This window comes from Melospiza melodia, chromosome 2 (assembly GCF_035770615.1).
Source record: "Melospiza melodia melodia isolate bMelMel2 chromosome 2, bMelMel2.pri, whole genome shotgun sequence".
Taxonomy (NCBI): Eukaryota; Metazoa; Chordata; class Aves; order Passeriformes; family Passerellidae; genus Melospiza; species Melospiza melodia.
In genome coordinates, this window is record NC_086195.1 from 49,614,578 (window position 1) to 49,686,289 (window position 71,712).

Here is a 71,712-nt window from a genome sequence, read left to right on the forward strand (position 1 = left end):
CTGCCTCACTTCTGGATGGCAGATTGCAGGAGCCACTTGGTGTAATCAAACCAGCCCAACTTGGCACTGGTGCCACCTTGGGTCTGGGAACCATCCTGCGTATCGTGGATTCTAAGGAGCCAGCCGGCCACTCCCAGCCACAGGCCCCCAAACACAAACAACGGCGCTGTTCCCTGGAAAACAAAACACGCCTGCCAACTTTTTGATGGAGTTTGCAGGAGCCACTTGGTACTATCAAACCAGCCCGACTTGGCACTGGTGCCACCTTGGGTCTGGGAAACATCCTGCGTATCGTGGATTCTTAGGAGCCAGCCGGCCACTCCTAGCCACAGGCCCCCAGACAAAAACCTAGGCCTATTTCTCTGGCAAACAAAAGTAAGCTGCCCCGCTTCTGGATGGCAGATTGCAGGAGACACTTGGTACTATCAAACCAGCCCAACTTGGCACTGGTGCCACCTTGGATCTGGGAACCATGCTGTGTATCGTGGATATTCAGGGGCCAGCCGGCCACTCTCAGCCATATGTCCCCAAACAGAAACCTCGGCCCGTTTCTCTGGCAAACAAAACTCAACTGCCCCTCTTCTGGATGGCAAATTGCAGGATGAACTTGATACTAAAACCGCAGGCCGACTTGGTAGTGGTGACACCTTGGACCTGGGAACCATCATGCGTATCGAGCATTTTAAGGAGCCAGCCGGCCACTCCCAGCAATATGCCCCCAAAAACAATCCACGGAATTTTTCTCTGGCAAACAAAAATCAGCTGCCCCGCTTCTGGATGGCAGATTGCAGGAGCCACTTTGCACCATCAAACCAGCCCGACTTGGCACTGGTGCCACCTTGCATCTGGGAACCATGCTGCCTAGCGTGGATTTTCAGGAGCCAGCCGGCCACTCTCAGCCATAGGCCCCCAAACAAAACCCACGGCCCGTTTCCCTGGCAAACAAAATTAAGCTGCCCCGCTTCTGGATGGCAGATTGCAGGACGCACTTGGTAGTATCAAACCAGCCCGACTTGGCACTGGTGCCACCTTGGGTCTGGGAACCATCCTGCGTATTGTGGGTTCAAAGGAGCCAGCCGGCCACTCCCAGCCACAGGCCCCCAAATACAAACAACGGCGCTTTTCCCTGGAAAACAAAACTCGCCTGACAACTTTTTGATGGCAGATTGCAGGAGCCACTTGGTACTATCAAACCAGCCCAACTTGGCACTGGTGCCACCATGGGTCTGGTCACCATCCTGCCTATCATAGCTTTTCAGGAGCCAGCCGGTCACTCCCAGCCATAGGTCCCCAGTCACAAACCTCGGCCCGTTTCCCTGGCAAACAAAAGTAAGCTGCCCCGCTTCTGGATGGCAGATTGCAGGAGCCACTTGGTACTATCAAACCAGCCCAACTTGGCACTGGTGCCACCTCTGGTCTGGGAACCATGCTGCGTAACACAGATTCTACGGCGCCAGTTGGCCACTCCCAGCCACAAGCTCCCAAACACAAACAACGGCGCTATTCTCTGGCAAACAAAACTCCACTGCCCCTCTTCTGGATGGCAAATTGCAGGACGCACTTGGTACTATAAAAACAGCCCGACTTGGCACTGGTGCCACCTTGGGTCTGGGAACCATCCTGCGTATCGATCTTTTTAATGAGACAGCCGGCCACTCCCAGCCATATGCCCCCAAACACAACCCACGGCCCTTTTCTCTGGCAAACAAAACTCAACTGCACCGCTTCTGGATGGCAGATTGCAGGAGCCACTTGGTACTATCAAACCAGCCCGACTTGGCACTGGTGCCACCTTGGGTCTGGGAACCATCCTGCGTATGGTGGATTCTAAGGAGCCAGCCGGCCACTCCCAGCCACAGGCCCCCAACAAAAACCACGGCCCTTTTTTCTGGCAAACAAAACTTAGCTGCCTCACTTCTGGATGGCAGATTGCAGGAGCCACTTGGTGTAATCAAACCAGCCCGACTTGGCACTGGTGCCACCTTGGGTCTGGGAACCATCCTGCGTATCGTGGATTCTAAGGAGCCAGCCGGCCACTCCCAGCCACAGGCCCCCAAACAAAATCAACGGCGTTGTTCCCTGGAAAACAAAACACGCCTGCCAACTTTTTGATGGAGTTTGCAGGAGCCACTTGGTACTATCAAACCAGCCCGACTTGGCACTGGTGCCACCTTGGGTCTGGGAAACATCCTGCGTATCGTGGATTCTTAGGAGCCAGCCGGCCACTCCTAGCCACAGGCCCCCAGACAAAAACCTAGGCCTATTTCTCTGGCAAACAAAAGTAAGCTGCCCCGCTTCTGGATGGCAGATTGCAGGAGACACTTGGTACTATCAAACCAGCCCAACTTGGCACTGGTGCCACCTTGGATCTGGGAACCATGCTGTGTATCGTGGATATTCAGGGGCCACCCGGCCACTCTCAGCCATATGTCCCCAAACAGAAACCTCGGCCCGTTTCTCTGGCAAACAAAACTCAACTGCCCCTCTTCTGGATGGCAAATTGCAGGATGAACTTGATACTAAAACCGCAGGCCGACTTGGTAGTGGTGACACCTTGGACCTGGGAACCATCATGCGTATCGAGCATTTTAAGGAGCCAGCCGGCCACTCCCAGCAATATGCCCCCAAAAACAATCCACGGAATTTTTCTCTGGCAAACAAAAATCAGCTGCCCCGCTTCTGGATGGCAGATTGCAGGAGCCACTTTGCACCATCAAACCAGCCCGACTTGGCACTGGTGCCACCTTGCATCTGGGAACCATGCTGCCTAGCGTGGATTTTCAGGAGCCAGCCGGCCACTCTCAGCCATAGGCCCCCAAACAAAACCCACGGCCCGTTTCCCTGGCAAACAAAATTAAGCTGCCCCGCTTCTGGATGGCAGATTGCAGGACGCACTTGGTAGTATCAAACCAGCCCGACTTGGCACTGGTGCCACCTTGGGTCTGGGAACCATCCTGCGTATTGTGGGTTCAAAGGAGCCAGCCGTCCACTGCCAGCCACAGGCCCCCAAATACAAACAACGGCGCTTTTCCCTGGAAAACAAAACTCGCCTGACAACTTTTTGATGGCAGATTGCAGGAGCCACTTGGTACTATCAAACCAGCCCAACTTGGCACTGGTGCCACCATGGGTCTGGTCACCATCCTGCCTATCGTAGCTTTTCAGGAGCCAGGCGGTCACTCCCAGCCATAGGCCCACAGAAAAAAACTTCGGTCCGTTTCCCTGGAAAACAAAAGTAACCTGCCCCGCTTCTGGATGCCAGATTGCAGGAGACACTTGGGACTATCAAACCAGCCCAACTTGGCACTGGTGCCACCTTGGATCTGGGAACCATGCTGTGTATCGTGGATATTCAGGGGCCACCCGGCCACTCTCAGCCATATGTCCCCAAACAGAAACCTCGGCCCGTTTCTCTGGCAAACAAAACTCAACTGCCCCTCTTCTGGATGGCAAATTGCAGGATGAACTTGATACTAAAACCGCAGGCCGACTTGGTAGTGGTGACACCTTGGGCCTGGGAACCATCATGCGTATCGAGCATTTTAAGGAGCCAGCCGGCCACTCCCAGCAATATGCCCCCAAAAACAATCCACGGAATTTTTCTCTGGCAAACAAAAATCAGCTGCCCCGCTTCTGGATGGCAGATTGCAGGAGCCACTTTGCACCATCAAACCAGCCCGACTTGGCACTGGTGCCACCTTGCATCTGGGAACCATGCTGCCTAGCGTGGATTTTCAGGAGCCAGCCGGCCACTCTCAGCCATAGGCCCCCATACAAAACCCACGGCCCGTTTCCCTGGCAAACAAAATTAAGCTGCCCCGCTTCTGGATGGCAGATTGCAGGACGCACTTGGTAGTATCAAACCAGCCCGACTTGGCACTGGTGCCACCTTGGGTCTGGGAACCATGCTGCGAATCATGGATTTTCAGGAGCCAGCCGTCCACTGCCAGCCACAGGCCCCGAAACACAAACAACAGCCTTTTTCTCTGGCAAACAAAATTCAGCTGCCCCGCTTCTGGATGGCAGATTGCAGGAACCACTTGGTACTAACAAACCAGCCCGACTTGGCACTGGTGCCACCTTGGGTCTGGGAACCATCCTGCGTATCGTGGATTCTAAGGAGCCAGCTGGCCACTCCCAGCCACAGGCCCCAAAACACACACAAAGGTGCTTTTCCCTGGAAAACAAGACTCGCCTGCCAAACATTTGATGGCAGATTGCAGGAGCCACTTGGTACTATCAAACCAGCCCAACTTGGCACTGGTGCCACCATGGGTCTGGTCACCATCCTGCCTATCGTAGCTTTTCAGGTGCCAGCCAGCCACCCCCAGCCAGAGGCCCCTAGACAAATATTTCGGCCCGTTTCCCTGGCAAACAAAAGTAAGCTACCCCGCTTCTGGATGGCAGATTGCAGGAGCCACTTTGCATCATCAAACCAGCCCAACTTGGCACTGCTGCCACCTCTGGTCTGGGAACCATCCTGCGTATCGTGGGTTCTAAGGAGCCAGCTGGCCACTCCCAGCCACAGGCCCCCAAACACAAACAACGGCGCTTTGCCCTGGAAAACAAAACTCGCCTGCCAACTTTTTGATGGCAGATTGCAGGAGCCACTTGGTACTATCAAACCAGCCCAACTTGGCACTGGTGCCACCATGGGTCTGGTCACCATCCTGCCTATCGTAGCTTTTCAGGAGCCAGCCGGTCACTCCCAGCCATAGGCCCCCAAACACAAACCTCGGCCCGTTTCCCTGGCAAACAAAAGTTAGCTGCCCCGCTTCTGCATGGCAGATTGCAGGAGCTATTTAGTACTATCAAACCAGCCCGACTTGGCAATGGTGACACCTCTGGTCTGGGAACCATCCTGCCTATCGTGGATTTTCAGGGGCCAGCCGGCCACTCTCAGCCATATGCCCCCAAAAACAAACCACGGCCCTTTTCTCTGGCAAACAAAACTCAACTGCCCCTCTTCTGGATGGCAAATTTTAGGACGCACTTTGTACTACGAAAACCGCCCGACGTGGCACTGGTGCCACCTTGTGTCAGGGAACCATCCTGCATATCGAGCTTTTTAAGGAGCCAGCCGGCCAGGCCCAGCCATATACCCCCAAAAACAAACCACGGACCATTTCTCATGGAAACAAAAATCCGCTGCCCCGCGTCTGGATGGCAGATTGCAGGAGCCACTTTGCACCATCAAACCAGCCCGACTTGGCACTGGTGCCACCTTGGGTCTGGGAACAATCCTGCATATCGTGGATTCTAAGGAGCCAGCCGGCCACTCCCAGCCACAGGCCCCCAGACACAAACAACGGCGCTTTTCCCTGGAAAACAAAACTCGCCTGCCAGCTTTTTGATGGCAGATTGCAGGAGCCACTTGGTACTATCAAACCATCCCAACTTGGCACTGGTGCCACTATGGGTCTGGGAACCATCCTGCCTATTGTAGCATTTCAGGAGCCAGCCGGTCACTCCCAGCCATAGTCCCCCAGACACAAACCTCGGCCCGTTTCCCTGGCAAACAAAATTAAGCTGCCCCGATTCTGGATGGCAGATTGCAGGAGCCACTTGGTAGTGTCAAACCAGCCCGACTTGGCACTGGTGCCACCTTGGGTCTGGGAACCATCCTGCGTATCGTGGATTCTAAGCAGCCACCCGGCCACTCTGAGCCACAGGCGCCCAAACACAAACAACGGCGCTTTTCCCTGGAAAACAAAACACGCCTGCCAACATTTTGATGGCAGATTGCAGGAGCCACTTGGTGCTATCAAACCAGCCCAACTTGGCACTGGTGCCACCATGGGTCTGGTCACCATCCTGCCTATCGTAGCTTTTCAGGAGCCAGCCGGTCACTCCCAGCCATAGGTCCCCAGTCACAAACCTCGGCCCGTTTCCCTGGCAAACAAAAGTAAGCTGCCCCGCTTCTGGATGGCAGATTGCAGGAGCTACTTAGTACTATCAAATCAGCCCGACTTGGCACAGGTGCCACCTTGGATCTGGGAACCATCCTGTGTATCGTGGATTTTCAGGGGCCAGCCAGCCACTCTCAGCCATATGCCCCCAAAAACAAACCACGGACCTTTTCTCTGGCAAACAAAACTCAACTGCCCCTCTTCTGGATGGCAAATTTTAGGACGCACTTTGTACTACGAAAACCGCCCGACGTGGCACTGGTGCCACCTTGTGTCAGGGAACCATCCTGCATATCGAGGTTTTTAAGGAGCCAGCCGGCCACGCCCAGCCATATACCCCCAAAAACAAACCACGGACCATTTCTCATGGAAACAAAAACCCGCTGCCCCGCGTCTGGATGGCAGATTGCAGGAGCCACTTTGCACCATCAAACCAGCCCGACTTGGCACTGGTGCCACCTTGGGTCTCGGAACAATCCTGCGTATCGTACATATTCAGGAACCAGCCGAACACTCCCAGCCACAGGCCCCCAAACACAAACAACGGCCCATTTCCCTGGCAAACAAAACTCAGCTGCCCCGCTTCTGGATGGCAGTTTGCAGGAGCCACTTGGGACTATCAAACCAGCCCGACTTGGCACTGGTGCCACCTTGGGTCTGGGAACCATCCTGCGTATGGTGGATTCTAAGGAGCCAGCCGGCCACTCCCAGCCACAGGCCCCCAACAAAAACCACGGCCCTTTTTTCTGGCAAACAAAACTTAGCTGCCTCACTTCTGGATGGCAGATTGCAGGAGCCACTTGGTGTAATCAAACCAGCCCAACTTGGCACTGGTGCCACCTTGGGTCTGGGAACCATCCTGCGTATCGTGGATTCTAAGGAGCCAGCCGGCCACTCCCAGCCACAGGCCCCCAAACACAAACAACGGCGCTGTTCCCTGGAAAACAAAACACGCCTGCCAACTTTTTGATGGAGTTTGCAGGAGCCACTTGGTACTATCAAACCAGCCCGACTTGGCACTGGTGCCACCTTGGGTCTGGGAAACATCCTGCGTATCGTGGATTCTTAGGAGCCAGCCGGCCACTCCTAGCCACAGGCCCCCAGACAAAAACCTAGGCCTATTTCTCTGGCAAACAAAAGTAAGCTGCCCCGCTTCTGGATGGCAGATTGCAGGAGACACTTGGTACTATCAAACCAGCCCAACTTGGCACTGGTGCCACCTTGGATCTGGGAACCATGCTGTGTATCGTGGATATTCAGGGGCCAGCCGGCCACTCTCAGCCATATGTCCCCAAACAGAAACCTCGGCCCGTTTCTCTGGCAAACAAAACTCAACTGCCCCTCTTCTGGATGGCAAATTGCAGGATGAACTTGATACTAAAACCGCAGGCCGACTTGGTAGTGGTGACACCTTGGACCTGGGAACCATCATGCGTATCGAGCATTTTAAGGAGCCAGCCGGCCACTCCCAGCAATATGCCCCCAAAAACAATCCACGGAATTTTTCTCTGGCAAACAAAAATCAGCTGCCCCGCTTCTGGATGGCAGATTGCAGGAGCCACTTTGCACCATCAAACCAGCCCGACTTGGCACTGGTGCCAGCTTGCATCTGGGAACCATGCTGCCTAGCGTGGATTTTCAGGAGCCAGCCGGCCACTCTCAGCCATAGGCCCCCAAACAAAACCCACGGCCCGTTTCCCTGGCAAACAAAAGTAAGCTGCCCCGCTTCTTGATGGCAGATTGCAGGACGCACTTGGTAGTATCAAACCAGCCCGACTTGGCACTGGTGCCACCTTGGGTCTGGGAACCATCCTGCGTATTGTGGGTTCAAAGGAGCCAGCCGGCCACTCCCAGCCACAGGCCCCCAAATACAAACAACGGCGCTTTTCCCTGGAAAACAAAACTCGCCTGACAACTTTTTGATGGCAGATTGCAGGAGCCACTTGGTACTATCAAACCAGCCCAACTTGGCACTGGTGCCACCATGGGTCTGGTCACCATCCTGCCTATCATAGCTTTTCAGGAGCCAGCCGGTCACTCCCAGCCATAGGTCCCCAGTCACAAACCTCGGCCCGTTTCCCTGGCAAACAAAAGTAAGCTGCCCCGCTTCTGGATGGCAGATTGCAGGAGCCACTTGGTACTATCAAACCAGCAAGACTTGGCACTGGTGCCACCTCTGGTCTGGGAACCATGCTGCGTAACACAGATTCTAAGGCGCCAGTCGGCCACTCCCAGCCACAAGCTCCCAAACACAAACAACGGCGCTATTCTCTGGCAAACAAAACTCCACTGCCCCTCTTCTGGATGGCAAATTGCAGGACGCACTTGGTACTATAAAAACAGCCCGACTTGGCACTGGTGCCACCTTGGGTCTGGGAACCATCCTGCGTATCGATATTTTTAATGAGACAGCCGGCCACTCCCAGCCATATGCCCCCAAACACAACCCACGGCCCTTTTCTCTGGCAAACAAAACTCAACTGCACCGCTTCTGGATGGCAGATTGCAGGAGCCACTTGGTACTATCAAACCAGCCCGACTTGGCACTGGTGCCACCTTGGGTCTGGGAACCATCCTGCGTATGGTGGATTCTAAGGAGCCAGCCGGCCACTCCCAGCCACAGGCCCCCAACAAAAACCACGGCCCTTTTTTCTGGCAAACAAAACTTAGCTGCCTCACTTCTGGATGGCAGATTGCAGGAGCCACTTGGTGTAATCAAACCAGCCCGACTTGGCACTGGTGCCACCTTGGGTCTGGGAACCATCCTGCGTATCGTGGATTCTAAGGAGCCAGCCGGCCACTCCCAGCCACAGGCCCCCAAACAAAATCAACGGCGCTGTTCCCTGGAAAACAAAACACGCCTGCCAACTTTTTGATGGAGTTTGCAGGAGCCACTTGGTACTATCAAACCAGCCCGACTTGGCACTGGTGCCACCTTGGGTCTGGGAAACATCCTGCGTATCGTGGATTCTTAGGAGCCAGCCGGCCACTCCTAGCCACAGGCCCCCAGACAAAAACCTAGGCCTATTTCTCTGGCAAACAAAAGTAAGCTGCCCCGCTTCTGGATGGCAGATTGCAGGAGACACTTGGTACTATCAAACCAGCCCAACTTGGCACTGGTGCCACCTTGGATCTGGGAACCATGCTGTGTATCGTGGATATTCAGGGGCCAGCCGGCCACTCTCAGCCATATGTCCCCAAACAGAAACCTCGGCCCGTTTCTCTGGCAAACAAAACTCAACTGCCCCTCTTCTGGATGGCAAATTGCAGGATGAACTTGATACTAAAACCGCAGGCCGACTTGGTAGTGGTGACACCTTGGACCTGGGAACCATCATGCGTATCGAGCATTTTAAGGAGCCAGCCGGCCACTCCCAGCAATATGCCCCCAAAAACAATCCACGGAATTTTTCTCTGGCAAACAAAAATCAGCTGCCCCGCTTCTGGATGGCAGATTGCAGGAGCCACTTTGCACCATCAAACCAGCCCGACTTGGCACTGGTGCCAGCTTGCATCTGGGAACCATGCTGCCTAGCGTGGATTTTCAGGAGCCAGCCGGCCACTCTCAGCCATAGGCCCCCAAACAAAACCCACGGCCCGTTTCCCTGGCAAACAAAATTAAGCTGCCCCGCTTCTGGATGGCAGATTGCAGGACGCACTTGGTAGTATCAAACCAGCCCGACTTGGCACTGGTGCCACCTTGGGTCTGGGAACCATCCTGCGTATTGTGGGTTCAAAGGAGCCAGCCGTCCACTGCCAGCCACAGGCCCCCAAATACAAACAACGGCGCTTTTCCCTGGAAAACAAAACTCGCCTGACAACTTTTTGATGGCAGATTGCAGGAGCCACTTGGTACTATCAAACCAGCCCAACTTGGCACTGGTGCCACCATGGGTCTGGTCACCATCCTGCCTATCGTAGCTTTTCAGGAGCCAGCCGGTCACTCCCAGCCATAGGTCCCCAGTCACAAACCTCGGCCCGTTTCCCTGGCAAACAAAAGTAAGCTGCCCCACTTCTGGATGGCAGATTGCAGGAGCCACTTGGTACTATCAAACCAGCCCAACTTGGCACTGGTGCCACCTCTGGTCTGGGAACCATGCTGCGTAACACAGATTCTAAGGCGCCAGTCGGCCACTCCCAGCCACAAGCTCCCAAACACAAACAACGGCGCTATTCTCTGGCAAACAAAACTCCACTGCCCCTCTTCTGGATGGCAAATTGCAGGACGCACTTGGTACTATAAAAACAGCCCGACTTGGCACTGGTGCCACCTTGGGTCTGGGAACCATCCTGCGTATCGATCTTTTTAATGAGACAGCCGGCCACTCCCAGCCATATGCCCCCAAACACAACCCACGGCCCTTTTCTCTGGCAAACAAAACTCAACTGCACCGCTTCTGGATGGCAGATTGCAGGAGCCACTTGGTACTATCAAACCAGCCCGACTTGGCACTGGTGCCACCTTGGGTCTGGGAACCATCCAGCCTATCGTGGATTTTAAGGAGCCAGCCGGCTACTCCCAGCCACAGGCCCCCAACAAAAACCACGGCCCTTTTTTCTGGCAAACAAAACTTAGCTGCCTCACTTCTGGATGGCAGATTGCAGGAGCCACTTGGTGTAATCAAACCAGCCCGACTTGGCACTGGTGCCACCTTGGGTCTGGGAACCATCCTGCGTATCGTGGATTCTAAGGAGCCAGCCGGCCACTCCCAGCCACATGTCCCCAAACAAAATCAACGGCGCTGTTCCCTGGAAAACAAAACACGTCTGCCAACATTTTGATGGAGTTTGCAGGAGCCACTTGGTACTATCAAACCAGCCCGACTTGGCACTGGTGCCACCTTGGGTCTGGGAAACATCCTGCGTATCGTGGATTCTAAGGAGCCAGCCGGCCACTCCTAGCCACAGGCCCCCAGACAAAAACCTAGGCCTATTTCTCTGGCAAACAAAAGTAAGCTGCCCCGCTTCTGGATGGCAGATTGCAGGAGACACTTGGGACTATCAAACCAGCCCAACTTGGCACTGGTGCCACCTTGGATCTGGGAACCATGCTGTGTATCGTGGATATTCAGGGGCCAGCCGGCCACTCTCAGCCATATGTCCCCAAACAGAAACCTCGGCCCGTTTCTCTGGCAAACAAAACTCAACTGCCCCTCTTCTGGATGGCAAATTGCAGGATGAACTTGATACTAAAACCGCAGGCCGACTTGGTAGTGGTGACACCTTGGGCCTGGGAACCATCATGCGTATCGAGCATTTTAAGGAGCCAGCCGGCCACTCCCAGCAATATGCCCCCAAAAACAATCCACGGAATTTTTCTCTGGCAAACAAAAATCAGCTGGCCCGCTTCTGGATGGCAGATTGCAGGAGCCACTTTGCAGCATCAAACCAGCCCGACTTGGCACTGGTGCCACCTTGCATCTGGGAACCATGCTGCCTAGCGTGGATTTTCAGGCGCCAGCCGGCCACTCTCAGCCCTATGTCCCCAAACACAAACCACGGCCCTTTTCTCTGGTAAACAAAACTCAACTGCCCCTCTTCTGGATGGCAAATTGCAGGACGCACTTGGTACTACGAAAACAGCCCGACTTGGCACTGGTGCCACCATGAGTCTGGTAACCATCCTGCCTATCGTAGCTTTTCAGTAGCCAGCCGGTCACTCCCAGCCATAGGCCCCCAGACACAAACCTCGGCCCGTTTCCCTGGGAAACAAAAGTAAGCTGACCCGCTTCTGGATGGCAGATTGCAGGAGCCACTTGGTACTATCAAACCAGCCCAACTTGGCACTGGTGCCACCTTGGCTCTGGGAACCATCCTGCGTATCCTGGGTTCAAAGGAGGCAGCCGGCCACTCCCAGCCACAGGCCTCTAAACAAGAACAACGGCGCTTTTCCCTGGAAAACAAAAGTCGCCTGACAACTTTTTGATGGCAGATTGCAGGAGCCACTTGGTACTATCAAACCAGCCCAACTTGGCACTGGTGCCACCATGGGTCTGGTCACCATCCTGCCTATCGTAGCCTTTCAGGTGCCAGCCAGCCACCCCCAGCCAGAGGCCCCTAGACAAATATTTCGGCCCGTTTCCCTGGCAAACAAAAGTAAGCTACCCCGCTTCTGGATGGCAGATTGCAGGAGCCAGTTGGTACCATCAAACCAGCCCAACTTGGCACTGGTGCCACCTCTGGTCTGGGAACCATCCTGCGTATCGTGGATTCTAAGGAGCCAGCTGGCCAATCCCAGCCACAGGCCCCCAAACACAAACAACGGTGCTTTTTTCTGGCAAACAAAACTTAGCTGCCTCACTTCTGGATGGCAGATTGCAGGAGCCACTTGGTGTAATCAAACCAGCCCGACTTGGCACTGGTGCCACCTTGGGTCTGGGAACCATCCTGCGTATCGTGGATTCTAAGGAGCCAGCCGGCCACTCCCAGCCACAGGTCCCCAAACAAAATCAACGGCGCTGTTCCCTGGAAAACAAAACACGTCTGCCAACATTTTGATGGAGTTTGCAGGAGCCACTTGGTACTATCAAACCAGCCCGACTTGGCACTGGTGCCACCTTGGGTCTGGGAAACATCCTGCGTATCGTGGATTCTAAGGAGCCAGCCGGCCACTCCTAGCCACAGGCCCCCAGACAAAAACCTAGGCCTATTTCTCTGGCAAACAAAAGTAAGCTGCCCCGCTTCTGGATGGCAGATTGCAGGAGACACTTGGGACTATCAAACCAGCCCAACTTGGCACTGGTGCCACCTTGGATCTGGGAACCATGCTGTGTATCGTGGATATTCAGGGGCCAGCCGGCCACTCTCAGCCATATGTCCCCAAACAGAAACCTCGGCCCGTTTCTCTGGCAAACAAAACTCAACTGCCCCTCTTCTGGATGGCAAATTGCAGGATGAACTTGATACTAAAACTGCAGGCCGACTTGGTAGTGGTGACACCTTGGGCCTGGGAACCATCATGCGTATCGAGCATTTTAAGGAGCCAGCCGGCCACTCCCAGCAATATGCCCCCAAAAACAATCCACGGAATTTTTCTCTGGCAAACAAAAATCAGCTGCCCCGCTTCTGGATGGCAGATTGCAGGAGCCACTTTGCACCATCAAACCAGCCCGACTTGGCACTGGTGCCACCTTGCATCTGGGAACCATGCTGCCTAGCGTGGATTTTCAGGAGCCAGCCGGCCACTCTCAGCCATAGGCCCCCATACAAAACCCACGGCCCGTTTCCCTGGCAAACAAAATTAAGCTGCCCCGCTTCTGGATGGCAGATTGCAGGACGCACTTGGTAGTATCAAACCAGCCCGACTTGGCACTGGTGCCACCTTGGGTCTGGGAACCATGCTGCGTATCATGGATTTTCAGGAGCCAGCCGTCCACTGCCAGCCACAGGCCCCGAAACACAAACAACAGCCTTTTTCTCTGGCAAACAAAATTCAGCTGCCCCGCTTCTGGATGGCAGATTGCAGGAACCACTTGGTACTAACAAACCAGCCCGACTTGGCACTGGTGCCACCTTGGGTCTGGGAACCATCCTGCGTATCGTGGATTCTAAGGAGCCAGCTGGCCACTCCCAGCCACAGGCCCCAAAACACACACAACGGTGCTTTTCCCTGGAAAACAAAACTCGCCTGCCAAACATTTGATGGCAGATTGCAGGAGCCACTTGGTACTATCAAACCAGCCCAACTTGGCACTGGTGCCACCATGGGTCTGGTCACCATCCTGCCTATCGTAGCCTTTCAGGTGCCAGCCAGCCACCCCCAGCCAGAGGCCCCTAGACAAATATTTCGGCCCGTTTCCCTGGCAAACAAAAGTAAGCTACCCCGCTTCTGGATGGCAGATTGCAGGAGCCACTTTGCACCATCAAACCAGCCCAACTTGGCACTGGTGCCACCTCTGGTCTGGGAACCATCCTGCGTATCGTGGGTTCTAAGGAGCCAGCTGGCCACTCCCAGCCACAGGCCCCCAAACACAAACAACGGCGCTTTTCCCTGGAAAACAAAACTCGCCTGCCAACTTTTTGATGGCAGATTGCCGGAGCCACTTGGTACTATCAAACCAGCCCAACTTGGCACTGGTGCCACCATGGGTCTGGTCACTATCCTGCCTATCGTAGCTTTTCAGGAGCCAGCCGGTCACTCCCAGCCATAGGCCCCCAAACACAAACCTCGGCCCGTTTCCCTGGCAAACAAAAGTAAGCTGCCCCGCTTCTGCATGGCAGATTGCAGGAGCTATTTAGTACTATCAAACCAGCCCGACTTGGCACTGGTGACACCTCTGGTCTGGGAACCATCCTGCCTATCGTGGATTTTCAGGGGCCAGCCGGCCACTCTCAGCCATATGCCCCCAAAAACAAACCACGGCCCTTTTCTCTGGCAAACAAAACTCAACTGCCCCTCTTCTGGATGGCAAATTTTAGGACGCACTTTGTACTACGAAAACCGCCCGACGTGGCACTGGTGCCACCTTGTGTCAGGGAACCATCCTGCATATTGAGCTTTTTAAGGAGCCAGCCGGCCACGCCCAGCCACATACCCCCAAAAACAAACCACGGACCATTTCTCATGGAAACAAAAATCCGCTGCCCCGCGTCTGGATGGCAGATTGCAGGAGCCACTTTGCACCATCAAACCAGCCCGACTTGGCACTGGTGCCACCTTGGGTCTGGGAACAATCCTGCATATCGTGGATTCTAAGGAGCCAGCCGGCCACTCCCAGCCACAGGCCCCCAAACACAAACAACGGCGCTTTTCCCTGGAAAACAAAACTCGCCTGCCAGCTTTTTGATGGCAGATTGCAGGAGCCACTTGATACTATCAAATCATCCCAACTTGGCACTGGTGCCACTATGGGTCTGGGAACCATCCTGCCTATTGTAGCATTTCAGGAGCCAGCCGGTCACTCCCAGCCATAGTCCCCCAGACACAAACCTCGGACCGTTTCCCTGGCAAACAAAATTAAGCTGCCCCGATTCTGGATGGCAGATTGCAGGAGCCACTTGGTAGTGTCAAACCAGCCCGACTTGGCACTGGTGCCACCTTGGGTCTGGGAACCATCCTGCGTATCGTGGATTCTAAGCAGCCACCCGGCCACTCTGAGCCACAGGCGCCCAAACACAAACAACGGCGCTTTTCCCTGGAAAACAAAACTCGCCTGCCAACATTTTGATGGCAGATTGCAGGAGCCACTTGGTGCTATCAAACCAGCCCAACTTGGCACTGGTGCCACCATGGGTCTGGTCACCATCCTGCCTATCGTAGCTTTTCAGGAGCCAGCCGGTCACTCCCAGCCATAGACCCCCAGACACAAACCTCGGCCCGTTTCCCTGGAAAACAAAAGTAAGCACCCCCGATTCTGGATGGCAGATTGCAGGAGCCACTTGGTACTATGAAATCAGCCCAACTTGGCACTGGTGCCACCATGGGTGTGGTAAACATCCTGCCTATCGTAGCTTTTCAGGAGCCAGACGGTCACTCCCTGCCATAGGCCCCCAGACACAAACCTCGGCCCGTTTCCCTGGCAAACAAAAGTAAACTGCCCCGCTTTTGGATGGCAGATTGCAGGATGCATTTGGTACTATCAAACCTGCCCGACTTGGCCCTCGTGCCATCTTGGCTCTGGGAACCATGCTGCGTAACGTAGATTCTACGAGGACAGGCGGCCACTCCCAGCCACAGGCCTCTAAACAAAAACAACGGCGCTTTTCCCTGGAAAACAAAACTCGCCTGCCAAATTTTTGATGGCAGATTGCAGGAGCCACTTGGTACTATCAAACCAGCCCAACTTGGTACTGGTGCCACCATGGGTCTGGTCACCATCCTGCCTATCGTAGCTTTTCAGGAGCCAGCCGGTCACTCCCAGCCATAGGCCCCCAGACAAATATCTCGGCCCGTTTCCCTGGCAAACAAAAGTAAGCTGCCCCGCTTCTGGATGGCAGATTACAGCAGCCACATGGTACTATCACACCAGGCCAACATGGCACTGGTGCCACCTTGGCTCTGGGAACCATCCTGCCTATCGTGGATTTTCAGGCGCCAGCCGGCCACTCTCAGCCATATGTCCCCAAACACAAACCACGGCCCTTTTCTCTGGTAAACAAAACTCAACTGCCCCTCTTCTGGATGGCAAATTGCAGGACGCACTTGGTACTACGAAAACAGCCCGACTTGGCAGTGATGCCACCTTGGGTCAGGGAACAATCCTGCGTATCGATCTTTTTAAGGAGCCAGCCGGCCACGTCCAGCCATATACCCCCCAAAAAAAACCACGGAACTTTTCTCCAGCAAACAAAAATCCGCTGGCCCGCGTCTGAATGGCAGATTTCAGGAGCTATTTAGTATTATCAAACCAGCCCGACTTGGCACTGGTGCCACCATGAGTCTGGTAACCATCCTGCCTATCGTAGCTTTTCAGTAGCCAGCCGGTCACTCCCAGCCATAGGCCCCCAGACACAAACCTCGGCCCGTTTCCCTGGGAAACAAAAGTAAGCTGACCCGCTTCTGGATGGCAGATTGCAGGAGCCACTTGGTACTATCAAACCAGCCCAACTTGGCACTGGTGCCACCTTGGCTCTGGGAACCATCCTGCGTATCCTGGGTTCAAAGGAGGCAGCTGGCCACTCCCAGCCACAGGCCTCTAAACAAGAACAACGGCGCTTTTCCCTGGAAAACAAAAGTCGCCTGACAACTTTTTGATGGCAGATTGCAGGAGCCACTTGGTACTATCAAACCAGCCCAACTTGGCACTGGTGCCACCATGGGTCTGGTCACCATCCTGCCTATCGTAGCCTTTCAGGTGCCAGCCAGCCACGCCCAGCCAGAGGCCCCTAGACAAATATTTCGGCCCGTTTCCCTGGCAAACAAAAGTAAGCTACCCCGCTTCTGGATGGCAGATTGCAGGAGCCAGTTGGTACCATCAAACCAGCCCAACTTGGCACTGGTGCCACCTCTGGTCTGGGAACCATCCTGCGTATCGTGGATTCTAAGGAGCCAGCTGGCCAATCCCAGCCACAGGCCCCCAAACACAAACAACGGTGCTTTTCCCTGGAAAACAAAACTCACCTGCCAACTTTTTGATGGCAGATTGCAGGAGCCACGTGGTACTATCAAACCAGCCCAACTTGGCACTGGTGCCACCATGGGTCTGGTCACCATCCTGCCTATCGTAGCTTTTCAGGAGCCAGCCGGTCACTCCCAGCCATAGGCCCCCAGACACAAAGCTCTACCCGTTTCCCTGGCAAACAAAAGTAAGCTACCCCGCTTCTGGATGGCAGATTGCAGGAGTCACTTTGCACCATCAAACCAGCCCGACTTGGCACTGGTGCCACCTCTGGTCTGGGACCCATCCTGCGTATCGTGGATTCTAAGGAGACAGCTGGCCACTCCCAGCCACAGGCCCCCAAACACAAACAACGGCGCTTTTCCCTGGAAAACAAAACTCGCTTGCCAACTTTTTGATGGCAGATTGCAGGAGCCACTTGGTACTATCAAACCACCCCAACTTGGCAACAAGTGGTTCCTGCAATCTGACATCCAGAAGCGGGGCAGCTTACTTTTGTTTGCCAGGGAAATGGACCGTTGTTTGTGTTTGGAGGCGTATGGCTGGGAGTGGCCGACTGGCTCCTTAAAATCCACGATAGGCAGGATGGTTCCCAGACCCAAGGTGGCACCAGTGCCAAGTCGGGCTGGTTTGATAGTACAAAGTGGCTCCTGCAATCTGCCATCCAGAAGCGGGGCAGCTTACTTTTGTTTGCCAGGGAAACGGGCCGGGCTTTCTGTCTCGGGGCCTATTGCAGGGAGTGACCGCCTGGCTCCTGAAAAGCTACGATAGGCAGGATGGTGACCAGACCCATGGTGGCACCAGTGCCAAGTTGGGCTGGTTTGATAGTACCAAGTGGCTCCTGCAATCTGCCATCAAAAAGTTGGCAGGCGAGTTTTGTTTTCCAGGGAAAAGCGTCATTGTGTGTGTTTGGGGACCTGTGGTTGGGAGTGCCCGGCTGGCTCCTTAGAAACCACGATACGCAGCATGGTTACCAGACAAGAGGTGCCACCAGTGCCAAGTTGTGCTGGTTTGATACTACCAAGTGGTTCCTGCAATCTGCCATCCAGAAGCGGGGCAGCTTACTTTTGTTTGCCACGGAAACGGGCCGTTGTTTGTGTTTGGGGGCCTGTGGCTGGGAGTGGCCGACTGGCTCCTTAGAATCCACGATACGCAGGATGGGTCCCAGACCAGAGGTGGCACCAGTGCCAAGTCGGGCTGGTTTGATAGTACCAAGTGGCTCCTGCAATCTGCCATCCAGAATCGGGGGTGCTTACTTTTGTTTGCCAGGGAAACGGGCCGAGGTTTGTGACTGGGGACCTATGGCTGGGAGTGACCGGCTGGCTCCTGAAAAGTTACGATAGGCAGGATTGTGACCAGACCCATGGTGGCACCAGTGCCAAGTTGGGCTGGTTTGATAGTACCAAGTGGCTCCTGTAATCTGCCATCAAATAGTTGGTAGGCGAGTTTTGTTTTCCAGGGAAAAGCGCAGATGTTTGTGTTTGGGGGCCTGTGGTAGGGAGTGGCCGGCTGGCTAATTAGAATCCACGATACGCAGGATGGTTCCCAGACCAGAGGTGGCACCAGTGCCAAGACGGGCTAGTTTGATGGTGCAAAGTGGCTCCTGCAATCTGCCATCCAGAAGCGGGGTAGCTTACTTTTGTTTGCCAGGGAAATGGGCCGAGCTTTTTGTCTGGGGGCCTATGGCGGGGAATGACCGGCTTGCTCCTGAAAAGATAAGATAGGCAGGATGGTGACCAGACCCATGGTGGCACCAGTGCCAAGTTGGGCTGATTTGATAAAACCAAGTGGCTCCTGCAATCTGCCATCAAAAAGTTGGCAGGAGAGTTTTGTTTTCCAGGGAAAAGCGCCGTTGTTTGTGTTTGGGGGCCTGTGGCTGGGAGTGGCCGGCTGGCTCCTTAGAATCCACGATACGCAGCATGGTATCCAGACCCAAGGTGGCACCAGTGCCAAGTTTTGCTGGTTTGATAGTACCAAGTGGTTCCTGCAATCTGCCATCCAGAAGCAGGGCAGCTTACTTTTGTTTGCCAGGGAAACGGGCCGAGGTTTTTGTCTGGGGGCCTATGGCTGGGAGTGACCGGCTGGCTCCTGAAAAGCTACGATAGGCAGGATGGTGGCCAGACCCATGGTGGCACCAGTCCCAAGTTGGGCTGATTTGATAGTACCAAGTGGCTCCTGCAATCTGCCGTCAAAATTTGGCAGGCGAGTTTTTATTTTCCAGGGAAAAGCGCCGTTGTTTGTGTTTGGGGGCCTGTGGCTGGGAGTGGCCGCCTGGCTGCTTAGAATCCACGATACGCAGGATGGTTCCCAGACCCAAGGTGGCACCAGTGCCAAGTTTTGCTGGTTTGATAGTACCAAGTGGTTCCTGCAATCTGCCATCCAGAAGCAGGGCAGCTTACTTTTGTTTGCCAGGGAAACGGGCCGAGGTTTTTGTCTGGGGGCCTATGGCTGGGAGTGACCGGCTGGCTCCTGAAAAGCTACGATAGGCAGGATGGTGACCAGACCAATGGTGGCACCAGTGCCAAGTCGGGCTGGTTTGATAATACTAAATAGCTCCTGCAATCTGCCATCCAGACGCGGGGCAGCGGATTTTTGCTTGCTGGAGAAAAGTTCCGTGGGTTTTTTTTGGGGGTATATGGCTGGACGTTGCCGGCTGACTCCTAAAAAACATCGATACGCAGGATGGTTCCCTGACCCAAGGTGGCATCACTGCCAAGTCGGGCTGTTTTCGTAGTACCAAGTGGCTCCTGCAATTTGCCATCCAGAAGAGGGGCAGTTGAGTTTTGTTTACCAGAGAAAAGGGCCGTGGTTTGTGTTTTGGGGCATATGGCTGAGAGTGGCCGGCTGGCGCCTGAAAATCCACGATAGGCAGGATGGTTCCCAGAGCCAAGGTGGCACCAGTGCCATGTTGGCCTGGTTTGATAGTACCATGTGGCTCCTGCAATCTGCCATCCAGAAGCGGGGCAGCTTACTTTTGTTTGCCAGGGAAACGGGCCGAGGTATTTGTCTGGGGGCCTATGGCTGGGAGTGACCGGCTGGCTCCTGAAAAGCTACGATAGGCAGGATGGTGACCAGACCCATGGTGGCACCAGTGCCAAGTTGGGCTGGTTTGATAGTACCAAGTGGCTCCTGCAATCTGCCATCAAAAAGTTGGCAGGCGAGTTTTGTTTTCCAGGGTAACGCGCCGTTGTTTTTGTTTAGAGGCCTGTGGCTGGGAGTGTCCGCCTGTCCTCTTAGAATCTACGTTACGCAGCATGGTTCCCAGAGCCAAGGTGGCACCAGTGCCAAGTTGGGCTGGTTTGATAGTAGCAAGTGGTTCCTGCAATCTGCCATCCAGAAGAGGGGCAGCTTACTTTTGTTTGCCAGGGAAACGGGCCGAGGTATTTCTCTGGGGGCCTATGGCAGGGAGTGACCGGCCGGCTCCTGAAAAGCTAAGATAGGCAGGATGTTTACCAGACCCATGATGGCACCAGTGCCAAGTTGGGCTAATTTGATACTACCAAGTGGCTCCTGCAATCTGCCATCCAGAATCGGGGGTGCTTACATTTGTTTTCCAGGGAAACGGGCCGACGTTTGTGTCTGGGGGTTTATGGCTGGGAGTGACCGGCTGGCTCCTGAAAAGCTACGATAGGCAGGATGGTGACCAGACCCATGGTGGCACCAGTGCCAAGTTGGGCTGGTTTGATAGTACCAAGTGGCTCCTGCAATCTGCCATCAAAATGTTGGCAGGCGAGTTTTGTTTTCCAGGGAAAAGCGCCGTTGTTTGTGTTTGGGCGCCTGTGGCACGGAGTGGCCGGGTGGCTGCTTAGAATCCACGATACGCAGGATGGTTCCCAGACCCAAGGTGGCACCAGTGCCAAGTCGGGCTGTTTTGACACTACCAAGTGGCTCCTGCAATCTGCCATCCAGAATCGGGGCAGCTTAATTTTGTTTGCCAGGGAAACGGTCCGAGGTTTGTGATGGGGGCCTATGGCTGGGAGTGACCGGCTGGCTCCTGAAATGGTACAATTGGCAGGATGGTTCCCAGACCCATAGTGGCACCAGTGCCAAGTTGGGATGATTTGATTGTACCAAGTGGCTCCTGCAATCTGCCATCAAAAAGCTGGCAGGCGAGTTTTGTTTTCCAGGGAAAAGCGCCGTTGTTTGTATTTGGGGCCCTGTGGCTGGGAGTGGCCGCCTGGCGCCTTAGAATCTACGTTACGCAGCATGGTTCCCAGACCCAAAGTGGCACCAGTGTCAAGTTGGGCTGGTTTGATAGTACCAAGTGGCTCCTGCAATCTGCCATCCAGAAGCGGGGTAGCTTACTTTTGTTTGCCAGGGAAACGGGCAGAGCTTTCTGTCTGGGGGCCTATGGTTGGGAGTAACCGGCTGGCTCCTGAAAAGCTACGATAGGCAGGATGGTTCCCAGATCCAAGATGGCACCAGTGCCAAGTCGGGGTGGTTTGATGGTGCAACGTGGCTCCTGCAATCTGCCATCCTGACGCGGGGCAGCGGATTTTTGTTTCCAAGAGAAATGGTCCGTGGTTTGTTTTTGGGGCTATATGGCTGGGCGTGGCCTGCTGGCTCCCTAAAAACTACGATAGGCAGGATGGTTCCCTGACACAAGGTGGCACCAGTGCCAAGTCGGGCGGTTTTCGTAGTACAAAGTGCGTCCTAAAATTTGCCATCCAGAAGAGGGGCAGTTGAGTTTTGTTTACCAGAGAAAAGGGCCGTGGTTTGTTTTTGGGGGCATATGGCTGATAGTGGCCGTCTGGCGCCTGAAAATCCACGATAGGCAGGATGGTTCCCAGACCAGAGGTGGCACCAGTGCCAAGTCGGGCTGGTTTGATAGTACTAAATAGCACCTGCAATCTGCCATGCAGAAGCGGGGCAGCTTACTTTTGTTTCCCAGGGAAACGGGCCGAGGTTTGTGTCTGGGGGCCTATGGCTGAGAGTGACCGCCTGGCTCCTGAAAAGCTACGATAGGCAGGATGGTTACCAGACCCATGGTGGCACCAGTGCCAAGTTGGGCTGGTTTGATAGTACCAAGTGGCTCCTGCAATCTGCCATCAAAAAGTTGTCAGGCGAGTTTTGTTTTCCAGGGAAAAGCGCCGTTGTTTGTGTTTGGGGGACTGTTGGTGGGAGTGGCCGGCTGGCTCCTTAGAACACACGATACGCAGGATGGTTCCCAGACCCAAGGTGGCACCAGTGCCACGTCGGGCTGGTTTGATGGTGAAAAGTGGCTCCTGCAATCTGCCATCCTGAAGCGGGGTAGCTTACTTTTGTGTGCCAGGGAAACGGGCCGAGGTTTATGACTGGGGGCCTAGGGCTAGGAGTGACCGGCTGGCTCCTGAAAAGCAACAATAGGCAGGATGATTCCCAGACCCAAGGTGGCACCAGTGCCAAGTTGGGCTGGTTTGATGGTACCAACTGGCTCCTGCAATCTGCCATCTAAATGTTGTCAGGCGAGTTTTGTTTTCCAGGGAAAAGCGCCGTTGATTTTGTTTGGAGGCCTGTGGCTGGCAGTGGCTGCCTGTCGTCTTAGAATCCGGGTTACGCAGCATGGTTCCCAGAGCCAAGGTGGCACCAGTGCCAAGTTGGGCTGGTTTGATGGTGCAAAGTGGCTCCTGCAATCTGCCATCCAGAAGTGCGGTAGCTTACTTTTGTGTGCCAGGGAAACAGGCCGAGCTTTGTGTCTGGGGGCCTATGGCTGGGAGTGACCGGCTGGCTCCTGAAAAGCTACGATAGGCAGGATGGTGACCAGACCCATGGTGGCACCAGTGCCAAGTTGGGCTGGTTTGATAGTACCAAGTGGCTCCTGCAATCTGCCATCAAAAAGTTGGCAGACGAGTTTTGTTTTCCAGGGAAAAGCGCCGTTGTGTGTGTTTTGGGGCCTGTGGCTGGGAGTGGCCAGCTGGCTCCTTAGAATCCACGATACGCAGGATGGTTCCCAGACCCAAGGTGGCACCAGTGCCAAGTCGGGCTGGTTTGTTAGTACCAAGTGGTTCCTGCAATCTGCCATCCAGAAGCGGGGCAGCTGAATTTTGTTTGCCAGAGAAAAAGGCTGTTGTTTGTGTTTCGGGGCCTGTGGCTGGCAGTGGACGGCTGGCTCCTGAAAATCCATGATACGCAGCATGGTTCCCAGACCCAAGGTGGCACCAGTGCCAAGTTGGGCTGGTTTCATAGTACCCAGTGGCTCCTGCAATCTGCCATCCAGAAGAGGGGCAGTTGAGTTTTGTTTTCCAGAGAAAAGGGCCGTGGTTTGTGTTTGGGGCCTATGGCTGAGAGTGACCGGCTGGCTCCTGAAAAGCTACGATAGGCAGGATGGTGACCAGACCCATGGTGGCACCAGTGCCAAGTCGGGCTGGTTTGATAATACTAAATAGCTCCTGCAATCTGCCATCCAGACGCGGGGCAGCGGATTTTTGCTTGCTGGAGAAAAGTTCCGTGGGTTTTTTTTGGGGGTATATGGCTGGACGTTGCCGGCTGACTCCTTAAAAACATCGATACGCAGGATGGTTCCCTGACCCAAGGTGGCATCACTGCCAAGTCGGGCTGTTTTCGTAGTACCAAGTGCGTCCTGCAATTTGCCATCCAGAAGAGGGGCAGTTGAGTTTTGTTTACCAGAGAAAAGGGCCGTGGTTTGTGTTTGGGGGCATATGGCTGAGAGTGGCCGGCTGGCGCCTGAAAATCCACGAAAGGCAGGATGGTTCCCAGAGCCAAGGTGGCACCAGTGCCATGTTGGCCTGGTTTGATAGCACCATGTGGCCCCTGCAATCTGCCATCCAGAAGCGGGGCAGCTTACATTTGTTTGCCAGGGAAACGGGCCGAGGTATTTGTCTGGGGGCCTATGGCTGGGAGTGACCGGCTGGCTCCTGAAAAGCTACGATAGGCAGGATGGTGACCAGACCCATGGTGGCACCAGTGCCAAGTTGGGCTGGTTTGATAGTACCAAGTGGCTCCTGCAATCTGCCATCAAAAAGTTGGCAGGCGAGTTTTGTTTTCCAGGGTAACGCGCCGTTGTTTTTGTTTAGAGGCCTGTGGCTGGGAGTGTCCGCCTGTCCTCTTAGAATCTACGTTACGCAGCATGGTTCCCAGAGCCAAGGTGGCACCAGTGCCAAGTTGGGCTGGTTTGATAGTAGCAAGTGGTTCCTGCAATCTGCCATCCAGAAGAGGGGCAGCTTACTTTTGTTTGCCAGGGAAACGGGCCGAGGTATTTCTCTGGGGGCCTATGGCAGGGAGTGACCGGCCGGCTCCTGAAAAGCTAAGATAGGCAGGATGTTTACCAGACCCATGATGGCACCAGTGCCAAGTTGGGCTAATTTGATACTACCAAGTGGCTCCTGCAATCTGCCATCCAGAATCGGGGGTGCTTACATTTGTTTTCCAGGGAAACGGGCCGACGTTTGTGTCTGGGGGTTTATGGCTGGGAGTGACCGGCTGGCTCCTGAAAAGCTACGATAGGCAGGATGGTGACCAGACCCATGGTGGCACCAGTGCCAAGTTGGGCTGGTTTGATAGTACCAAGTGGCTCCTGCAATCTGCCATCAAAATGTTGGCAGGCGAGTTTTGTTTTCCAGGGAAAAGCGCCGTTGTTTGTGTTTGGGCGCCTGTGGCACGGAGTGGCCGGGTGGCTGCTTAGAATCCACGATACGCAGGATGGTTCCCAGACCCAAGGTGGCACCAGTGCCAAGTCGGGCTGTTTTGACACTACCAAGTGGCTCCTGCAATCTGCCATCCAGAATCGGGGCAGCTTAATTTTGTTTGCCAGGGAAACGGTCCGAGGTTTGTGATGGGGGCCTATGGCTGGGAGTGACCGGCTGGCTCCTGAAATGGTACAATTGGCAGGATGGTTCCCAGACCCATAGTGGCACCAGTGCCAAGTTGGGATGATTTGATTGTACCAAGTGGCTCCTGCAATCTGCCATCAAAAAGCTGGCAGGCGAGTTTTGTTTTCCAGGGAAAAGCGCCGTTGTTTGTATTTGGGGCCCTGTGGCTGGGAGTGGCCGCCTGGCGCCTTAGAATCTACGTTACGCAGCATGGTTCCCAGACCCAAAGTGGCACCAGTGTCAAGTTGGGCTGGTTTGATAGTACCAAGTGGCTCCTGCAATCTGCCATCCAGAAGCGGGGTAGCTTACTTTTGTTTGCCAGGGAAACGGGCAGAGCTTTCTGTCTGGGGGCCTATGGTTGGGAGTAACCGGCTGGCTCCTGAAAAGCTACGATAGGCAGGATGGTTCCCAGATCCAAGATGGCACCAGTGCCAAGTCGGGGTGGTTTGATGGTGCAACGTGGCTCCTGCAATCTGCCATCCTGACGCGGGGCAGCGGATTTTTGTTTCCAAGAGAAATGGTCCGTGGTTTGTTTTTGGGGCTATATGGCTGGGCGTGGCCTGCTGGCTCCCTAAAAACTACGATAGGCAGGATGGTTCCCTGACACAAGGTGGCACCAGTGCCAAGTCGGGCGGTTTTCGTAGTACAAAGTGCGTCCTAAAATTTGCCATCCAGAAGAGGGGCAGTTGAGTTTTGTTTACCAGAGAAAAGGGCCGTGGTTTGTTTTTGGGGGCATATGGCTGATAGTGGCCGTCTGGCGCCTGAAAATCCACGATAGGCAGGATGGTTCCCAGACCAGAGGTGGCACCAGTGCCAAGTCGGGCTGGTTTGATAGTACTAAATAGCACCTGCAATCTGCCATGCAGAAGCGGGGCAGCTTACTTTTGTTTCCCAGGGAAACGGGCCGAGGTTTGTGTCTGGGGGCCTATGGCTGAGAGTGACCGCCTGGCTCCTGAAAAGCTACGATAGGCAGGATGGTTACCAGACCCATGGTGGCACCAGTGCCAAGTTGGGCTGGTTTGATAGTACCAAGTGGCTCCTGCAATCTGCCATCAAAAAGTTGTCAGGCGAGTTTTGTTTTCCAGGGAAAAGCGCCGTTGTTTGTGTTTGGGGGACTGTTGGTGGGAGTGGCCGGCTGGCTCCTTAGAACACACGATACGCAGGATGGTTCCCAGACCCAAGGTGGCACCAGTGCCACGTCGGGCTGGTTTGATGGTGAAAAGTGGCTCCTGCAATCTGCCATCCTGAAGCGGGGTAGCTTACTTTTGTGTGCCAGGGAAACGGGCCGAGGTTTATGACTGGGGGCCTAGGGCTAGGAGTGACCGGCTGGCTCCTGAAAAGCAACAATAGGCAGGATGGTTCCCAGACCCAAGGTGGCACCAGTGCCAAGTTGGGCTGGTTTGATGGTACCAACTGGCTCCTGCAATCTGCCATCTAGATGTTGTCAGGCGAGTTTTGTTTTCCAGGGAAAAGCGCCGTTGATTTTGTTTGGAGGCCTGTGGCTGGCAGTGGCTGCCTGTCGTCTTAGAATCCGGGTTACGCAGCATGGTTCCCAGAGCCAAGGTGGCACCAGTGCCAAGTTGGGCTGGTTTGATGGTGCAAAGTGGCTCCTGCAATCTGCCATCCAGAAGTGCGGTAGCTTACTTTTGTGTGCCAGGGAAACAGGCCGAGCTTTGTGTCTGGGGGCCTATGGCTGGGAGTGACCGGCTGGCTCCTGAAAAGCTACGATAGGCAGGATGGTGACCAGACCCATGGTGGCACCAGTGCCAAGTTGGGCTGGTTTGATAGTACCAAGTGGCTCCTGCAATCTGCCATCAAAAAGTTGGCAGACGAGTTTTGTTTTCCAGGGAAAAGCGCCGTTGTGTGTGTTTTGGGGCCTGTGGCTGGGAGTGGCCAGCTGGCTCCTTAGAATCCACGATACGCAGGATGGTTCCCAGACCCAAGGTGGCACCAGTGCCAAGTCGGGCTGGTTTGTTAGTACCAAGTGGTTCCTGCAATCTGCCATCCAGAAGCGGGGCAGCTGAATTTTGTTTGCCAGAGAAAAAGGCTGTTGTTTGTGTTTCGGGGCCTGTGGCTGGCAGTGGACGGCTGGCTCCTGAAAATCCATGATACGCAGCATGGTTCCCAGACCCAAGGTGGCACCAGTGCCAAGTTGGGCTGGTTTCATAGTACCCAGTGGCTCCTGCAATCTGCCATCCAGAAGAGGGGCAGTTGAGTTTTGTTTTCCAGAGAAAAGGGCCGTGGTTTGTGTTTGGGGCCTATGGCTGAGAGTGACCGGCTGGCTCCTGAAAAGCTACGATAGGCAGGATGGTGACCAGACCCATGGTGGCACCAGTGCCAAGTCGGGCTGGTTTGATAATACTAAATAGCTCCTGCAATCTGCCATCCAGACGCGGGGCAGCGGATTTTTGCTTGCTGGAGAAAAGTTCCGTGGGTTTTTTTTGGGGGTATATGGCTGGACGTTGCCGGCTGACTCCTTAAAAACATCGATACGCAGGATGGTTCCCTGACCCAAGGTGGCATCACTGCCAAGTCGGGCTGTTTTCGTAGTACCAAGTGCGTCCTGCAATTTGCCATCCAGAAGAGGGGCAGTTGAGTTTTGTTTACCAGAGAAAAGGGCCGTGGTTTGTGTTTGGGGGCATATGGCTGAGAGTGGCCGGCTGGCGCCTGAAAATCCACGAAAGGCAGGATGGTTCCCAGAGCCAAGGTGGCACCAGTGCCATGTTGGCCTGGTTTGATAGCACCATGTGGCCCCTGCAATCTGCCATCCAGAAGCGGGGCAGCTTACATTTGTTTGCCAGGGAAACGGGCCGAGGTATTTGTCTGGGGGCCTATGGCTGGGAGTGACCGCCTGGCTCCTGAAAAGCTACGATAGGCAGGATGGTGACCAGACCCATGGTGGCACCAGTGCCAAGTTGGGCTGGTTTGATAGTACCAAGTGGCTCCTGCAATCTGCCATCCAGAAGCGGGGTAGCTTACTTTTGTTTGCCAGGGAAACGGGCAGAGCTTTCTGTCTGGGGGCCTATGGTTGGGAGTAACCGGCTGGCTCCTGAAAAGCTACGATAGGCAGGATGGTTCCCAGATCCAAGATGGCACCAGTGCCAAGTAGGGGTGGTTTGATGGTGCAAAGTGGCTCCTGCAATCTGCCATCCTGACGCGGGGCAGCGGATTTTTGTTTCCAAGAGAAATGGTCCGTGGTTTTTTTTTGGGGCTATATGGCTGGGCGTGGCCTGCTGGCTCCTTAAAAAGCTACGATAGGCAGGATGGTTCCCTGACCCAAGGTGGCACCAGTGCCAAGTTGGGCTGGTTTGATAGTACCAAGTGGCTCCTGCAATCTGCCATCCTGAAGCGGGGTAGCTTACATTTGTGTGCCAGGGAAACGGGCCGAGGTTTATGACTGGGGGCCTAGGGCTAGAAGTGACCGGCTGGCTCCTGAAAAGCAACAATAGGCAGGATGGTTCCCAGACCCAAGGTGGCACCAGTGCCAAGTTGGGCTGGTTTGATGGTACCAACTGGCTCCTGCAATCTGCCATCTAAAAGTTGTCAGGCGAGTTTTGTTTTCCAGGGAAAAGCGCCGTTGATTTTGTTTGGAGGCCTGTGGCTGGCAGTGGCTGCCTGTCGTCTTAGAATCCGGGTTACGCAGCATGGTTCCCAGAGCCAAGGTGGCACCAGTGTCAAGTTGGGCTGGTTTGATAGTACCAAGTGGCTCCTGCAATCTGCCATCCAGAAGCGGGGCAGCTTACTTTTGTTTGCCAGGGAAACGGGCCGAGGTATTTGTCTGGGGACCTATGGCTGGGAGTGACCGGCTGGCTCCTGAAAAGCTACGATAGGCAGGATGGTTCCCTGACCCAAGGTGGCACCAGTGCCAAGTCGGGCGGTTTTCGTAGTACAAAGTGCGTCCTAAAATTTGCCATCCAGAAGAGGGGCAGTTGAGTTTTGTTTACCAGAGAAAAGGGCCGTGGTTTGTTTTTGGGGGCATATGGCTGATAGTGGCCGTCTGGCCCCTGAAAATCCACGATAGGCAGGATGGTTCCCAGACCAGAGGTGGCACCAGTGCCAAGTCGGGCTGGTTTGATAGTACTAAATAGCACCTGCAATCTGCCATGCAGAAGCGGGGCAGCTTACTTTTGTTTGCCAGGGAAACGGGCCGAGATTTGTGTCTGGGGGCCTATGGCTGGGAGTGACCGCCTGGCTCCTGAAAAACTACGATAGGCAGGATGGTGACCAGACCCATGGTGGCACCAGTGCCAAGTTGGGCTGGTTTGATAGTACCAAGTGGCTCCTGCAATCTGCCATCAAAAAGTTGGCAGGCGAGTTTTGTTTTCCAGGGAAAAGCGCCGTTGTTTGTGTTTGGGGGACTGTGGCTGGGAGTGGCCGGCTGGCTCCTTAGAACACACGATACGCAGGATGGTTCCCAGACCCAAGGTGGCACCAGTGCCACGTCGGGCTGGTTTGATAGCACCAAGTGGCTCCTGCAATCTGCCATCCAGAAGCGGGGCAGGTTACTTTTGTTTTCCAGGGAAACGGACCGAAGTTTTTTTCTGTGGGCCTATGGCTGTGAGTGACCGCCTGGCTCCTGAAAAGCTACGATAGGCTGGATGGTGACCAGACCCATGGTGGCACCAGTGCCAAGTCGGGCTGGTTTGATAGTACCAAGTGGCTCCTGCAATCTGCCATCAAAATGTTGGCAGGCGAGTTTTGTTTTCCAGGGAAAAGCGCCGTTGTGTGTATTTTGGGGCCTGTGGCTGGGAGTGGCCAGCTGGCTCCTTAGAATCCACGATACGCAGGATGGTTCCCAGACCCAAGGTGGCACCAGTGCCAAGTCGGGCTGGTTTGTTAGTACCAAGTGGTTCCTGCAATCTGCCATCCAGAAGCGGGGCAGCTGAATTTTGTTTGCCAGAGAAAAAGGCTGTTGTTTGTGTTTCGGGGCCTGTGGCTGGCAGTGGACGGCTGGCTCCTGAAAATCCATGATACGCAGCATGGTTCCCAGACCCAAGGTGGCACCAGTGCCAAGTAGGGCTAGTTTCATAGTACCCAGTGGCTCCTGCAATCTGCCATCCAGAAGAGGGGCAGTTGAGTTTTGTTTTCCAGAGAAAAGGGCCGTGGTTTGTGTTTGGGGCCTATGGCTGAGAGTGACCGGCTGGCCCCTGAAAATCCACGATAGGAAGGATGGTTCCCAGATCCAAGGTGGCAGCAGTGCCATGTTGTGCTGGTGTGATAGTCCCAAGTGGCTCCTGCAATCTGCCATCCAGAAGTAGGGCAGCTGAATTTTGTTTGCCAGAGAAAAAGGCTGTGGTTTTTGTTTGGGGGCCTATGGCTGGGAGTGGCCGGCTGGCTCCTGAAAATCCATGATACGCAGCATGGTTCCCAGACCCAAGGTGGCACCAGTGCCAAGTGGGGCTGGTTTCACAGTGTCAAGTGCCTCCTGCAATCTCCCATCCAGAAGCGGGGCAGCTGAGTTTTGTTTGCCTGTGAAACGGGCCGTTGTTTTTGATTGGGATCTGTGGCCGAGAATGTTCAGCTGGCTCCTGACAATCCACAATACGCAGGATGGTTCCCAGACCCAAGGCGGCACCAGTTCCAAGTTGGGCTGGTTTGATAGTACCAAGTGGCTCCTGCAATCTGCCATCCAGAAGCGGTGCAGCTGAGTTTTGTTTGCCAGAGGAAAGGGAACGTGGGTTGTGTTTGGGGGCATATGGCTGGGAGTGGCCGGCTGTCTCATTAAAAAGATCGATACGCAGGATGGTTCCCAGACCCAAGGTGGCACCAGTGCCAAGTCGGGCTGTTTATATACTACCAAGTGCGTCCTGAAATTTGCCATCCAGAAGAGGGGCAGTGGAGTTTTGTTTGCCAGAGAATAGCGCCGTTGTTTGTGTTTGGGGGCTTGTGGCTGGGAGTGGCCGACTGGCGCCTTAGAATCTGTGTTACGCAGCATGGTTCCCAGACCAGAGGTGGCACCAGTGCCAAGTTGGGCTGGTTTGATAGTACCAAGTGGCTCCTGCAATCTGCCATCCAGAAGCGGGGCAGCTTACTTTTGTTTGCGAGGGAAACGGGCCGAGGTTTGTGTCTGGGGGCCTATGGCTGGGAGTGACCGCCTGGCTCCTGAAAAGCTACGATAGGCAGGATGGTGACCAGACCCATGGTGGCACCAGTGCCAAGTTGGGCTGATTTGATAGTACCAAGTGGCTCCTGCAATCTGCCATGAAAAAGTTGGCAGGCGAGTTTTGTTTTCCAGGGAAAAGCGCCGTTGTTTCTGTTTGGGGGCCTGTGGCTGGGAGTGGCCGGCTGGCTCCTTAGAATCCACGATACGCGGCATGGTTCCCAGACCAGAGGTGGCACCAGTGCCAAGTTGGGCTGGTTTGATAGTACCAAGTGCGTCCTGCAATCTGCCATCCAGAAGCGGGGCAGCTTACTTTTGTTTGCCAGGGAAACGGGCCGAGGTTTGTGTCTCAGGGCCTACGGCTGGGAGTGACCGCCTGGCTCCTGAAAAGCTACGATAGGCAGGATGGTGACCAGACCCATGGTGGCACCAGTGCCAAGTTGGGCTGATTTGATAGTAGCAAGTGGCTCCTGCAATCTGCCATCAAAATGTTGGCAGGCGAGTTTTGTTTTCCAGGGAAAAGCGCCGTTGTTTGTGTTTGGTGGCCTGTGGCTGGGAGTGACCGGCTGGCTCCTTAGAATCCACGATACGCAGGATGGTTCCCAGACCCAAGGTGGCACCAGTGCCAAGTTGGGCTGGTTTGATAGTACCAAGTGGCTCCTGCAATCTGCCATCCAGAAGCGGGGCAGCTTACTTTTGTTTGCCAGGGAAACGGGCCGAGGTTTTTCTCTGGGGGCCTATGGCTTGGAGTGACCGGCTAGGTCCTGAAAAGCTACGATAGGCAGGATGGTGACCAGATCCATGGTGGCACCAGTGCCAAGTTGGGCTGGTTTGATAGTACCAAGTGGCTCCTGCAATCTGCCATCAAAAAGTTGGCAGGCGAGTTTTGTTTTCCAGGGAAAAGCGCTGTGGTTTGTGTTTGGGGGCCTGTGGCTGGGAGTGGCCGGCTGGCTCCTTAGAATCCACGATACGCAGGATGGTTCCCAGACCAGAGGTGGCACCAGTGCCAAGTCGGGCTGGTTTGATGGTGAAAAGTGGTTCCTGCAATCTGCCATCCAGAAGCGGGATAACTTACTTTTTTTTGCCAGGGAAACGGGCCAAGGTTTTTGTCTGGGGGCCTATGGCTGGGAGTGACCGGCTGGCTCCTGAAAAGCTACGATAGGCAGGATGGTGACCAGACCCATGGTGGCACCAGTGTCAAGTTGGGCTGGTTTGATAGTACCAAGTGGCTCCTGCAATCTGCCATCAAAAAGTTGGCAGGCGAGGTTTGTTTTCCAGGGAAAAGCGCCGTTGTTTTTGTTTGGGGGCCTGTGGGTGGGAGTGGCCAGATGGCTAATTAGAATCCACGATACGCAGCATGGTTCCCAGACCTGAGGTGGCACCAGTGCCAAGTCGGGCTGGTTTGATACTATCAAGTGCGTCCTGCAATCTGCCATCCAGAAGCGGGGTAGCTTACTTTTGTTTGCCAGGGAAACGGGCCGAGGTTTGTGTCTGGGGGCCTATGGCTGCGAGTGACCGGCTGGCTCCTGAAAAGCTACGATAGGCAGGATGGTGACCAGACCCATGGTGGCACCAGTGCCAAGTTGGGCTGGTTTGATAGTACCAAGTGGCTCCTGCAATCTGCCATCATAAAATTGGCAGGCGAGTTTTGTTTTCCAGGGAAAAGCGCCGTTGTTTTTGTTTGGAGGCCTGTGGGTGGGAGTGGCCGGCTGGCTCCTTAGAATCCACGATACGCAGGATGGTTCCCAGACCAGAGGTGGCACCAGTGCCAAGTCGGGCTAGTTTGATGGTGCAAAGTGGCTCCTGCAATCTGCCATCCAGAAGCGGGGCAGCTTACTTTTGTTTGCCAGGGAAACGGGCCGAGTATTGTTTCTCTGGGGGCCTATGGCTGGGAGTGACCGGCTGGCTCCTGAAAAGCTACGATAGGCAGGATGGTGACCAGACCCATGGTGGCACCAGTGCCAAGTTGGGCTGATTTGATAGTACCAAGTGGCTCCTGCAATCTGCCATCAAAAAGTTGGCAGGCGAGTTTTGTTTTCCAGGGAAAAGCGCCGTTGTTTGTGTTTGGGGGCCTGTGGCTGGGAGTGGACGGATGGCTCCTTAGAACCACGATACGCAGGATGGTTCCCAGACCAGAGGTGGCACCAGTGCCAAGTCGGGCTGGTTTGATAGTACAAGGTGGTTCCTGCAATCTGCCATCCAGAAGCGGGGCAGCTTACTTTTGTATGCCAGGGAAACGGGCCGAGGTTTTTGTCTGGGGGCCTATAGCTGGGAGTGACCGTCTGGCTCCTGAAAAGCTACGATAGGCAGGATGGTGACCAAACGCATGGTGGCACCAGTGCCAAGTTGGGCTGATTTGATAGTACCAAGTGGCTCCTGCAATCTGCCATCAAAATGTTGGCAGGCGAGTGTTGTTTTCCAGGGAAAAGCGCCGTTGTTTGTGTTTGGGGGCCTGTGGCTGGGAGTGGCCGGCTGGCTGCTTAGAATCCACGATACGCAGGATGGTTCCCAGACCAGAGGTGGCACCAGTGCCACGTCGGGCTGGTTTGATACTACCAAGTGCGTCCTGCAATCTGCCATCCAGAAGCGGGGCAGCTTACTTTTGTTTGCCAGGGAAACGGGCCGAGGTTTGTGTCTGGGGGCCTATGGCTGGGAGTGACCGGCTGGCTCCTGAAAAGCTACGATAGGCAGGATGGTGACCAGACCCATGGTGGCACCAGTGCCAAGTTGGGCTGGTTTGATAGTACCAAGTGGCTCCTGCAATCAGCCATCAAAAAGTTGGCAGGCGAGTTTTGTTATCCAGGGAAAAGCGCCGTTGTTTGTGTTTGGGGGCCTGTGGCTGGGAGTGGACGGATGGCTCCTTAGAATCCACGATACACAGCATGGTTCCCAGACCAGAGGTGGCACCAGTGCCAAGTTGGGCTAGTTTGATGGTGCAAAGTGGCTCCTGCAATCTGCCATCCAGAAGCGGGGCAGCTTACTTTTGTTTGCCAGGGAAACGGGCCGAGGTTTGTGTCTGGGGGCCTATGGCTGGGAGTGACCGCCTGGCTCCTGAAAAGCTACGATAGGCAGGATGGTGACCAGACCCATGGTGGCACCAGTGCCAAGTTGGGCTGATTTGATAGTACCAAGTGGCTCCTGCAATCTGCCATGAAAAAGTTGGCAGGCGAGTTTTGTTTTCCAGGGAAAAGCGCCGTTGTTTCTGTTTGGGGGCCTGTGGCTGGGAGTGGCCGGCTGGCTCCTTAGAATCCACGATACGCGGCATGGTTCCCAGACCAGAGGTGGCACCAGTGCCAAGTTGGGCTGGTTTGATAGTACCAAGTGCGTCCTGCAATCTGCCATCCAGAAGCGGGGCAGCTTACTTTTGTTTGCCAGGGAAACGGGCCGAGGTTTGTGTCTCAGGGCCTACGGCTGGGAGTGACCGCCTGGCTCCTGAAAAGCTACGATAGGCAGGATGGTGACCAGACCCATGGTGGCACCAGTGCCAAGTTGGGCTGATTTGATAGTAGCAAGTGGCTCCTGCAATCTGCCATCAAAATGTTGGCAGGCGAGTTTTGTTTTCCAGGGAAAAGCGCCGTTGTTTGTGTTTGGTGGCCTGTGGCTGGGAGTGACCGGCTGGCTCCTTAGAATCCACGATACGCAGGATGGTTCCCAGACCCAAGGTGGCACCAGTGCCAAGTTGGGCTGGTTTGATAGTACCAAGTGGCTCCTGCAATCTGCCATCCAGAAGCGGGGCAGCTTACTTTTGTTTGCCAGGGAAACGGGCCGAGGTTTTTCTCTGGGGGCCTATGGCTTGGAGTGACCGCCTAGGTCCTGAAAAGCTACGATAGGCAGGATGGTGACCAGATCCATGGTGGCACCAGTGCCAAGTTGGGCTGGTTTGATAGTACCAAGTGGCTCCTGCAATCTGCCATCAAAAAGTTGGCAGGCGAGTTTTGTTTTCCAGGGAAAAGCGCTGTGGTTTGTGTTTGGGGGCCTGTGGCTGGGAGTGGCCGGCTGGCTCCTTAGAATCCACGATACGCAGGATGGTTCCCAGACCAGAGGTGGCACCAGTGCCAAGTCGGGCGGGTTTGATGGTGAAAAGTGGTTCCTGCAATCTGCCATCCAGAAGCGGGATAACTTACTTTTTTTTGCCAGGGAAACGGGCCAAGGTTTTTGTCTGGGGGCCTATGGCTGGGAGTGACCGGCTGGCTCCTGAAAAGCTACGATAGGCAGGATGGTGACCAGACCCATGGTGGCACCAGTGTCAAGTTGGGCTGGTTTGATAGTACCAAGTGGCTCCTGCAATCTGCCATCAAAAAGTTGGCAGGCGAGGTTTGTTTTCCAGGGAAAAGCGCCGTTGTTTTTGTTTGGGGGCCTGTGGGTGGGAGTGGCCAGATGGCTAATTAGAATCCACGATACGCAGCATGGTTCCCAGACCTGAGGTGGCACCAGTGCCAAGTCGGGCTGGTTTGATACTATCAAGTGCGTCCTGCAATCTGCCATCCAGAAGCGGGGTAGCTTACTTTTGTTTGCCAGGGAAACGGGCCGAGGTTTGTGTCTGGGGGCCTATGGCTGCGAGTGACCGGCTGGCTCCTGAAAAGCTACGATAGGCAGGATGGTGACCAGACCCATGGTGGCACCAGTGCCAAGTTGGGCTGGTTTGATAGTACCAAGTGGCTCCTGCAATCTGCCATCATAAAATTGGCAGGCGAGTTTTGTTTTCCAGGGAAAAGCGCCGTTGTTTTTGTTTGGAGGCCTGTGGGTGGGAGTGGCCAGCTGGCTCCTTAGAATCCACGATACGCAGGATGGTTCCCAGACCAGAGGTGGCACCAGTGCCAAGTCGGGCTAGTTTGATGGTGCAAAGTGGCTCCTGCAATCTGCCATCCAGAAGCGGGGCAGCTTACTTTTGTTTGCCAGGGAAACGGGCCGAGTATTGTTTCTCTGGGGGCCTATGGCTGGGAGTGACCGGCTGGCTCCTGAAAAGCTACGATAGGCAGGATGGTGACCAGACCCATGGTGGCACCAGTGCCAAGTTGGGCTGATTTGATAGTACCAAGTGGCTCCTGCAATCTGCCATCAAAAAGTTGGCAGGCGAGTTTTGTTTTCCAGGGAAAAGCGCCGTTGTTTGTGTTTGGGGGCCTGTGGCTGGGAGTGGACGGATGGCTCCTTAGAACCACGATACGCAGGATGGTTCCCAGACCAGAGGTGGCACCAGTGCCAAGTCGGGCTGGTTTGATAGTACAAGGTGGTTCCTGCAATCTGCCATCCAGAAGCGGGGCAGCTTACTTTTGTATGCCAGGGAAACGGGCCGAGGTTTTTGTCTGGGGGCCTATAGCTGGGAGTGACCGTCTGGCTCCTGAAAAGCTACGATAGGCAGGATGGTGACCAAACGCATGGTGGCACCAGTGCCAAGTTGGGCTGATTTGATAGTACCAAGTGGCTCCTGCAATCTGCCATCAAAATGTTGGCAGGCGAGTGTTGTTTTCCAGGGAAAAGCGCCGTTGTTTGTGTTTGGGGGCCTGTGGCTGGGAGTGGCCGGCTGGCTGCTTAGAATCCACGATACGCAGGATGGTTCCCAGACCAGAGGTGGCACCAGTGCCACGTCGGGCTGGTTTGATACTACCAAGTGCGTCCTGCAATCTGCCATCCAGAAGCGGGGCAGCTTACTTTTGTTTGCCAGGGAAACGGGCCGAGGTTTGTGTCTGGGGGCCTATGGCTGGGAGTGACCGGCTGGCTCCTGAAAAGCTACGATAGGCAGGATGGTGACCAGACCCATGGTGGCACCAGTGCCAAGTTGGGCTGGTTTGATAGTACCAAGTGGCTCCTGCAATCAGCCATCAAAAAGTTGGCAGGCGAGTTTTGTTATCCAGGGAAAAGCGCCGTTGTTTGTGTTTGGGGGCCTGTGGCTGGGAGTGGACGGATGGCTCCTTAGAATCCACGATACACAGCATGGATCCCAGACCAGAGGTGGCACCAGTGCCAAGTTGGGCTAGTTTGATGGTGCAAAGTGGTTCCTGCAATCTGCCATCCAGAAGCGGGGCAGCTTACTTTTGTTTGCCAGGGAAACGGGCCGAGGTTTGTGTCTGGGGGCCTATGGCTGGGAGTGACCGGCTGGCTCCTGAAAAGCTACGATAGGCAGGATGGTGACCAGACCCATGGTGGCACCAGTGCCAAGTTGGGCTGATTTGATAGTACCAAGTGGCTCCTGCAATCTGCCATCAAAATGTTGGCAGGCGAGTTTTGTTTTCCAGGGAAAAGCGCCGTTGTTTGTGTTTGGGGGCCTGTGGCTGGGAGTGGCCGGCTGGCTCCTTAGAATCCACGATACGCAGGATGGTTCCCAGACCAGAGGTGGCACCAGTGCCAAGTTGGGCTGGTTTGATAGTACCAAGTGCGTCCTGCAATCTACCATCCAGAAGCGGGGCAGCTTACTTTTGTTTGCCAGGGAAACGGGCCGAGGTTTGTGTCTCAGGGCCTATGGCTGGGAGTGACCGGCTGGCTCCTGAAAAGCTACGATAGGCAGGATGGTGACCAGACCCATGGTGGCACCAGTGCCAAGTTGGGCTGGTTTGATAGTACCAAGTGGCTCCTGCAATCTGCCATCAAAAAGTTGGCAGGCGAGTTTGTTATCCAGGGAAAAGCGCCGTTGTTTGTGTTTGGGGGTCTCTGGCTGGGAGTGGCCGGCTGGCTCCTTAGAATCCATGATACGCAGGATGGTTCCCAGACCAGAGGTGGCACCAGTGCCAAGTAGGGCTGGTTTGATGGTGAAAAGTGGCTCCTGCAATCTGCCATCCAGAAGCGGGATGACTTACTTTTGTTTGCCAGGGAAACGGGCCGAGGTTTTTGTCTGGGGGCCTATGGCTGGGAGTGACCGGATGGCTCCTGAAAAGCTACGATAGGCAGGATGGTGAGCAGACCCATGGTGGCACCAGTGCCAAGTTGGGCTGGTTTGATAGTACCAAGTGGCTCCTGCAATCTGCCATCAAAATGTTGGCAGGCGAGTTTTGTTTTCCAGGGAAAAGTGCCGTTGTTTTTGTTTGGGGGCCTGTGGGTGGGAGTGACCGGCTGGCTCCTTAGAATCCACGATACGCAGGATGGTTCCCAGACCAGAGGTGGCACCAGTGCCAAGTCGGGCTAGTTTGATGGTGCAAAGTGGCTCCTGCAATCTGCCATCCAGAAGCGGGGTAGCTTACTTTTGTTTGCCAGGGAAACGGGCCGAGTTTTGTGTCTGGGGGCCTATGGCTGCGAGTGACCGGCTGGCTCCTGAAAAGCTACGATAGGCAGGATGGTGACCAGACCCATGGTGGCACCAGTGCCAAGTTGGGCTGATTTGATAGTAGCAAGTGGCTCCTGCAATCTGCCATCAAAAAGTTGGCAGGCGAGTTTTGTTTTCCAGGGAAAAGCGCCGTTGTTTGTGTCTGGGGGCCTGTGGCTGGAGTGGCCGGCTGGCTCCTTACACTGAACGATACGCAGGATGGTTCCCAGAGCTGAGGTGGCACCAGTGCCAAGTTGGGCTAGTTTGATGGTGCAAAGTGGCTCCTGCAATCTGCCATCCAGAAGCGGGGTAGCTTACTTTTGTTTGCCAGGGAAACGGGCCGAAATATTTGTCTAGGGGCCTCTGGCTGTGGGTGGCTGGCTGGCTCCTGAAAAGCTATGATAGGCAGGATGGTGACCAGACCCATGGTGGCACCAGTGCCAAGTTGGGCTGGTTTGATAGTACCAAGTTGCTCCTGCAATCTGCCATCAAAACGTTGTCAGGCGAGTTTTGTTTTCCAGGGAAAAGCGCCATTGTTTGTATTTGGGGGCCTGTGGCTGGGAGTGGCCGGCTGGCTCCTTTGAACCCACAACACGCAGGATGGTTCCCAGACCCAAGGTGGCACCAGTGCCAAGTCGGGCTGGTTTGATACTACCAAGTGCGTCCTGCAATCTGCCATCCAGAAGCGGGGCAGCTTAATTTTGTTTGCCAGGGAAACGGGCCGTGGGTTTTGTTTGGGGGCCTATGGCTGAGAGTGGCCGGCTGGCTCCTGAAAATCCACGCTAGGCATCATGGTTCCCAGATGCAAGGTGGCACCAGTGCCAAGTCGGGCTGGTTTGATGGTGCAAAGTGGCTCCTGCAATCTGCCATCCAGAAGCGGGGCAGCTGATTTTTGTTTGCCAGAGAAAAATTCCGTGGATTGTTTTTGGGGGCATATTGCTGGGAGTGGCCGGCTGGCTCCTTAAAATGCTCGATACGCATGATGGTTCCCAGGTCCAAGGTGTCACCACTACCAAGTCGGCCTGCGGTTTTAGTATCAAGTTCATCCTGCAATTTGCCATCCAGAAGAGGGGCAGTTGAGTTTTGTTTGCCAGAGAAACGGGCCGAGGTTTCTGTTTGGGGACATATGGCTGAGAGTGGCCGGCTGGCCCCTGAATATCCACGATACACAGCATGGTTCCCAGATCCAAGGTGGCACCAGTGCCAAGTTGGGCTGGTTTGATAGTACCAAGTGTCTCCTGCAATCTGCCATCCAGAAGCGGGGCAGCTTACTTTTGTTTGCCAGAGAAATAGGCCTAGGTTTTTGTCTGGGGGCCTGTGGCTAGGAGTGGCCGGCTGGCTCCTAAGAATCCACGATACGCAGGATGTTTCCCAGACCCAAGGTGGCACCAGTGCCAAGTCGGGCTGGTTTGATAGTACCAAGTGGCTCCTGCAAACTCCAGCAAAAAGTTGGCAGGCGTGTTTTGTTTTCCAGGGAACAGCGCCGTTGATTTTGTTTGGGGGCCTGTGGCTGGGAGTGGCCGGCTGGCTCCTTAGAATCCACGATACGCAGGATGTTTCCCAGACCCAAGGTGGCACCAGTGCCAAGTTGGGCTGGTTTGATTACACCAAGTGGCTCCTGCAATCTGCCATCCAGAAGTGAGGCAGCTAAGTTTTGTTTGCCAGAAAAAAGGGCCGTGGTTTTTGTTGGGGGCCTGTGGCTGGGAGTGGCCGGCTGGCTCCTTAGAATCCACCATACGCAGGATGGTTCCCAGACCCAAGGTGGCACCAGTGCCAAGTCGGGCTGGTTTGATAGTCCCAAGTGGCTCCTGCAAACTGCCATCCAGAAGCGGGGTAGCTGAGTTTTGTTTGCCAGGGAAATGGGCCGTTGTTTGTGTTTGGGGGCCTGTGGCTGGGAGTGTTCGGCTGGTTCCTGAATATGTACCATACGCAGGATTGTTCCCAGACCCAAGGTGGCACCAGTGCCAAGTCGGGCTGGTTTGATGGTGCAAAGTGGCTCCTGCAATCTGCCATCCAGACGCGGGGCAGCGGATTTTTGTTTCCATGAGAAATGGTCCGTGGTTTGTTTTTGGGGGTATATGGCTGGGCCTGGCCGGCTGGCTCCTTAAAAAGCTCGATATGCAGGATGGTTCCCTGACACAAGGTGGCACCAGTGCCACGTCGGGCGGTTTTCGTACTACAAAGTGCGTCCTAAAATTTGCCATCCAGAAGAGGGGCAGTTGAGTTTTGTTTGCCAGAGAAAAGGTCCGTGGTTTGCTTTTGGGGGCATATGGCTGAGAGTGGCTGGCTGGCCCCTGAAAATCCACGATACACAGGATGGTTCCCAGATCCAAGGTGGCACCTGTGCCAAGTCGGGCTGATTTGATAGTACTAAGTAGCTCCTGCAATCTGCCATCCAGAAGCGGGACAGCTTACTTTTGTTTGCCAGGGAAACGGGCCGAGGTTTGTGTTTGGGGGCCTATGGCTGAGAGTGACCGGCTGGCTCCTGAAAAGCTACAATAGGCAGGATGGTGACCAGACCCATGGTGGCACCAGTGCCAAGTTGGGCTGGTTTGATAGTACCAAGTGGTTCCTGCAATCTGCCATCCAGAAGCAGGGCAGCTGAGTTTTGTTTGCCAGAGAAAAGGGCCTTGGTTTGTGTTTGGGGGCATATGGCTGGGTGTGGCCAGCTGGCTCCTTAAAATGCACGATATGCAACATGGCTCCCAGACCCAAGGTGGCACCAGTGCCAAGTTGGGCTGGTTTGATAGTACCAAGTGGCTCCTGCAATCTTCCATGATCACGTGGAGAAATACTTTCTGGTTTCAGCCTCATGCTCTTTCTTCTCTCCCTCAACTTCTCTATCACCTCTCATCTGGTTCACATGCGCTGTCTTCAAGGTCCACAGGCTACTTTTCACAGAATCTTCTGGCCTGATGAAGTAAGAATGATGAATAGAACAGAGCTGGGATCTATTTTCCAGTTTGGATAAAATGCATTCTGCACACAAATCCAAGGAGAACGTGCTGCCCCAATGCCCAGAAAATCTTTCACTCCTGCTAGTGTTCTACGTCAACCGCAACTTAGTCTGAAAGAAAAGCTTTTTCTCTGAGAGCATCTGAGAGGTTTGCATGAAGCACTGATATCTGACATATGCAATTTTGAATAGGAGAGGAAAAAGAAAATGGCAAGGAGTTTTTAATTTTAGTGGTTTCAATTTTAATTTCCGTGCACTTTTTCAAAACTTGTCAGCTCAAATGCCCATCAACATCTTTTAGTCATCTGTAAGTCAGTATTCATATAAAATGTGCTTCAAATCCAAAGAATTTCAAATTTGCACTCCAAGCTTCTATGCCTAGATTTATGATTTCCTACACATATTAGATGAAAGGAAGGCCTTTTTTACTGTGGGAGTGCTGGAACACTGGAACAGGTTGCCCAGAGAAGTTGTGGGTGTCCCATCCCTGAAAGTATTCAAGGTCACCTTGGACGGGGCTTGGAGCAGCAACAAAGGAGAAGCTTGATGGTAGAGAAACAAAGTCGGACTATAGAAGAAACTCGGATTGAAGTATAGGATCAAGTTTTCTCTCAGCTCTTGGGGTAAATTCAAAGTTGTACAAAATGACATTTATCTGTGCTATTCACTACTGTAACAGAAAGTTTCATGAAAACTGTACAGAAGATAGTAAATTTTAAAAGAGATAAGAATTACAGCATAAAATCCATGGGATAGGTTACAACATGAGACACTCTCTAAGAGAAAATCTCTTTGTTTCAGCACTTCATCGGGGTAAGATTTCATGAAGTGCCAAAGAAGGCGGCAAAATATCATTCGGGACATTATTTACTGGAATTCAGCCTGGCCATTAGTAGGAACTGCCTTTGAACATATCATGTAGATATACCACACACGCTTTCCCTTCACTGAAAAATTACTGTTTACAACAAATAAGCAATTGACGATCAAAATTGATTGAAAGCATCTTAAACATGTCAAGTATTTCATTGTAGATGATCTGTGATCCAAATGCTTCTTCCACCTTCGAGAGGGACAGAAGAATTCTTCCATATCATGATGGTTTAAAATTGTATCAACCAATGTTTTCTGCTGAAAAGATATCATCTATTTTTTTCTATTTTTGGAAGAAAATATTCCTAGACATACAACAGGTGAGAACTAAGTAATTTTAAAGAAACAAATGAAATGAAAATATTCTGTAAATAGAATGAAATGAAAAGCTGTGTTTTAAATAGGAGCTAAATATTAAACAGAATTTTTGTACCAGGCATTTGAATTACTGCACCAGCTCTTTTGCCCATCAAGAGAGGCATTTAGCATTTCAGTCTTTTCCAAGGTGTTCATGATCTGCTATGCTGATCTCTGTGTGTGCCTAGGTGTGTGTGGAGGGGGGGGCATATGAAGGGGAGTGTGTATGTTTGCTTTACAATTGTAGTGGCAGATTCATGCCTCAGCTCCACATTTTGTTTTAAAAAGGTCACACCGAGTGGATATGAAGTTTACTATCAACAAGAGATCGATTCCCAAATCATCCATTTGACTCTCCCTTATAAATCATGTGCTTTGTTGCATATTTTATCAAATATACTTTCAAGCCAGATGGAGGAAGGAGGATGTGGGAATCCCTCCACCATCTTGCAACTTTTATGTAAGTAGGTTTTCAAGAAAATCATCATTTCTCTTTTAAATATGTCTGGAACAGGCATGATGGTAGTGTCAACCTGTTGGAGTTTTTGTTGCTGGAAGAAGTTGTACAAAAGGATTGGTTTTTACATTGACCAGTTACTGAATCAAGCGCAGGAATACATTGGAAATTTAGCTGGGGGTTCCTTTTCCCAGCAGACTACTTCTAGAACGAGCTTGTACACTGAAGCTGACTCTTTTGCTCTCTTTTTGTTTCTTTCCTATTTTCTTGGCTTCTTTGCCACTATCTAGACAATTTTGGAACTTTGTTCCCAACTAAAATGGTTTCAATAGTCTGATTGTGATCATACATTTTTACAAGGAATTTTTAAAATCTTTCCTCGAGTCCAGAAAGTCAAGGACTTAGATCTTTTTCTTCCCTTATCAATATTGCCATGAAATTGATAAATAAAGACCAACTCTTTATTTTTGTTTTTAACCCACGTAGATAATTCCCATCCATTAATCCATTTTGTGGACCAATAGCTGCCATTCTGATGGAAGCTGTCACTTCTTAACAATAGGCATTCTGTGACTATGTTGACTGCACTTTGGGTGAAGATCCTAACTGGTCTTAGATATACATAGGGAGAAATTTGCTCAGCCAGTGTCAGTCTTAAGCATGCGTATCAGAAGATCTTTCTAGAGCTGGGAATTTTCCCATGAAAGGGATTCAGTTAGGGAAGAGACACTTGTGCCAGAGTTTTACATTCTTCTTGAACACTGCTTAAGGAACTTAGATGCCATGTCCATTTGGATCTCTGTCTGCACAGAACTTTGTCATGCCAGCGCTTTGAAATGCATCTTGAAGAGAATTCACTAGCACAGAATGAAAGAGAGTGGAAGGGGTTGGTGGGGCTAACCAGGCCCAACCCCCCTGCCTAAACCAGGATACCTAGAGCCTCTTGCCCAGGATTCTATCTGGGTGTACTTTTAATGTCTTCAAAGATCCAGGCTCCACAATCTTTCTGGGCAGTCTGTGCCGTGGTTCAGTCACCCTGACAGTAAAGAAACATTTACTGATGTTCAAAGGCAATCTCCTGTATTTCAGTGTGTGCCCACTGCCTCTTGTCTTTTCCCTCAGCATCACTGAAAAGACACTGATTCCCTCCCCTTTGCACTATTGCTTCCATATGTATGTGTGATGCCATGTAGAGGTATGTCAAAAACCTCCCTGAAGCCCAGGCAGATAATATTCCCTTCATCTACCAGTCAAGTTGATTCATCAGAGGAGTTTAAAGTGATGTTCAGCATGAAATTCCCCTGAAAAATCATGCTAACTACATTATTTGGTCATCTGTCATGTGCCTGGCAAGGATTTCCAGGAAGAGCTGCTTCATCAACTTCCTGGGGATAAAAAAGAGGCTGGCTGGTTTGTACTATGGCGAGTCCTCTTAATTGCCTTTTTTGAAGATGGGTGTCATTTGCTAACATCCACTCTTTAGCTCCTCTTCTCATCTACACCTCGGCAAAAAGCTTTTCCACTATGTCTGGCTAGGAAAAACTGTGCCAGCACAGAAAACATCTCCCATCGTGTTCTAGAAGTTGCACGGATGTCTGCCAAGTGTTTGGCAGGAAGAAAAGAAAAGTTGTCCAAAACAGCTTCCAATCGAATGTTCCTGTGATTGGAAAAGTCAGGAGAGTGCAAAGGTACTGTTTTCTATCAGTTGGCAAGGTGCGCACACAATCCCAGTGTTGTACAGCTTGCTTCTTCACCTTCCCGAAGCTGCCGCTCTCGCCGGCTGCCGGAGCCCAAGAAGCGGCTTCGCGCAAAGACGATTGTGCCGCTCACAGTGCTCTCCTTAGCGCGGCTTCTGCCGAAAGACGCCCGGCAGCGGCTCTTACCTCCGGAGAGCATCCTACCTTCGTCTTTAGCTCCTCTTCTCATCTACACCTCGGCAAAACGCTTTTCCACTATGTCTGGCTAGGAAAAACTGTGCCAGCACAGAAAACATCTCCCATCGTGTTCTAGAAGTTGCACGGATGTCTGCCAAGTGTTTGGCAGGAAGAAAAGAAAAGTTGTCCAAAACAGCTTCCAATCGAATGTTCCTGTGATTGGAAAAGTCAGGAGAGTGCAAAGGTACTGTTTTCTATCAGTTGGCAAGGTGCGCACACAATCCCAGTGTTGTACAGCTTGCTTCTTCACCTTCCCGAAGCTGCCGCTCTCGCCGGCTGCCGGAGCCCAAGAAGCGGCTTCTTCGCGCAAAGACGATTGTGCCGCTCACAGTGCTCTCCTTAGCGCGGCTTCTGCCGAAAGACGCCCGGCAGCGGCTCTTACCTCCTGAGAGCATCCTACCTTCGTCTTTCGCGTCTTTTGTAGTCTACATCTTAGCAAAACGCTTTTCCACTATGTCTGGCTAGGAAAAACTGTGCCAGCACAGAAAACATCTCCCATCGTGTTCTAGAAGTTGCACGGATGTCTGCCAAGTGTTTGGCAGGAAGAAAAGAAAAGTTGTCCAAAACAGCTTCCAATCGAATGTTCCTGTGATTGGAAAAGTCAGGAGAGTGCAAAGGTACTGTTTTCTATCAGTTGGCAAGGTGCGCACACAATCCCAGTGTTGTACAGCTTGCTTCTTCACCTTCCCGAAGCTGCCGCTCTCGCCGGCTGCCGGAGCCCAAGAAGCGGCTTCTTCGCGCAAAGACGATTGTGCCGCTCACAGTGCTCTCCTTAGCGCGGCTTCTGCCGAAAGACGCCCGGCAGCGGCTCTTACCTCCGGAGAGCATCCTACCTTCGTCTTTCGCGTCTTTTGTAGTCTACATCTTAGCAAAACGCTTTTCCACTATGTCTGGCTAGGAAAAACTGTGCCAGCACAGAAAACATCTCCCATCGTGTTCTAGAAGTTGCACGGATGTCTGCCAAGTGTTTGGCAGGAAGAAAAGAAAAGTTGTCCAAAACAGCTTCCAATCGAATGTTCCTGTGATTGGAAAAGTCAGGAGAGTGCAAAGGTACTGTTTTCTATCAGTTGGCAAGGTGCGCACACAATCCCAGTGTTGTACAGCTTGCTTCTTCACCTTCCCGAAGCTGCCGCTCTCGCCGGCTGCCGGAGCCCAAGAAGCGGCTTCTTCGCGCAAAGACGATTGTGCCGCTCACAGTGCTCTCCTTAGCGCGGCTTCTGCCGAAAGACGCCCGGCAGCGGCTCTTACCTCCGGAGAGCATCCTACCTTCGTCTTTCGCGTCTTTTGTAGTCTACATCTTAGCAAAACGCTTTTCCACTATGTCTGGCTAGGAAAAACTGTGCCAGCACAGAAAACATCTCCCATCGTGTTCTAGAAGTTGCACGGATGTCTGCCAAGTGTTTGGCAGGAAGAAAAGAAAAGTTGTCCAAAACAGCTTCCAATCGAATGTTCCTGTGATTGGAAAAGTCAGGAGAGTGCAAAGGTACTGTTTTCTATCAGTTGGCAAGGTGCGCACACAATCCCAGTGTTGTACAGCTTGCTTCTTCACCTTCCCGAAGCTGCCGCTCTCGCCGGCTGCCGGAGCCCAAGAAGCGGCTTCTTCGCGCAAAGACGATTGTGCCGCTCACAGTGCTCTCCTTAGCGCGGCTTCTGCCGAAAGACGCCCGGCAGCGGCTCTTACCTCCGGAGAGCATCCTACCTTCGTCTTTCGCGTCTTTTGTAGTCTACATCTTAGCAAAACGCTTTTCCACTATGTCTGGCTAGGAAAAACTGTGCCAGCACAGAAAACATCTCCCATCGTGTTCTAGAAGTTGCACGGATGTCTGCCAAGTGTTTGGCAGGAAGAAAAGAAAAGTTGTCCAAAACAGCTTCCAATCGAATGTTCCTGTGATTGGAAAAGTCAGGAGAGTGCAAAGGTACTGTTTTCTATCAGTTGGCAAGGTGCGCACACAATCCCAGTGTTGTACAGCTTGCTTCTTCACCTTCCCGAAGCTGCCGCTCTCGCCGGCTGCCGGAGCCCAAGAAGCGGCTTCTTCGCGCAAAGACGATTGTGCCGCTCACAGGGCTCTCCTTAGCGCGGCTTCTGCCGAAAGACGCCCGGCAGCGGCTCTTAACTCCGGAGAGCATCCTACCTTCGTCTTTCGCGTCTTATGTAGTCTACATCTTAGCAAAACGCTTTTCCACTATGTCTGGCTAGGAAAAACCGTGCCAGCACAGAAAACATCTCCCATCGTTTTCTAGAAGTTGCAGATATGTCTGCCAAGTATTTGGGAGGAAGAAAAGAAAAGTTGTCCAAAACAGCTTCCAATCGAATGTTCCTGTGATTGGAAAAGTCAGGAGAGTGCAAAGGTACTGTTTTCTATCAGTTGGCAAGGTGCGCACACAATCCCAGTGTTGTACAGCTTGCTTCTTCACCTTCCAGAAGCTGCCACTCTCAGGAGGTAAGAGCCGCTGCCGGGCGTCTTTCGGCAGAAGCCGCGCTAAGGGGAGCACTGTGAGCGGCACAATCGTCTTTGCGCGAAGAAGCCGCTTCTTGGGCTCCGGCAGCCGGCGAGAGCGGCAGCTTCGGGAAGGTGAAGAAGCAAGCTGTACAACACTGGGATTGTGTGCGCACCTTGCCAACTGATAGAAAACAGTACCTTTGCACTCTCCTGACTTTTCCAATCACAGGAACATTCGATTGGAAGCTGTTTTGGACAACTTTTCTTTTCTTCCTGCCAAACACTTGGCAGACATCCGTGCAACTTCTAGAACACGATGGGAGATGTTTTCTGTGCTGGCACAGTTTTTCCTAGCCAGACATAGTGGAAAAGCGTTTTGCTAAGATGTAGACTACAAAAGACGCGAAAGACGAAGGTAGGATGCTCTCCGGAGGTAAGAGCCGCTGCCGGGCGTCTTTCGGCAGAAGCCGCGCTAAGGAGAGCACTGTGAGCGGCACAATCGTCTTTGCGCGAAGAAGCCGCTTCTTGGGCTCCGGCAGCCGGCGAGAGCGGCAGCTTCGGGAAGGTGAAGAAGCAAGCTGTACAACACTGGGATTGTGTGCGCACCTTGCCAACTGATAGAAAACAGTACCTTTGCACTCTCCTGACTTTTCCAATCACAGGAACATTCGATTGGAAGCTGTTTTGGACAACTTTTCTTTTCTTCCTGCCAAACACTTGGCAGACATCCGTGCAACTTCTAGAACACGATGGGAGATGTTTTCTGTGCTGGCACAGTTTTTCCTAGCCAGACATAGTGGAAAAGCGTTTTGCTAAGATGTAGACTACAAAAGACGCGAAAGACGAAGGTAGGATGCTCTCCGGAGGTAAGAGCCGCTGCCGGGCGTCTTTCGGCAGAAGCCGCGCTAAGGAGAGCACTGTGAGCGGCACAATCGTCTTTGCGCGAAGAAGCCGCTTCTTGGGCTCCGGCAGCCGGCGAGAGCGGCAGCTTCGGGAAGGTGAAGAAGCAAGCTGTACAACACTGGGATTGTGTGCGCACCTTGCCAACTGATAGAAAACAGTACCTTTGCACTCTCCTGACTTTTCCAATCACAGGAACATTCGATTGGAAGCTGTTTTGGACAACTTTTCTTTTCTTCCTGCCAAACACTTGGCAGACATCCGTGCAACTTCTAGAACACGATGGGAGATGTTTTCTGTGCTGGCACAGTTTTTCCTAGCCAGACATAGTGGAAAAGCGTTTTGCTAAGATGTAGACTACAAAAGACGCGAAAGACGAAGGTAGGATGCTCTCCGGAGGTAAGAGCCGCTGCCGGGCGTCTTTCGGCAGAAGCCGCGCTAAGGAGAGCACTGTGAGCGGCACAATCGTCTTTGCGCGAAGAAGCCGCTTCTTGGGCTCCGGCAGCCGGCGAGAGCGGCAGCTTCGGGAAGGTGAAGAAGCAAGCTGTACAACACTGGGATTGTGTGCGCACCTTGCCAACTGATAGAAAACAGTACCTTTGCACTCTCCTGACTTTTCCAATCACAGGAACATTCGATTGGAAGCTGTTTTGGACAACTTTTCTTTTCTTCCTGCCAAACACTTGGCAGACATCCGTGCAACTTCTAGAACACGATGGGAGATGTTTTCTGTGCTGGCACAGTTTTTCCTAGCCAGACATAGTGGAAAAGCTTTTTGCCGAGGTGTAGATGAGAAGAGGAGCTAAAGACGAAGGTAGGATGCTCTCCGGAGGTAAGAGCCGCTGCCGGGCGTCTTTCGGCAGAAGCCGCGCTAAGGAGAGCACTGTGAGCGGCACAATCGTCTTTGCGCGAAGAAGCCGCTTCTTGGGCTCCGGCAGCCGGCGAGAGCGGCAGCTTCGGGAAGGTGAAGAAGCAAGCTGTACAACACTGGGATTGTGTGCGCACCTTGCCAACTGATAGAAAACAGTACCTTTGCACTCTCCTGACTTTTCCAATCACAGGAACATTCGATTGGAAGCTGTTTTGGACAACTTTTCTTTTCTTCCTGCCAAACACTTGGCAGACATCCGTGCAACTTCTAGAACACGATGGGAGATGTTTTCTGTGCTGGCACAGTTTTTCCTAGCCAGACATAGTGGAAAAGCGTTTTGCTAAGATGTAGACGACAACAGAGGCTAAAGAGTGGATGTTAGCAAATGACACCCATCTTCAAAAAAGGCAATTAAGAGGACTCGCCATAGTACAAACCAGCCAGCCTCTTTTTTATCCCCAGGAAGTTGATGAAGCAGCTCTTCCTGGAAATCCTTGCCAGGCACATGACAGATGACCAAATAATGTAGTTAGCATGATTTTTCAGGGGAATTTCATGCTGAACATCACTTTAAACTCCTCTGATGAATCAACTTGACTGGTAGATGAAGGGAATATTATCTGCCTGGGCTTCAGGGAGGTTTTTGACATACCTCTACATGGCATCACACATACATATGGAAGCAATAGTGCAAAGGGGAGGGAATCAGTGTCTTTTCAGTGATGCTGAGGGAAAAGACAAGAGGCAGTGGGCACACACTGAAATACAGGAGATTGCCTTTGAACATCAGTAAATGTTTCTTTACTGTCAGGGTGACTGAACCACGGCACAGACTGCCCAGAAAGATTGTGGAGCCTGGATCTTTGAAGACATTAAAAGTACACCCAGATAGAATCCTGGGCAAGAGGCTCTAGGTATCCTGGTTTAGGCAGGGGGGTTGGGCCTGGTTAGCCCCACCAACCCCTTCCACTCTCTTTCATTCTGTGCTAGTGAATTCTCTTCAAGATGCATTTCAAAGCACTGGCATGACAAAGTTCTGTGCAGACAGAGATCCAAATGGACATGGCATCTAAGTTCCTTAAGCAGTGTTCAAGAAGAATGTAAAACTCTGGCACAAGTGTCTCTTCCCTAACTGAATCCCTTTCATGGGAAAATTCCCAGCTCTAGAAAGATCTTCTGATACGCATGCTTAAGACTGACACTGGCTGAGCAAATTTCTCCCTATGTATATCTAAGACCAGTTAGGATCTTCACCCAAAGTGCAGTCAACATAGTCACAGAATGCCTATTGTTAAGAAGTGACAGCTTCCATCAGAATGGCAGCTATTGGTCCACAAAATGGATTAATGGATGGGAATTATCTACGTGGGTTAAAAACAAAAATAAAGAGTTGGTCTTTATTTATCAATTTCATGGCAATATTGATAAGGGAAGAAAAAGATCTAAGTCCTTGACTTTCTGGACTCGAGGAAAGATTTTAAAAATTCCTTGTAAAAATGTATGATCACAATCAGACTATTGAAACCATTTTAGTTGGGAACAAAGTTCCAAAATTGTCTAGATAGTGGCAAAGAAGCCAAGAAAATAGGAAAGAAACAAAAAGAGAGCAAAAGAGTCAGCTTCAGTGTACAAGCTCGTTCTAGAAGTAGTCTGCTGGGAAAAGGAACCCCCAGCTAAATTTCCAATGTATTCCTGCGCTTGATTCAGTAACTGGTCAATGTAAAAACCAATCCTTTTGTACAACTTCTTCCAGCAACAAAAACTCCAACAGGTTGACACTACCATCATGCCTGTTCCAGACATATTTAAAAGAGAAATGATGATTTTCTTGAAAACCTACTTACATAAAAGTTGCAAGATGGTGGAGGGATTCCCACATCCTCCTTCCTCCATCTGGCTTGAAAGTATATTTGATAAAATATGCAACAAAGCACATGATTTATAAGGGAGAGTCAAATGGATGATTTGGGAATCGATCTCTTGTTGATAGTAAACTTCATATCCACTCGGTGTGACCTTTTTAAAACAAAATGTGGAGCTGAGGCATGAATCTGCCACTACAATTGTAAAGCAAACATACACACTCCCCTTCATATGCCCCCCCCTCCACACACACCTAGGCACACACAGAGATCAGCATAGCAGATCATGAACACCTTGGAAAAGACTGAAATGCTAAATGCCTCTCTTGATGGGCAAAAGAGCTGGTGCAGTAATTCAAATGCCTGGTACAAAAATTCTGTTTAATATTTAGCTCCTATTTAAAACACAGCTTTTCATTTCATTCTATTTACAGAATATTTTCATTTCATTTGTTTCTTTAAAATTACTTAGTTCTCACCTGTTGTATGTCTAGGAATATTTTCTTCCAAAAATAGAAAAAAATAGATGATATCTTTTCAGCAGAAAACATTGGTTGATACAATTTTAAACCATCATGATATGGAAGAATTCTTCTGTCCCTCTCGAAGGTGGAAGAAGCATTTGGATCACAGATCATCTACAATGAAATACTTGACATGTTTAAGATGCTTTCAATCAATTTTGATCGTCAATTGCTTATTTGTTGTAAACAGTAATTTTTCAGTGAAGGGAAAGCGTGTGTGGTATATCTACATGATATGTTCAAAGGCAGTTCCTACTAATGGCCAGGCTGAATTCCAGTAAATAATGTCCCGAATGATATTTTGCCGCCTTCTTTGGCACTTCATGAAATCTTACCCCGATGAAGTGCTGAAACAAAGAGATTTTCTCTTAGAGAGTGTCTCATGTTGTAACCTATCCCATGGATTTTATGCTGTAATTCTTATCTCTTTTAAAATTTACTATCTTCTGTACAGTTTTCATGAAACTTTCTGTTACAGTAGTGAATAGCACAGATAAATGTCATTTTGTACAACTTTGAATTTACCCCAAGAGCTGAGAGAAAACTTGATCCTATACTTCAATCCGAGTTTCTTCTATAGTCCGACTTTGTTTCTCTACCATCAAGCTTCTCCTTTGTTGCTGCTCCAAGCCCCGTCCAAGGTGACCTTGAATACTTTCAGGGATGGGACACCCACAACTTCTCTGGGCAACCTGTTCCAGTGTTCCAGCACTCCCACAGTAAAAAAGGCCTTCCTTTCATCTAATATGTGTAGGAAATCATAAATCTAGGCATAGAAGCTTGGAGTGCAAATTTGAAATTCTTTGGATTTGAAGCACATTTTATATGAATACTGACTTACAGATGACTAAAAGATGTTGATGGGCATTTGAGCTGACAAGTTTTGAAAAAGTGCACGGAAATTAAAATTGAAACCACTAAAATTAAAAACTCCTTGCCATTTTCTTTTTCCTCTCCTATTCAAAATTGCATATGTCAGATATCAGTGCTTCATGCAAACCTCTCAGATGCTCTCAGAGAAAAAGCTTTTCTTTCAGACTAAGTTGCGGTTGACGTAGAACACTAGCAGGAGTGAAAGATTTTCTGGGCATTGGGGCAGCACGTTCTCCTTGGATTTGTGTGCAGAATGCATTTTATCCAAACTGGAAAATAGATCCTAGCTCTGTTCTATTCATCATTCTTACTTCATCAGGCCAGAAGATTCTGTGAAAAGTAGCCTGTGGACCTTGAAGACAGCGCATGTGAACCAGATGAGAGGTGATAGAGAAGTTGAGGGAGAGAAGAAAGAGCATATGGCTGAAACCAGAAAGTATTTCTCCACGTGATCATGGAAGATTGCAGGAGCCACTTGGTACTATCAAACCAGCCCGACTTGGCACTGGTGCCACTATGGGTCTGGGAGCCATGTTGCATATCGTGCATTTTAAGGAGCCAGCTGGCCACACACAGCCATATGCCCCCAAACACAAACCAAGCCCTTTTCTCTGGCAAACAAAACTCAGCTGCCCTGCTTCTGGATGGCAGATTGCAGGAGCCACTTGGTACTATCAAACCAGCCCAACTTGGCACTGGTGCCACCTTGGCTCTGGGAACCATCCTGCCTATTGTAGCTTTTCAGGAGCCAGCCGGTCACTCCCAGCCATAGGCCCCCAAACAGAAACCTCGGCCCGTTTCCCTGGCAAACGAAAGTAAGCTGCCCCGCTTCTGGATGGCAGATTGCAGGAGCTACTTAGTACTATCAAATCAGCCCGACTTGGCACAGGTGCCACCTTGGATCTGGGAACCATCCTGTGTATCGTGGATTTTCAGGGGCCAGCCGGCCACTCTCAGCCATATGCCCCCAAACACAAACCACGGACCTTTTCTCTGGCAAACAAAAATCAGCTGCCCCACTTCTGGATGGCAGATTGCAGGAGCCACTTGGGACTATCACACCAGCACAACATGGCACTGCTGCCACCTTGGATCTGGGAACAATCCTGCGTATCGTACATATTCAGGAACCAGCCGAACACTCCCAGCCACAGGCCCCCAAACACAAACAACGGCCCATTTCCCTGGCAAACAAAACTCAGCTGCCCCGCTTCTGGTGTGGCAGTTTGCAGGAGCCACTTGGGACTATCAAAGCAGCCCGACTTGGTAATGGTACCATCTTGGATCTGGGAACCATCCGGCGTATCGTGGATTTTCAGGGGCCAGCCGGTCATTCCCAGCCATATGCTCCCAAACACAAACCTCGGCCCTTTTCTCTGGCAAACAAAACTCAACTGCCCCTCTTCTGGATGGCAAATTGCAGGACGCACTTGGTACTACAAAAAGAGCCCGACTTGGCAGTGGTGCCACCTTGGCTCTGGGAACCATCCTGCGTATCGAGCATTTTAAGGAGCCAGCCGGCAATTCCCAGCCGTATGCCCCAAAAAGAAACCACGGACCTTTTCTCTGGCAAAAAAAACTCAGCTGTCCCGCTTCTGGATGGCAGATTGCAGGAGTCACTTTGAACCATACAACCAGCCTTACTTGGCACTGGTGCCACCTTGGATCTGGGAACCATCCTGCCTATCGTTGATTTTCAGGGGCCAGCCTACCACTCTCGGCCATAGGCCCCCAAACACAAACCACAGCCCTTTTCTCTAGCAAACAAAATTTAGCTGCCCCGCTTCTGGATGGCAAATTGCAGGAGCCACTGGGTACTACAAAAACAGCCCGACTTGGCACTGGTGCCACCTTGCGTCTGGTTACCATGCGGCGTATCGTGCATTTTAAGGAGCCAGGTGGCCACTCCCAGCCATATGCCCCCAAACACAACCCACGGCCCTTTTCTCTGGCAAACAAAACTCAGCTGCCCCGCTTCTGGATGGCAGAGTGCAGGAGACACTTGGTACTATCAAACCAGCCCGACTTGGCACTGGTGCCACCTTTGGTCTGGGAACCACCCTGCGTATTGTGGATTGTCAGGAGACAGCCGACCACTCTCGGCCACAGACCCCAATCAAAAACAAAGGTCCGTTTCCCTGGCAAAAAAAACTCAGCTGCCCCGCTTCTGGATGGGAGATTGCAGGAGGCACTTGACACTGTCAAACGAGCCCCACTTTGTACTGGTGCCACCTTGGGTCTGGGAACCATGCTGCGTATCGTGGATTTTCAGGAGCCAGCCGGCCACTGCCAGCTACAGGCCCCCAAACAAAAACCACAGCCTTTTTCTCTGGCAAACAAAACTCAGCTGCCCCGCTTCTGGATGGCAGATTGCAGGAGCCACTTGGTACTATCAAACCAGCCCGACTTGGCACTGGTGCCACCTCTGGTCTGGGAACCATCCTGCCTATTGTGGATTTTAAGGAGCCAGCCGGCTACTCCCAGCCACAGGCCCCCAACAAAAACCACGGCCCTTTTTTCTCGCAAACAAAACTTAGCTGCCTCACTTCTGGATGGCAGATTGCAGGAGTCACTTGGTGTAATCAAACCAGCCCGACTTGGCACTGGTGCCACCTTGGGTCTGGGAACCATCCTGCGTATCGTGGATTCTAAGGAGCCAGCCGGCCACTCCCAGCCACAGGCCCCCAAACAAAATCAACGGCGCTGTTCCCTGGAAAACAAAACACGCCTGCCAACTTTTTGATGGAGTTTGCAGGAGCCACTTGGTACTATCAAACCAGCCCAACTTGGCACTGGTGCCACCATGGGTCTGGTAAACATCCTGCGTATCGTGGATTCTTAGGAGCCAGCCGGCCACTCCTAGCCACAGGCCCCCAAACAAAAACCTAGGCCTATTTCTCTGGCAAACAAAAGTAAGCTGCCCCGCTTCTGGATGGCAGATTGCAGGAGACACTTGGGACTATCAAACCAGCCCAACTTGGCACTGGTGCCACCTTGGATCTGGGAACCATGTTGTGTATCGTGGATTTTCAGGGGCCAGCCGGCCACTCTCAGCCATATGCCCCCAAACAGAAACCTCGGCCCGTTTCTCTGGCAAACAAAACTCAACTGCCCCTCTTCTGGATGGCAAATTGCAAGATGAACTTGATACTAAAACCGCAGGCCGACTTGGTAGTGGTGAAACCTTGGGCCTGGGAACCATCATGCGTATCGAGCATTTTAAGGAGCCAGCCGGCCACTCCCAGCAATATGCCCCCAAAAACAATCCACGGAATTTTTCTCTGGCAAACAAAAATCAGCTGCCCCACTTCTGGATGGCAGATTGCAGGAGCCACTTTGACCCATCAAACCAGCCCGACTTGGCACTGGTGCCACCTTGCATCCTGGAACCATGCTGCCTAGCGTGGATTTTCAGGGGCCAGCCGGCCACTCTCAGCTATATGCCCCCAAACAAAACCCACGGCCCGTTTCCCTGGCAAACAAAAGTAAGCTGCCCCGCTTCTGCATGGCAGATTGCAGGACGCACTTGGTAGTATCAAACCAGCCCGACTTGGCACTGGTGCCACCTTGGGTCTGGGAACCATCCTGCGTATCGTGGATTCTAAGGAGCCAGCCGGCCACTCCCAGCCACAGGCCCCCAAATACAAACAACGGCGCTTTTCCCTGGAAAACAAAACTCGCCTGCCAACTTTTTGATGGCAGATTGCAGGAGCCACTTGGTACTATCAAACCAGCCCAACTTGGCACTGGTGCCACCATGGGTCTGGTAACCATCCTGCCTATTGTAGCTTTCCCGGAGCCAGCCGGTCACTCCCAGCCATAGGCCCTGAGACACAAACCTCGGCCCGTTTCCCTGGCAAACAAAAGTAAGCTGCCCCGCTTCTGGATGGCAGATTGGAGGAGCCACTTGGTGCTATGAAACCAGCCCAACTTGGCACTGGTGCCACCTTGGGTCTGGGAACCATGCTGCGTATCGCAGATTCTAAGGCGCCAGTCGGCCACTCCCAGCCACAAGACCCCAAACACAAACAACGGCGCTTTTCTCTGGCAAACAAAACTCAACTGCCCCTCTTCTGGATGGCAAATTGCAGGACGCACTTGGTACTATCAAACCAGCACGACTTGGCACTGGTGCCACCTTGGGTCTGGGAACCATCCTGCGTATTGTGGATTGTCAGGAGCCAGCTGGACACTCTCGGCCACAGACCCCAATCAAAAACAACGGCCCGTTTCACGGGCAAACAAAACTCAGCTGCCCCGCTTCTGGATGGGAGATTGCAGGAGGCACTTGACACTGTGAAACCAGCCCCACTTGGCACTGGTGCCACCTTGGGTCTGGGAACCATGCTGAGTATCATGGATTTTCAGGAGCCAGCCGGCCACTCCCAGCCATAGGCCCCCAAACAAAAACCACAGCCTTTTTCTCTGGCAAACAAAATTCAGCTGCCCCGCTTCTGGATGGCAGATTGCAGGAGCCACTTGGGACTATCACACCAGCACAACATGGCACTGGTGCCACCTTGGATCTGGGAATCATCCTTCCTATCGTGGATTTTCAGGGGCCGGCAGGTCACTCTCAGCCATAGGCCCCAAACACCAACCTCGGCCCGTTTCCCTGGCAAACAAAAGTAAGCTGCCCCGGTTCTGGATGGCAGATTGCAGGAGCCACTTGGTACTATCAAACCAGCCCAACTTGGAACTGGTGCCACCTTGGGTCTGGGAACCATCCTGCATATTGTGGATTGTCAGGAGCCAGCTGAACATTCTCGGCCACAGACCCCAATCAAAAACAACGGCCCGTTTCACAGGCAAACAAAACTCAGCTGCCCCGCTTCTGGATGGGAGATTGCAGGAGGCACTTGACACTGTGAAACCAGCCCCACTTGGCACTGGTGCCACCTTGGGTCTGGGAACCATGCTGCGTATCATGGATTTTCAGGAGCCAGCCGGCCACTCCCAGCCATAGGCCCCCAAACAAAAACCACAGCCTTTTTCTCTGGCAAACAAAATTCAGCTGCCCCACTTCTGGATGGCAGATTGCAGGAGCCACTTGGGACTATCACACCAGCACAACATGGCACTGCTGCCACCTTGGATCTGGGAACCATCCTTCCTATCGTGGATTTTCAGGGGCCAGCCGGTCACTCTCAGCCATAGGCCCCAAACACAAACCACGGCCCTTTTCTCTGGAAAACAAAACTCAACTGCCCCTCTTCTGGATGGCAGATTGCAGGAGCCACTGGGTACTATGAAACTAGTCCTACTTGGCACTGGTGCCACCTTGGGTCTGGGAACCATGCTGCGTATCATGGATTTTCAGGAGCCAGCCGTCCACTGCCAGCCACAGGCCCCGAAACACAAACAACAGCCTTTTTCTCTGGCAAACAAAATTCAGCTGCCCCGCTTCTGGATGGCAGATTGCAGGAACCACTTGGTACTAACAAACCAGCCCGACTTGGCACTGGTGCCACCTTGGGTCTGGGAACCATCCTGCGTATCGTGGATTCTAAGGAGCCAGCTGGCCACTCCCAGCCACAGGCCCCAAAATACACACAACGGCGCTTTTCCCTGGAAAACAAAACTCGCCTGCCAACTTTTTGATGGCAGATTGCAGGAGCCACTTGGTACTATCAAACCAGCCCAACTTGACACTGGTGCCACCATGGGTCTGGTCACCATCCTGCCTATCGTAGCTTTTCAGGAGCCAGCCGGTCACTCCCAGCCATAGGCCCCCAGAAAAAAACCTCGGTCCGTTTCCCTGGAAAACAAAAGTAAGCTGCCCCGCTTCTGGATGGCAGATTGCAGGACGCACTTGGTGCTATCAAACCAGCCCGACTTGGCACTGGTGCCACCTTGGGTCTGGGAACCATCCTGCGTATCCTGTGTTCTAAGGAGCCAGCCGGCCACTCCCAGCCACAGTCCCCCAAACACAAACAACGGCGCATTTCCCTGGAAAACAAAACTGACCTGCCAACTTTTTGATGGCAGATTGCAGGAGCAACTTGGTACTATCAAACCAGCCCAACTTGGCACTGGTGCCACCATGGGTCTGGTCACCATCCTGCCTATCGTAGCTTTTCAGGAGCCAGCCGGTCACTCCCAGCCATAGGTCCCCAGACAAATGCCTCGGCCCGTTTCCCTGGCAAACAAAAGTAAGCTGCCCCGCTTCTGGATGGCAGATTGCAGGAGCCACTTGGTGCTATCAAACCAGCCCGACTTGGCACTGGTACCACCTTGGGTCTGGGAACCATCCTGCCTATCGTGGATTTTAAGGAGCCAGCCGGCTACTCCCAGCCACAGGCCCCCAACAAAAACCACGGCCCTTTTTTCTGGCAAACAAAACTTAGCTGCCTCACTTATGGATGGCAGATTGCAGGAGCCACTTGGTGTAATCAAACCAGCCCGTCTTGGCACTGGTGTCACCTTGGGTCTGGGAACCATCCTGCGTATCGTGGATTCTAAGGAGCCAGCCGGCCACTCCCAGCCACAGGCCCCCAAACAAAATCAACGGCGCTGTTCCCTGGAAAACAAAACACGCCTGCCAACTTTTTGATGGAGTTTGCAGGAGCCACTTGGTACTATCAAACCAGCCCAAATTGGCACTGGTGCCACCTTGGGTCTGGGAAACATCCTGCGTATCGTGGATTCTTAGGAGCCAGCAGGCCACTCCTAGCCACAGGCCCCCAAACAAAAACCTAGGCCTATTTCTCTGGCAAACAAAAGTAAGCTGCCCCGCTTCTGGATGGCAGATTGCAGGAGACACTTGGGACTATCAAACCAGCCCAACTTGGCACTGGTGCCACCTTGGATCTGGGAACCATGTTGTGTATCGTGGATTTTCAGGGGCCACCCGGCCACTCTCAGCCATATGTCCCCAAACAGAAACCTCGGCCCGTTTCTCTGGCAAACAAAACTCAACTGCCCCTCTTCTGGATGGCAAATTGCAGGGTGAACTTGATACTAAAACCGCAGGCCGACTTGGTAGTGGTGACACCTTGGGCCTGGGAACCATCATGCGTATCGAGCATTTTAAGGAGCCAGCCGGCCACTCCCAGCAATATGCCCCCAAAAACAATCCACGGAATTTTTCTCTGGCAAACAAAAATCAGCTGCCCCGCTTCTGGATGGCAGATTGCAGGAGCCACTTTGCACCATCAAACCAGCCCGACTTGGCACTGGTGCCACCTTGCATCTGGGAACCATGCTGCCTAGCGTGGATTTTCAGGGGCCAGCGGGCCACTCTCAGCTATATGCCCCCAAACAAAACCCACGGCCCGTTTCCCTGGCAAACAAAAGTAAGCTGCCCTGCTTCTGGATGGCAGATTGCAGGAACCACTTGGTAGTATCAAACCAGCCCGACTTGGCACTGGTGCCACCTTGGGTCTGGGAACCATCCTGCGTATCGTGGATTCTAAGGAGCCAGCCGGCCACTCCCAGCCACAGGCCCCCAAACACAAACAACGGCGCTTTTCCCTGGAAAACAAAACTCGCCTGCCAAGTTTTTGATGGCAGATTGCAGGAGCAACTTGGTACTATCAAACCAGCCCAACTTGGCACTGGTGCCACCATGGGTCTGGTCACCATCCTGCCTATTGTAGCTTTCCAGGAGCCAGCCGGTCACTCCCAGCCATAGGCCCCCAAACACAAACCTCGGCCCGTTTCCCTGGCAAACAAAAGTAAGCTGCCCCGCTTCTGGATGGCAGATTGCAGGAGCCACTTGGTACTATCAAACCAGCCCAACTTGGAACTGGTTCCACCTTGGGTCTGGGAACCATGCTGCGTATCGCAGATTCTAAGGCGCCAGTCGGCCACTCCCAGCCACAAGCCCCCAAACACAAACAACGGCGCTTTTCTCTGGCAAACAAAACTCAACTGCCCCTCTTCTGGATGGCAAATTGCAGGACGCACTTGGTACTATAAAAACAACCCGACTTGGCACTGGTGCCACCTTGGGTCTGGGAACCATCCTGCGTATCGATCTTTTTAATGAGACAGCCGGCCACTCCCAGCCATATGCCCCCAAACACAACCCACGGCCCTTTCCTCTGGCAAACAAAACTCAGCTGCACCGCTTCTGGATGGCAGATTGCAGGAGCCACTTGGTACTATCAAACCAGCAAGACTTGGCACTGGTGCCACCTTGGGTCTGGGAACCATCCTGCATATTGTGGATTGTCAGGAGCCAGCTGAACATTCTCGGCCACAGACCCCAATCAAAAACAACGGCCCGTTTCACAGGCAAACAAAACTCAGCTGCCCCGCTTCTGGATGGGAGATTGCAGGAGGCACTTGACACTGTGAAACCAGCCCCACTTGGCACTGGTGCCACCTTGGGTCTGGGAACCATGCTGCGTATCATGGATTTTCAGGAGCCAGCCGGCCACTCCCAGCCATAGGCCCCCAAACAAAAACCACAGCCTTTTTCTCTGGCAAACAAAATTCAGCTGCCCCACTTCTGGATGGCAGATTGCAGGAGCCACTTGGGACTATCACACCAGCACAACATGGCACTGCTGCCACCTTGGATCTGGGAACCATCCTTCCTATCGTGGATTTTCAGGGGCCAGCCGGTCACTCTCAGCCATAGGCCCCAAACACAAACCACGGCCCTTTTCTCTGGAAAACAAAACTCAACTGCCCCTCTTCTGGATGGCAGATTGCAGGAGCCACTGGGTACTATGAAACTAGTCCTACTTGGCACTGGTGCCACCTTGGGTCTGGGAACCATGCTGCGTATCATGGATTTTCAGGAGCCAGCCGTCCACTGCCAGCCACAGGCCCCGAAACACAAACAACAGCCTTTTTCTCTGGCAAACAAAATTCAGCTGCCCCGCTTCTGGATGGCAGATTGCAGGAACCACTTGGTACTAACAAACCAGCCCGACTTGGCACTGGTGCCACCTTGGGTCTGGGAACCATCCTGCGTATCGTGGATTCTAAGGAGCCAGCTGGCCACTCCCAGCCACAGGCCCCAAAATACACACAACGGCGCTTTTCCCTGGAAAACAAAACTCGCCTGCCAACTTTTTGATGGCAGATTGCAGGAGCCACTTGGTACTATCAAACCAGCCCAACTTGGCACTGGTGCCACCATGGGTCTGGTCACCATCCTGCCTAACGTAGCTTTTCAGGAGCCAGGCGGTCACTCCCAGCCATAGGCCCCCAGAAAAAAACCTCGGTCCGTTTCCCTGGAAAACAAAAGTAAGCTGCCCCGCTTCTGGATGGCAGATTGCAGGAGCCACTTGGTGCTATCAAACCAGCCCGACTTGGCACTGGTGCCACCTTGGGTCTGGGAACCATCCTGCGTATCCTGTGTTCTAAGGAGCCAGCCGGCCACTCCCAGCCACAGTCCCCCAAACACAAACAACGGCGCTTTTCCCTGGAAAACAAAACTGACCTGCCAACTTTTTGATGGCAGATTGCAGGAGCAACTTGGTACTATCAAACCAGCCCAACTTGGCACTGGTGCCACCATGGGTCTGGTCACCATCCTGCCTATCGTAGCTTTTCAGGAGCCAGCCGGTCACTCCCAGCCATAGGTCCCCTGAGAAAAACCTCGGCCCGTTTCCCTGGCAAACAAAAGTAAGCTGCCCCGCTTCTGGATGGCAGATTGCAGGAGCCACTTCGTACAATCAAACCAGCCCAACTTGACACTGGTGCCACCTTGGCTCTGAGAACCATGCTGCGTAACCCGGATTCAAAGAAGACAGGCAGCCACTGCCAGGACAGGCCTCCAAACAAAATCAACGGCGCTTTTCCCTGGAAAACAAAACTCGCCTGACAACTTTTAGATGGCAGATTGCAGGAGCCAGTTGGTACCATCAAACCAGCCCAACTTGGCACTGGTGCCACCTTGGGTCTGGGAATCATCCTGCCTATTGTTGCTTTTCAGGAGCCAGCCGGTCACTTCTAGCCCTAGGCCCCCAGTCATAAACCTCGGCCCGTTTCCCTGGCACACAAATGTAAGCTACCCCGCTTCAGGATGGCAGATTGCAGGAGCCACTTTTCACCATCAAACCAGCCCGACGTGGCACTGGTGCCACCTTGGGTCTGGGAACCATCCTGCGTATCGTGTGTTCTAAGGAGCCAGCCGGCCACTCCCAGCCACAGTCCCCCAAACACAAACAACGGCGCTTTTCCCTGGAAAACAAAACTGGCCTGCCAACTTTTTGATGGCAGATTGCAGGAGCCACTTGGTACTATCAAACCAGCCCAACTTGGCACTGGTGCCACCATGGGTCTGGTCACCATCCTGCCTATCGTAGCTTTTCAGGAGCCAGGCGGTCACTCCCAGCCATAGGCCCCCAGACACAAACCTCGGCCCGTTTCCCTGGCAAACAAAAGTAAGCTGCCCCGCTTCTGCATGGCAGATTGCAGGTGCTATTTAGTACTATCAAACCAGCCCGACTTGGCACTGGTGCCACCTCTGGTCTGGGAACCATCCTGCCTATCGTGGATTTTCAGGCGCCAGACGGCCACTATCAGCCATATGCCCCCAAAAACAAACCCCGGCCCTTTTCTCTGGTAAACAAAACTCACCTGCCCCTCTTCTGGATGGCAAATTTTAGGACGCACTTTGTACTACAAAAACCGCCCGACTTGGCACTGGTGCCACCTTGGGTCAGGGAACCATCCTGCCTATCGTAGCTTTTCAGGAGCCAGCCGGTCACTCCCAGCCATAGGTCCCCAGACAAATACCTCGGCCCGTTTCCCTGGCAAACAAAAGTAAGCTGCCCCGCTTCTGGATGGCAGATTGCAGGAGCCACTTAGTACTATCAAACCAGCCCAACTTGACACTGGTGCCACCTTGGCTCTGGGAACCATGCTGCGTAACCCGGATTCTAAGACGACAGGCAGCCACTGCCAGCCACAGGCCTCCAAACAAAATCAACGGCGCTTTTCCCTGGAAAACAAAACTCGCCTGACAACTTTTAGATGGCAGATTGCAGGAGCCAGTTGGTACCATCAAACCAGCCCAACTTGGCACTGGTGCCACCTTGGGTCTGGGAATCATCCTGCCTATTGTTGCTTTTCAGGAGCCAGCCGGTCACTTCTAGCCCTAGGCCCCCAGTCATAAACCTCGGCCCGTTTGCCTGGCACACAAATGTAAGCTACCCCGCTTCAGGATGGCAGATTGCAGGAGCCACTTTTCACCATCAAACCAGCCCGACGTGGCACTGGTGCCACCTTGGGTCTGGGAACCATCCTGCGTATCGTGTGTTCTAAGGAGCCAGCCGGCCACTCCCAGCCACAGTCCCCCAAACACAAACAACGGCGCTTTTCCCTGGAAAACAAAACTGGCCTGCCAACTTTTTGATGGCAGATTGCAGGAGCCACTTGGTACTATCAAACCAGCCCAACTTGGCACTGGTGCCACCATGGGTCTGGTCACCATCCTGCCTATCGTAGCTTTTCAGGAGCCAGGCGGTCACTCCCAGCCATAGGCCCCCAGACACAAACCTCGGCCCGTTGCCCTGGCAAACAAAAGTAAGCTGCCCCGCTTCTGCATGGCAGATTGCAGGTGCTATTTAGTACTATCAAACCAGCCCGACTTGGCACTGGTGCCACCTCTGGTCTGGGAACCATCCTGCCTATCGTGGATTTTCAGGGGCCAGACGGCCACTATCAGCCATATGCCCCCAAAAACAAACCACGGCCCTTTTCTCTGGTAAACAAAACTCAACTGCCCCTCTTCTGGATGGCAAATTTTAGGACGCACTTTGTACTACGAAAACCGCCCGACTTGGCACTGGTGCCACCTTGGGTCAGGGAACCATCCTGCCTATCGTAGCTTTTCAGGAGCCAGCCGGTCACTCCCAGCCATAGGTCCCCAGACAAATACCTCGGCCCGTTTCCCTGGCAAACAAAAGTAAGCTGCCCCGCTTCTGGATGGCAGATTGCAGGAGCCACTTGGTACTATCAAACCAGCCCAACTTGACACTGGTGCCACCTTGGCTCTGGGAACCATGCTGCGTAACCCGGATTCTAAGACGACAGGCAGCCACTGCCAGCCACAGGCCTCCAAACAAAATCAACGGCGCTTTTCCCTGGAAAACAAAACTCGCCTGACAACTTTTAGATGGCAGATTGCAGGAGCCAGTTGGTACCATCAAACCAGCCCAACTTGGCACTGGTGCCACCTTGGGTCTGGGAACCATCCTGCGTATCGATCTTTTTAATGAGACAGCCGGCCACTCCCAGCCATATGCCCCCAAACACAACCCACGGCCCTTTCCTCTGGCAAACAAAACTCAGCTGCACCGCTTCTGGATGGCAGATTGCAGGAGCCACTTGGTACTATCAAACCAGCAAGACTTGGCACTGGTGCCACCTTGGGTCTGGGAACCATCCTGCATATTGTGGATTGTCAGGAGCCAGCTGAACATTCTCGGCCACAGACCCCAATCAAAAACAACGGCCCGTTTCACAGGCAAACAAAACTCAGCTGCCCCGCTTCTGGATGGGAGATTGCAGGAGGCACTTGACACTGTGAAACCAGCCCCACTTGGCACTGGTGCCACCTTGGGTCTGGGAACCATGCTGCGTATCATGGATTTTCAGGAGCCAGCCGGCCACTCCCAGCCATAGGCCCCCAAACAAAAACCACAGCCTTTTTCTCTGGCAAACAAAATTCAGCTGCCCCACTTCTGGATGGCAGATTGCAGGAGCCACTTGGGACTATCACACCAGCACAACATGGCACTGCTGCCACCTTGGATCTGGGAACCATCCTTCCTATCGTGGATTTTCAGGGGCCAGCCGGTCACTCTCAGCCATAGGCCCCAAACACAAACCACGGCCCTTTTCTCTGGAAAACAAAACTCAACTGCCCCTCTTCTGGATGGCAGATTGCAGGAGCCACTGGGTACTATGAAACTAGTCCTACTTGGCACTGGTGCCACCTTGGGTCTGGGAACCATGCTGCGTATCATGGATTTTCAGGAGCCAGCCGTCCACTGCCAGCCACAGGCCCCGAAACACAAACAACAGCCTTTTTCTCTGGCAAACAAAATTCAGCTGCCCCGCTTCTGGATGGCAGATTGCAGGAACCACTTGGTACTAACAAACCAGCCCGACTTGGCACTGGTGCCACCTTGGGTCTGGGAACCATCCTGCGTATCGTGGATTCTAAGGAGCCAGCTGGCCACTCCCAGCCACAGGCCCCAAAATACACACAACGGCGCTTTTCCCTGGAAAACAAAACTCGCCTGCCAACTTTTTGATGGCAGATTGCAGGAGCCACTTGGTACTATCAAACCAGCCCAACTTGGCACTGGTGCCACCATGGGTCTGGTCACCATCCTGCCTAACGTAGCTTTTCAGGAGCCAGGCGGTCACTCCCAGCCATAGGCCCCCAGAAAAAAACCTCGGTCCGTTTCCCTGGAAAACAAAAGTAAGCTGCCCCGCTTCTGGATGGCAGATTGCAGGAGCCACTTGGTGCTATCAAACCAGCCCGACTTGGCACTGGTGCCACCTTGGGTCTGGGAACCATCCTGCGTATCCTGTGTTCTAAGGAGCCAGCCGGCCACTCCCAGCCACAGTCCCCCAAACACAAACAACGGCGCTTTTCCCTGGAAAACAAAACTGACCTGCCAACTTTTTGATGGCAGATTGCAGGAGCAACTTGGTATTATCAAACCAGCCCAACTTGGCACTGGTGCCACCATGGGTCTGGTCACCATCCTGCCTATCGTAGCTTTTCAGGAGCCAGCCGGTCACTCCCAGCCATAGGTCCCCTGAGAAAAACCTCGACCCGTTTCCCTGGCAAACAAAAGTAAGCTGCCCCGCTTCTGGATGGCAGATTGCAGGAGCCACTTCGTACAATCAAACCAGCCAAACTTGACACTGGTGCCACCTTGGCTCTGAGAACCATGCTGCGTAACCCGGATTCTAAGACGACAGGCAGCCACTGCCAGCCACAGGCCTCCAAACAAAATCAACGGCGCTTTTCACTGGAAAACAAAACTCGCCTGACAACTTTTAGATGGCAGATTGCAGGAGCCAGTTGGTACCATCAAACCAGCCCAACTTGGCACTGGTGCCACCTTGGGTCTGGGAATCATCCTGCCTATTGTTGCTTTTCAGGAGCCAGCCGGTCACTTCTAGCCCTAGGCCCCCAGTCATAAACCTCGGCCCGTTTCCCTGGCACACAAATGTAAGCTACCCCGCTTCAGGATGGCAGATTGCAGGAGCCACTTTTCACCATCAAACCAGCCCGACGTGGCACTGGTGCCACCTTGGGTCTGGGAACCATCCTGCGTATCGTGTGTTCTAAGGAGCCAGCCGGCCACTCCCAGCCACAGTCCCCCAAACACAAACAACGGCGCTTTTCCCTGGAAAACAAAACTGGCCTGCCAACTTTTTGATGGCAGATTGCAGGAGCCACTTGGTACTATCAAACCAGCCCAACTTGGCACTGGTGCCACCATGGGTCTGGTCACCATCCTGCCTATCGTAGCTTTTCAGGAGCCAGGCGGTCACTCCCAGCCATAGGCCCCCAGACACAAACCTCGGCCCGTTTCCCTGGCAAACAAAAGTAAGCTGCCCCGCTTCTGCATGGCAGATTGCAGGTGCTATTTAGTACTATCAAACCAGCCCGACTTGGCACTGGTGCCACCTCTGGTCTGGGAACCATCCTGCCTATCGTGGATTTTCAGGCGCCAGACGGCCACTATCAGCCATATGCCCCCAAAAACAAACCCCGGCCCTTTTCTCTGGTAAACAAAACTCACCTGCCCCTCTTCTGGATGGCAAATTTTAGGACGCACTTTGTACTACAAAAACCGCCCGACTTGGCACTGGTGCCACCTTGGGTCAGGGAACCATCCTGCCTATCGTAGCTTTTCAGGAGCCAGCCGGTCACTCCCAGCCATAGGTCCCCAGACAAATACCTCGGCCCGTTTCCCTGGCAAACAAAAGTAAGCTGCCCCGCTTCTGGATGGCAGATTGCAGGAGCCACTTAGTACTATCAAACCAGCCCAACTTGACACTGGTGCCACCTTGGCTCTGGGAACCATGCTGCGTAACCCGGATTCTAAGACGACAGGCAGCCACTGCCAGCCACAGGCCTCCAAACAAAATCAACGGCGCTTTTCCCTGGAAAACAAAACTCGCCTGACAACTTTTAGATGGCAGATTGCAGGAGCCAGTTGGTACCATCAAACCAGCCCAACTTGGCACTGGTGCCACCTTGGGTCTGGGAATCATCCTGCCTAATGTTGCTTTTCAGGAGCCAGCCGGTCACTTCTAGCCCTAGGCCCCCAGTCATAAACCTCGGCCCGTTTCCCTGGCACACAAATGTAAGCTACCCCGCTTCAGGATGGCAGATTGCAGGAGCCACTTTTCACCATCAAACCAGCCCGACGTGGCACTGGTGCCACCTTGGGTCTGGGAACCATCCTGCGTATCGTGTGTTCTAAGGAGCCAGCCGGCCACTCCCAGCCACAGTCCCCCAAACACAAACAACGGCGCTTTTCCCTGGAAAACAAAACTGGCCTGCCAACTTTTTGATGGCAGATTGCAGGAGCCACTTGGTACTATCAAACCAGCCCAACTTGGCACTGGTGCCACCATGGGTCTGGTCACCATCCTGCCTATCGTAGCTTTTCAGGAGCCAGGCGGTCACTCCCAGCCATAGGCCCCCAGACACAAACCTCGGCCCGTTTCCCTGGCAAACAAAAGTAAGCTGCCCCGCTTCTGCATGGCAGATTGCAGGTGCTATTTAGTACTATCAAACCAGCCCGACTTGGCACTGGTGCCACCTCTGGTCTGGGAACCATCCTGCCTATCGTGGATTTTCAGGGGCCAGACGGCCACTATCAGCCATATGCCCCCAAAAACAAACCACGGCCCTTTTCTCTGGTAAACAAAACTCAACTGCCCCTCTTCTGGATGGCAAATTTTAGGACGCACTTTGTACTACGAAAACCGCCCGACTTGGCACTGGTGCCACCTTGGGTCAGGGAACCATCCTGCCTATCGTAGCTTTTCAGGAGCCAGCCGGTCACTCCCAGCCATAGGTCCCCAGACAAATACCTCGGCCCGTTTCCCTGGCAAACAAAAGTAAGCTGCCCCGCTTCTGGATGGCAGATTGCAGGAGCCACTTGGTACTATCAAACCAGCCCAACTTGACACTGGTGCCACCTTGGCTCTGGGAACCATGCTGCGTAACCCGGATTCTAAGACGACAGGCAGCCACTGCCAGCCACAGGCCTCCAAACAAAATCAACGGCGCTTTTCCCTGGAAAACAAAACTCGCCTGACAACTTTTAGATGGCAGATTGCAGGAGCCAGTTGGTACCATCAAACCAGCCCAACTTGGCACTGGTGCCACCTTGGGTCTGGGAACCATCCTGCCTATTGTTGCTATTCAGGAGCCAGCCGGTCACTTCTAGCCCTAGGCCCCCAGTCATAAACCTCGGCCCGTTTCCCTGGCACACAAATGTAAGCTACCCCGCTTCAGGATGGCAGATTGCAGGAGCCACTTTTCACCATCAAACCAGCCCGACGTGGCACTGGTGCCACCTTGGGTCTGGGAACCATCCTGCGTATCGTGTGTTCTAAGGAGCCAGCCGGCCACTCCCACCCACAGTCCCCCAAACACAAACAACGGCGCTTTTCCCTGGAAAACAAAACTGGCCTGCCAACTTTTTGATGGCAGATTGCCGGAGCCACTTGGTACTATCAAACCAGCCCAACTTGGCACTGGTGCCACCATGGGTCTGGTAACCATCCTGCCTATCGTAGCTTTTCAGGAGCCAGGCGGTCACTCCCAGCCATAGGCCCCCAGACACAAACCTCGGCCCGTTTCCCTGGCAAACAAAAGTAAGCTGCCCCGCTTCTGCATGGCAGATTGCAGGTGCTATTTAGTACTATCAAACCAGCCCGACTTGGCACTGGTGCCACCTCTGGTCTGGGAACCATCCTGCCTATCGTGGATTTTCAGGGGCCAGACGGCCACTATCAGCCATATGCCCCCAAAAACAAACCCCGGCCCTTTTCTCTGGTAAACAAAACTCAATTGCCCCTCTTCTGGATGGCAAATTTTAGGACGCACTTTGTACTACGAATACCGCCCGACTTGGCACTAGTGCCACCTTGGGTCAGGGAACCATCCTGCCTATCGTAGCTTTTTAAGGAGCCAGCAGGCCACGCCCAGCCATATAGCCCCAAAAACAAACCACGGACCATTTCTCTTGGAAACAAAAATCCGCTGCCCCGCGTCAGGATGGCAGATTGCAGGAGCCACTTTGCACCATCAAACCACCCCGACTTGGCACTGGTGCCATCTTGGATCTGGGAACCATCCTGCCTATCGTAGCTTTTCAGGAGCCAGGCAGTCACTCCCAGCCATAGGCCCCCAGACAAATACCTCGGCCCGTTTCCCTGGCAAACAAATGTAAGCTGCCCCGCTTCTGGATGGCAGATTGCAGGAGCCACATGGTACTATCAAACCAGGCCAACATGGCACTGGTGCCACCTTGGCTCTGGGAACCATCCTGCCTATCGTGGATTTTCAGGCGCCAGCCGGCCACTCTCAGCCATATGCCCCCAAACACAAACCACGGCCCTTTTCTCTGGTAAACAAAACTCAACTGCCCCTCTTCTGGATGGCAAATTGCAGGACGCACTTGGTACTACGAAAACAGCCCGACTTGGCAGTGATGCCACCTTGGGTCAGGGAACCATCCTGCGTATCGATGTTTTTAAGGAGTCAGCCGGCAACGTCCAGCCATATACCCCCAAAAAAAACCCACGGAACTTTTCTCCAGCAAGCAAAAATCCGCTGCCCCGCGTCTGGATGGCAGATTGCAGGAGCTATTTAGTATTATCAAACCAGCCCGACTTGGCACTGGTGCCACCATGGGTCTGGTCACCATCCTGCCTATCGTAGCTTTTCAGGAGCCAGCCGGTCACTCTCAGCCATAGGCCCCAAACACAAACCACGGCCCTTTTCTCTGGAAAACAAAACTCAACTGCCCCTCTTCTGGATGGCAGATTGCAGGAGCCACTGGGTACTATGAAACCAGCCCTACTTGGCACTGGTGCCACCTTGGGTCTGGGAACCATGCTGCGTATCATGGATTTTCAGGAGCCAGCCGTCCACTCCCAGCCACAGGCCCCGAAACACAAACAACAGCCTTTTTCTCTGGCAAACAAAATTCAGCTGCCCCGCTTCTGGATGGCAGATTGCAGGAACCACTTGGTACTAACAAACCAGCCCGACTTGGCACTGGTGCCACCTTGGGTCTGGGAACCATCCTGCGTATCGTGGATTCTAAGGAGCCAGCTGGCCACTCCCAGCCACAGGCCCCAAAACACACACAACGGCGCTTTTCCCTGGAAAACAAAACTGACCTGCCAACTTTTTGATGGCAGATTGCAGGAGCCACTTGGTACTATCAAACCAGCCCAACTTGGCACTGGTGCCACCATGGGTCTGGTCACCATCCTGCCTATCGTAGCTTTTCAGGAGCCAGCCGGTCACTCCCAGCCATAGGCCCCCAGACACAAACCTCGGCCTGTTTCCCTGGCACACAAAAGTAAGCTACCGCACTTCTGGATGGCAGATTGCAGGAGCCACTTTGCACCATCAAACCAGCCCAACTTGGCACTGGTGCCACCTTGGCTCTGGGAACCATGCTGTGTAACCCGGATTCAAAGAAGACAGGCAGCCACTGCCAGGACAGGCCTCCAAACAAAATCAACGGCGCTTTTCCCTGGAAAACAAAACTCGCCTGACAACTTTTAGATGGCAGATTGCAGGAGCCAGTTGGTACCATCAAACCAGCCCAACTTGGCACTGGTGCCACCTTGGGTCTGGGAACCATCCTGCCTATTGTTGCTTTTCAGGAGCCAGCCGGTCACTCCTAGCCCTAGGCCCCCAGTCATAAACCTCGGCCCGTTTCCCTGGCACACAAAAGTAAGCTACCCCGCTTCAGGATGGCAGATTGCAGGAGCCACTTTTCACCATCAAACCAGCCCGACGTGGCACTGGTGCCACCTTGGGTCTGGGAACCATCCTGCGTATCGTGTGTTCTAAGGAGCCAGCCGGCCACTCCCACCAACAGTCCCCCAAACACAAACAACGGCGCTTTTCCCTGGAAAACAAAACTGGCCTGACAACATTTTGATGGCAGATTGCAGGAGCCACTTGGTACTATCAAACCAGCCCAACTTGGCACTGGTGCCACCATGGGTCTGGTCACCATCCTGCCTATCGTAGCTTTTCAGGAGCCAGCCGGTCACTCCCAGCCATAGGCCCCCAGACACAAACCTCGGCCCGTTTCCCTGGCAAACAAAAGTAAGCTGCCCCGCTTCTGCATGGCAGATTGCAGGTGCTATTTAGTACTATCAAACCAGCCCGACTTGGCAATGGTGCCACCTCTGGTCTGGGAACCATCCTGCCTATCCTGGATTTTCAGGCGCCAGACGGCCACTATCAGCCATATGCCCCCAAAAACAAACCACGGCCCTTTTCTCTGGTAAACAAAACTCAATTGCCCCTCTTCTGGATGGCAAATTTTAGGACGCACTTTGTACTACGAAAACCGCCC